General features: G+C 39.1%; 3 protein-coding genes across 3 annotated transcripts; all 3 read left to right on the forward strand.

Moving 5' to 3' along the window:
- The first annotated feature begins 29,903 nt into the window (after positions 1-29,903).
- On the forward strand, positions 29,904-31,787 carry LOC131671918 (uncharacterized). Its single transcript, XM_058948727.1, has one exon. It carries the CDS (start codon positions 29,904-29,906, stop codon positions 31,785-31,787), a length of 1,884 nt encoding a protein of 627 aa, XP_058804710.1.
- Positions 31,788-31,812: 25 nt separating this feature from the next.
- LOC131671927 (uncharacterized) lies at positions 31,813-32,709 on the forward strand. The gene has a single exon (XM_058948740.1). The coding sequence runs from the start codon at positions 31,813-31,815 to the stop codon at positions 32,707-32,709; it is 897 nt and encodes a 298-aa protein (XP_058804723.1).
- Positions 32,710-32,796: 87 nt separating this feature from the next.
- On the forward strand, positions 32,797-33,955 carry LOC131671935 (uncharacterized). The gene is made up of 2 exons (XM_058948752.1): positions 32,797-33,687; positions 33,749-33,955. The coding sequence occupies exons 1-2, from the start codon at positions 32,797-32,799 to the stop codon at positions 33,953-33,955; spliced, it is 1,098 nt and encodes a 365-aa protein (XP_058804735.1).
- The last annotated feature ends 38,134 nt before the right edge of the window (positions 33,956-72,089 follow it).

Here is a 72,089-nt window from a genome sequence, read left to right on the forward strand (position 1 = left end):
TAAGCGAGGATGAGAGCTTGCCTGTCGATAAGTACATAAATGCTTTGGATAAAGGTGACTCTAATTTTTTGAATTTGATTTATGGTGTGCATGTGCAGAAAAAAGTGGAACTTATGTGCTTGGTAACTCCACAGTGACTTTTAATGAGAATACCGTAAGCGTTGATGATTTCAAGTATCCGAAAACAAATGGTTTAATGGAGTTACTTGTGACAAAGCAGCCTGATAGATGTATAATAACGCAAGATGATCTTAATAGTTATCGAGAAATTTTGGAAAAGTCTAGCGTTCATAGACAAAGCATGAAACCAAATATGAGCATATAATAGTCACAAATTTAATAACATCATTGGTCCATTATTTAATAAGACTAAAAAACCTAAGATAGAAGAGAAGAAATTGAAAATTGGTACATCTTTACCTAGTTATAAGGTTACACGAAACAACAACAACAACAAGATTAATATAGATTATGTGTATTGGGATCATCCAAATGAGCTCATTGATCGTCTTTAATTACTTGAAGCTGAACAATCAGTAGGTAACAATAGTCATATCAACGAAATTCATACAATAATTCAGGAACTACGCGAGGGTGGATATATATATTGAGAGCATTACTACCATCCATTCATTATCAAAATGAGCGTTGACGTATTCGGATGTAAACTTAGACATCGAGCTAACGACCGTTGCGGTCCACCAAGTCTTGGATTCAAGCTCACGTCAGAAGGTCATTTCGATCTGCAAAATAAAAGATTAGAATGCTGCTCCATCACTAAATTCCAACGATGTCGTTAATTTACAAACTGTTCAACGTATCGTTCAGTCGCAAGTCAAAACTTTACAGACACCATGATAGCATACTTGAAGAGTAATCTCAGTAACTTAGTTGAAATAAATAAATCAGTGATAAAAATAGATACTTAAAATACAGAAGTAGACGTGTCGTCTGCCCATGGAGCATAAAAAAGCTTCATGAACTAGCCAGACATAATTATCCACGACGCAAGCATGATATTCGAGGAATAGACGAAACTTGGCAGGCCGATCTCGTCGATATGCAGGCTTATTCTAGAGAAAATCGCGGCTACGATTGGTTTCTTAGGATTTTTCAAAGCATGCGTGGACCGTGTCAGTGAAAAAGAAAACCGATAGTGATGTGGCAGCAGCACTGAAATCTGTTTTGGTGAAAGGTCGAGTACCAAATAATCTTCACACGGACAAAGGCAAAGAATTTTACAATGCAACTTTTGAAGCTCTCATGAAAAAATACAACATTAATCTCTACTCGACTTATAGTTCATGCAAAGCTTTAATATGTGAACGATTCAATCGTACGTTGAAAAATACTATGTGCATAAAATTTAGTGTACGCGGCAATCACAAATGGGTAGATATACTACCAAAGCTCACTGCTTCTTACAACAATCGTAAACACAGAACGATTGGTATGAAACCTATTCAGGTGACAACGGTGAATCAAACTCAAGTATTACGCAATTTTGATCAAGAATGTATAAGGAGGCCAAATTTCAAAGTTGGCGATAAAGTGAGAGTGAGTAATGCGAAGCAAATGTTTGAAAAAGGATATACACCGAATTGGTCTACGGAAATATTTACTATTATATATGTAGTTTCATCAAATCCAACTATTTATCACTTGAAAAATTATCAAGATCAGCCCATTCTTGGTGGTTTTTACAAGCAGGAACTACAAAAAACGAAACATCCCGATATATATCTGGTAGAAAAAATTATTAAAAGTCGTGATAATCGAGTGATTGTGAAATGGTTAGTATTTGATAATTCGCATAATAGTTGGATAGATAAAAGTGAACTGTAGAAAAAAAAAAGACAGTTAGTCTAAACTTATGTATTGTAACAGGCTACCGCTCAGCCGCAAATCCCGAGCAGTTGTAGTTATCAATACGGCCAAACGGTGCTCTGTTAGCTGTATGCTTCAAGCAGACTTACTCACCCCACTCCGGTGTACGCATGCGCCGTGTTCTCTCGGAGATCCAACTTGGGTGTGCGAACTCTCCGCCAGGGGCGCTGGTGCGCTAGCTTATCAGCGCTCCGTCGGCTACTGCGGACACCTTGGTTGACGAACAGCTCCTTCTATGCTTTTGCGATCCGTGTTGGATTACCGGCGCGTTCGAATCAAATGTAAACAATAACACCGACACCGGACAAAGGGGAGACGAAATAATAAGATCGTCTCTTATTAATATCTGACCACTTTATTGAACAAAACTAAACCGGTACAAGGGACGATTTGCCGAGAGTCTAAACGCACGCTATATCGACACAATAATTCGAAGGAGGAGAGAGAGAGTAGATTTCGCGGACGTCGCGGACTAGTCGCACGCACGCTACCTAAAACTCACCGCGCACGCTGCGCGGGATCGCACGCAAGCCGTTATACAAAGTGCAGGGCACTTACCGCTGAATCGATGAGGATACGGTGGCCAACCGTATCCGATTATACTGAAATAACGGACTGCCTCTGCAACTGCCCTTCGTTGATGTTATTGCGTTACGCCGTGGGTGCAACTGAGATTGTGTACGCTGCTGCCGACGCCGCACACGTTAAGCAGTGTGCGCACTCGTCACTCCACTCTCCAATTATCCCCTCAATCTCCGTGTCTATCACTCGTAAGGAAAAAACACGTTGTCGCTTCAAGCGTAAAGAGCTACGATGTCGCCGGACTAAAGGACGCAGTCATACTGGCTCGCTACCTCTCCCCTCCCGGTCATTGCCCCTAACGCGCCCTCTCTCTCTCTCTAACCTAAACCGATCACGGCTATAACGCTCGACAGTCTACGCGAGTCCTAACGATTTTCGGCAATCGTTGCAGTATGTAGATTTAAGGATAAATAAATAAACATTTGATGTAGAAATATGATTGAAGTATTTATTTATTAATTATAATAATGTATCTATGCGCTGCTAAATTCTATACAGTTTCCTCCTTGATAATTTATAAATAAATTAAGTTTATTGTCGTTGTCCATCAAATTGTCCATCAATTTTTGATTTTGAATAATTGCATTCGACAGCTTGGATGACAGAAACAGTTTAAATTCATCATTAATCTCAAGAATTATTTTGTCACCAAATCGTGTTACAACTGGCTTTAGTTTGGTGATCATATATTTGCATCTTTTCGTTAGTTCATTAATTTTTTTGGTGGGCTCAAATTCACCACGTGCAATAATATTTAGTTCAGTAAGATCCATCTGTAAAAGAATCAAATTAGTAATAACGACTCAACCGTTTGTCATCATGTGTACTGAGAGCGACCTTTGTCTGCCTCTCGCTGTATAACTCATGATGGCGAGATCTGATGATCTTCTGCCCTCGGCTTAAAATCGAATTCTCACGAAGACACTTGACATAGTCGTCAAATACGATCGTAGCTTTTAATACGGAACTCTTTACTCCTTTCGCCTTTTTTATTGGATTTCTATTCTGCGCTCTAACGCTATACATTTTACTCGTGACTGCGACAAACTCCAACATGATTTCACCGTTGTTCTCAACTTTCATCAATCCAACCACTTTCTTATTGGCTCTTGGAATATTGAACTGATTTTGTTCGTTAAAGCCTGAGATGTCGAATTCATGAATATCTCGACGCATGACGTCATATATGTTGGTATTAGTGATCTCATACATTATACTATCCGTGTCAGTGTATAACAATTTGCAATGCTCACTCACAGCACTGGCCATATACTCATAGTGGAAGCAATACACGAGAGTTTTCAACAAGTCAAAGACAGCAAGACCGATGTATATGGGTTTTTTCACTGTTATTTCCGTTTGCAAGAGTTGAATCGCCGCTAGCTCATCGTCAAAAATATCTCCACTATGGCCGAGCTATGAGAGCTTCAGCACCATATCACCCCTCCCACTTGCTCACCAATTTCACATCGATGCGTTTCTTTTCATTTTCCATTGTCTTCTCGTACACGGCATTGTTGGACAGTTTAAATAGCATTTTTTCAAACTCATTTTTCGCCTGTTTACGCATGTCGCTGTTCAAATCAATATATTTCTTCAACCATGCACTCTGATCAAATTCCAAAGCCCGATGGATTTTCTTGAGACGTAGACCATGCTTTATTACTTCTTTCAAGCTTTATAGTGGATCACGTAACGTTCTTTATCATCCAGAGTCGTCATGAGTTTTTTCTGTTCGGATTAAGGAGCAGACTAGTGCTCCGGACAGAATGGAAGATCTTTATGTGCGTCATGCATTTCCACCGGATACTCTAAGTTAACTTCGATTATGTAGCCAAAGGGTGAATCATCGGGAACATCGAAAGAAAAGTTTGCGTTAATGTCGCACCATTCAAAACCACCTTGTGGTAGGGGTGCAGTCATACTCCACCCGTAGAGATTATTTGTGTCGTAATATATAAGGTATCTGTCATCTTTTTATGAATTATAATCAGTCCCCATGTACGGATTGTTGGCGACGGCATACCTGTTGCAGCACTGGCTGACCCCCCCCCCCCCACGAATACCGCGTTCGATAAACATGAACATATCGATATCCATCAGAAGCTCCAATTTTACACCTGTATATTTTAATATAGCATCCCAACTTCATCCGGGTGTTGTATAATAGTGACCAAGATCCCAACGATACGTAATTCGACATTTGTTCCTAAAGTTTTCAATTATCTCAGCTAATAAGAGAACATCAGTCTTGAGATGTAGATCCGAATAGCTGTCGAGATCGGTGATATTGAACGTTCTCCAAACCTCTTCCGCGTGAGCGTACTCCTCGTCGCTGATATGCGAATCATAAAGACTGCTGTAAAAGTCTTGTTTTTGTGGAAGAGATATCTCCTCGAGTTACATTAATGATGATACATAGACATAGGGAAAATCACCTTTTCACTTTAATAAAGCGATCTGCTGCATGGTGTATCTATCTTCTTGTTGGAAGTGGCGCTCTAGAATATCATGTTTTTCCAAGTACGGTGACAGTTTGTCGAGAGACAAAGCCTTTAATCGGAATGAATCAATTTTAATTAATTATTAATCAATATTAATTAATAGTGATTGATAGTAAAAAAAACACATACGCACAATTAAAATAAAAAATGTTTTATTAAGAAAAATTTATACAAAATGAGCATGAATACGTCTCGTAATTACTTGACGACATTTCGAACAGTGATTGAGTTTTACTGCACATTCACCGCATGAAACAACATGCGCGCATGGTAAAAAGACTACACCAATTCTCGCATCCAAACATATTTTGCATACATTAATATCAAGCTGTTGTAAGATATTAGCTGTATCTTGTTCTGATTTTTTAATGACTTTTTCCATATCTTTATTATGTTTAGTAATAATCTTTTCGAAATTACATATAAGTTGTTGACAAACAGTTGCTATGCTAACTGATGCATTCGTCATGTTTTCTAATAAATTTAAATCATCAAACACATTCGTGATTTATCATTAATTATAATTCTAATATTAAAAAAAAATATATATTAATACTACGGGGAGGGGGGGATTGAACTCGCGCTCCTCATGTGTTCGCCCGACTACGCTATGCCGCTTGAACCGTAGCCATTCTTTCAGAGAGTACTAGTCACTATGCGCGTTTTGTATTCTTAATATCTATCATCTCTAATAAATATTTATATTCTGTAATATAATTAAATCTATAAAAAATTGGTAAAGATTGTTCCAAAAAATTTAATTTGTGGTTATATATACAGGGTGTCAATTAAGTCCCGGGACGCCTGAATATTTTCTGAAGTACTTCAGTTCTGAAAAAGGTCAAGGTCATTCCTACAGTAACTTTGAACAAGGAATCCAATGGTGACCTTGGATTTGACCTTGAACATCAATTTTGAGGTTATTTTGAGGTCAACCTCATTTTTTTAAATAGGAACCCCTATTTTTTATTGCGGAATCGGAAAGAGCGGGAAATTTTACGTCCGGATATGTATTGAGGTTTGAGGTTGACGTTGAGGTTTAACCCCTAGAGGTCAAATAGACGTCAAATAATGATATTTTAAGAATCTCGCGAGTCCAGAGGTAACAAAAAACAAACAAAGGTAATACCCTAGGTAAGTCTTGACGAGGAACCCAACGGTGACCTTGAATTTGATCTTGAACCTCATTTTCAAGGTCATCTGAAGGTCAACCTCATTTTTTCTAATGGAAACCCCTGTTTTTGATAGCGGATTCGAAAGAATCCCAAAGTTTTACGTATCAATGTGTCGAAGAAGGAATCCAATTGTGACCTTCAATTTGACCTTGGACTTGACCTTACAGGTTATTTGAAGGTTAACTTTTTTTTTTAATAGGAACCCTTATTTTTGACACCGAAAATCTATAGAGCGGGAAATTTTACGCTCAGGTATGTACTTAGGTCGCAGAAAAAGTTTGTCATTGGGGTTTACTCCAAGGTCATTTACCCACAACGGTTCAATCTCCACTTGACATTTAAGGTCATTTCAAGGTCAACTAGTTTTTTTGATTGGAAATCCTAGTTTTAGTACCAGGAATCGATAGAGGGGGAAATTTTTCATTCAGACAGCATTTTTTAAAATTATGACCTTACTATCGTCCTTATTCTTACTCTTTGCGTTACCCAGAAACAACGACGTGGACGCAGTAAGATCTGTTTCCTTTGGGGTGCTTGATTAGCGTGAGTCCCCTTGCCTCTCACGATGGGGTGGTTGATTAGCGTGAGTCCCCTTGCCTCTCACGATGGGGTGCTTTATTAACGTGAGTCCCCTTGCCTCTCACGATTGGGGTGCTTTATTAACGTGAGTCCCCTTGCCTCTCACGATTGGGGTGCTTGATTAGTGAGTCCCCTTGCCTCTTACTTAAAGGTTCAAAGTTTAATGGAGATGCTCAAACTGAAATCCTTCAACTTCTTGACAAAAAGCTAGACGATTGTAAAAATGAGTAACAGCATCGCGAATCATCGCTCTATCGATTCTTGCAGCCTCTTCCAGAATTCGATTACGCAGTTCCTCTATGTTGTTTGGTTTAGTGGCATAAACTTTATTCTTAAGGTAACCCCAGAGAAAGTAATCGAGTGGTGTCAGATCCGGAGATCTAGCCGGCCACTCGATTTCACCCCTTCTTCCAATCCATCTTCGAGGAAACTGAGCATCCAAATATGCTCGAACGTTTTGACCAAAATGAGCGGCTGCTCCATCCTGCTGAAACCAAGTTACATCGTAATCATCATCTGCTATCTCTCTAATTCGTTGTATTATTTGATCCCTAAGTAACTGTTCGTATGAAGCTGCAGTGAGATTACCGTCGATAAAGAAAGGGCCTACAAGAGTACCATTAGAGATACCAGCCTACACGTTCAACTTTTGTGGATATTGTGTGTGGTATTCCAACATCCATGCAGGATTTGAGTCAGACCAATATCTGCAATTGTGTCTATTAACCTCACCATTTAAAGTGAAAGTAGCCTCATCTGAAAAAACTATATTGTATAAAAAATTAGGCTCTGCATCTATTCTATTCATCATCGTTTCGCAAAACTCGAGCCGACGATCCGGATCATCTTCATTAAGCTCCTGTACCAAATGGATTTTATAAGGATGAAAATGAATGCTTTTCAGAATTTTTCGTACGCATTCATGAGAAACGTCATGCTCATGCCCAGCTCTACGTAAACTAAGATGCGGATTTTCAATAAATGCTTGAGCAATTTCAATCTGCTTCTCCTCAGTTGCAACAGATGTTGGGCGACCAGTTCTCTGAAGATCACTAATAGTCCCAAATTCTACGAAGCGCCGTACAGTCCTTTCGACTGTAGATTTTGAAATAGGTGTTTGTCCATCTTGATTACGGAAATTATTATTGAACAGTGTGCGCACTTCAAGGTAAGACCGAACTCGATCTTCCCAACCACGCATCATCAACAAACTTATCCGCTCTCGCTCCGAAAGTTTAGCATACGCCATTTTTTTTAATTAGATAAGAATAGTACACGAATTAAAACCAAAAGAAAAACTTATGAGCTGCAAAGAAAAACGAGTTGTTCAAAAAGAAATGTTTAGAACTCTAGAATGTTTTAAACTTTAGAATGTTTTTAACTCTGGAACTTATTATGTTCGTAAACTATCAGCCGGAAATACAATCCAGGAACAACAAAAAAGATCAAATAAATTCTATTTTTTTTTGTAAATGCTTAAATAGCAAGAGTCGTTAAATTCAGGAATCCCTAACTCATATACTGTAATGCAAACTTCTGGACATTAATCTTTGTCTTTACCCACTTACAAATTTGAAATAAGTTTGAAAACGGTTTAAACAAACGTTTATTTTATCAACAATCATGTTCTTTTATAAACATTCCTTTTAACTGACTATTCTGGCTTGAAATTTCTTACTCGGGGGTTTTGGGGGTCGCTGAGTTCGAATCTACTGCCAAAATTTAGATTTTTTTAAATCCAAGATGGCGAATTAAAGATGGCGGATGAAAATAGAAATCGCACATTTTTGGCTGGAAATCAGTACCCGGGGGTTTTGGGGTTCACTGAGTTCGAATCTACTGACAAAATTTAGATTTTCTCAAATCTAAAATGGCATTGCCATTAAACTTTCAACCTTTAAGTGAGAGGCAAGGAGACTCACGTTAATAAAGCACCCCAATCGTGAGAGGCAAGGGGACTCACGCTAATCAAGCACCCCAAAGGAAACAGATCTTACTACGTCCACGTCGTTGTTTCTGGGTAACGCAAAGAGTAAGAATAAGGACGATAGTAAGGTCATAATTTTAAAAAATGCTGTCTGAATGAAAAATTTCTCCCTCTATCGATTCCTGGTACTAAAACTGGGATTTCCAATCAAAAAAACTAGTTGACCTTGAAATGACCTTAAATGTCAAGTGGAGATTGAACCGTTGTGGGTAAATGACCTTGGAGTAAACCCCAATGTCAAACTTTTTCTGCGACCTAAGTACATACCTGAGCGTAAATTTTCCCGCTCTATAGATTTTCGGTGTCAAAAATAAGGGTTCCTATTAAAAAAAAAGTTAACCTTCAAATAACCTGTAAGGTCAAGTCCAAGGTCAAATTGAAGGTCACAATTGGATTCCTTCTTCGACACATCGATACGTAAAACTTTGGGCTCCTTTCGAATCCGCTATCAAAAACAGGGGTTTCCATTAGAAAAAATGAGGTTGACCTTCAAATGACCTTAAAAATGAGGTTCAAGGTCAAATTCGAAGTCACCGTTGAGTTCCTCGTTAAGACTTACCAATGGTATGACCTTTATTTGTTTTTTTACCTCTGAACTCGCGAAATTTTTAAGAATTCATTATTTGACCTCTATTTGACCTCTAGGAGTAACCTCAACCTCAAACCTCAATACATATCCGGACGTAAAATTTCCCGCTCTTTCCGATTCCGCAATAAAAAATAGGGGTTCCTATTTAAATAAATGAGGTTGACCTCAAAATAACCTCAAAATTGATGTTCAAGGTCAAATCCAAGGTCACCATCGGATTCCTTTTTTCAAAGTTACTGTAGGAATGACCTTGACCTTTTTCAGAACTGAAGTACTTCAGAAAATATTCAGGCGTCCCGGGACTTAATTGACACCCTGTATATGTAATTAGAATTTTTTATAAAAATAAGAGACGTTTAACAAAACGGTAATTAAAAAATACCTACCTTATACTTACTTATTGTCTTTACTATAACTGTATAGGAACAAGAAATAACGCATATAACTTTATTTAAAAAATACCTACCGTTTACTTACCTATTGACTCTGCTGCAAATTGGATTGGGAAAAAAGAAACAAACACTAGACAAAGTTTTTAATAATTTTTTTATTTAATTTAAAATAAATTTAATAAATTTTTTTGATTTAATTTTAAAAATAAATTTAATAAATATTTCACATATAGTTCGTTTATTTATTGAACAAATGTTTTTTCATACGTAATTTAGCACTGAAAAGTGCTGTTTTATATTTCAATTGAACGTTGGAATAGCTGTGCGATCGTCTTGAAAAATAGTCTTGAAAAAAAAAGAGCCGTTGAAGTCTTTGCAGCTATACCACCCATGACCTGTTCGTTGATTTTTACGACTGGTCTGCTGTATGTGAAAAACAGCTCAACTGACGTTTATGTCTTGCCTGCTGCGTAAAAAGCGCACGACTAAGAACGCATTAATGTACCCACGCACAAATCCCTTTAGACTTAGCTACTCCCACTACTAATTATATTCGACTTATGCACCCGACAAAATCAGTGCTCTTGCATAACCCCCACCCTCGACTAGTGGACCAATGATCGATGCACGCTCAAATTTGGTGAAAATGAATAAAATATCCCTCAGTTTGCTTCATTTCATCAGGGTACATTTTTTAAGAGTTTGAACGAAAAGTGTAAGTGTAGGAATATGTAGTGCGGTGATATATATGAGTTTTTTTCACCCGAACGTGACTAGTGGAGGGAAGTTCTCGACCGAGCTATTGAAGCTTTGGGAAAAGACTTCCCTATAAACGAAAATATTGATATCGTGGAGCGATAGATCATCGACGCGCTATGAACACCTATAAGAGGACCGAATGAAGAGCCGTCAATTCATTCGGCAAATACAATAATAATGCCCCTAATGCCGCCATAAACAATTAGGTTAGTTTATTCATTGATTTAATTATTACTTTTAATTATTATTCATTATTTTATTTGCGCACAATAGCGCAAAATAATTGCGCACAATCGTCAATTTGCCTTGTAAATTTCACATTAAAAATAGTGTAAGAGAAATAGTGAGAAATGAAAGAAAAAGAAAACGGTTGATGTCTGTAATAGAAAATAGTAACGGATATGCGCTGACAAAACAAAATTGAGGAATGTAGGGCCGGTCGAGATAAGACTGAGAAAAGAAATTAAACGGTTTTTTTTCGATTTACGAATGAAGAAAAAGGAATTAAAGATTTTCTTTTGAGAAAATATTATATAGAATTATATATAATTATTAATTATTTATTTTTTATTTACAGCCGTCCACGTTAACCACCACGTCTATCAACGGAATGTATAAAGCTTTCACCAGACGTGTAAGTGTGTGTGGGCGCGCGCGCGTGTGTGCGTGTGTATGTGCGTGTGTGTATAATACTTTATATTATACTTTTTCAGATCTGATTGCGAGATTGTGTGCGAGGTGCATCAATCAAAACCTAGGCGGATCGTGCATATCAACCTAGTGACTCCACCAATACCATACATCGACCTTGTCAGCCCAAGGTCAATTACCACGACGCAGAAGAAAGCTGTGCCGTGGATAGAATCACCTACATGTGCTGGTAGTCGAATGAAATACCGTATAAAGCGGGAAGAATTAAGCAAAGGTATTTATATAATAATTATTTTATTTTATTTATTAATTGAAATTAATTTCCATATTTTTTTCCAGCAGGTATAGTGAGGCGGCTGTTTGACGATGACGACGACGAAGACTCGTTATAAATATATAATTTATGTAATTTATTTGTTATCAATAAAATTTAATTTTATCAATTTTTTTTTATTAATAAAATAATTTTATTTAAGAAAAAACAATGTATATATTTGGTATTACCCCCCCCCCCCTCTACTCTACTATTTCATGAATTACTACTCCCCTTTTTGGTATAAAGAATGTTAGACCTTTATTGCTTTTACATTATTTCAATATAATTGATGGACTTGTTTCATGTTCATTGCACTGTGTTGATCGAGTCGTTGGTAATCAATTTATCAACTATTGGTTAACTTCATTAAATAAGCCTTATTCAATTCCTAAGAATGAAATCAACCTTCCCCGCTGCACGTGGTCGGCTTTTGATGGTGTGCTTTCATCTGATGCACTGGCAAGTAGGATTATTCGTGATTCGGCATCTAGATTAGAGAGTTGTACGAGCTCTCTTAAGTGCGCTCAGTTGATTCGTTCATCAAATTGCTCTGGAAACACGCTGGATCTGGCATTTTGTAGTATTCCGGCGTCTCTCTGCACGGCTTTGGATCCTCTGGTACCATCGGACAGACATCACGAACCTGTCATTATTAATTTGAACTGTGTTGCAGTGGCTTCACCGAGCTCTCTACCATTTGATACTTCTGCTTCCTTCAACTTTAAAAAGGCTAATTATAGCAGTATTAATGCTGCTCTGGCGTCGACAAATTAGAATGATCTCCTTGATGGTCATGAGTGGGACGTTGACATGGCGCTTGATTGTTTTTACCGGAAATTATTCGAAATTATTAGCTGCAACGTTCCACTTTCTGGCTCATTCACTACTAGATTCCCGAGTTGGATGTCAGTCGAATTGAGAGCTGCCATTTCTCAGAAGAAGATTGCCCACCGGATATTTAAGGCTTCAGGAGATGGTCAGGCATTGCATGACTTCAGGAACTTCCGGATAATTTGCAAGCGTCTGACGTTGCGCGACTACAGCCGATTTATTTGTGATGTTGAGGAGTCATTGGAGTCTGATCCTGGAGAATTCTGGAGGTTTGCTAACCCTAAGGATTGTTGCTCTGGCTATCCTGATAGTATGTATTATAATAGTATCGATGCCCATGATGGTCCGGATATTGTCAACTTGTTTGCGGAGCGATTTTCTTCGGTTTTTTCTTCAACTTCACTACTTAATGGTTTCGAGGGGCTAACGTTTGATTCTAATACGCTGTCGGACATTTCTCTTGATATTGAAGAGGTAACTTAGGGCCTTGCTGGCCTGAAACCGTCATTTGCGGCCGGACCCGATGGAATCCCGTCTACTTTTTTTGTAAATTGTACCAATTGTTTAGCTCAACCGATCATGTATATTATGAATTTATCTCTACGATCCGGTACCTTTCCTACTGCTTGGAAACAAGCTTTTATCATTCCGGTGTATAAGAGGCGTGGTGACAGGAGAAATGTTTGTAATTATCGTCCAATTGCCAAGCTTAATGTGCTTTCTAAACTATGTGATCATCTGGTGTCCATACGACTTTCTCGTTTCCTTCTTCGTGTCATTAATGTCTCCCAGCATGGTTTTGTTCCGCGCCGTTCAACGGTTACTAATCTTGCGGAGTTCATTGAATTTCTTACGGACGCATTCGATGATGATCGGCAGGTTGATACGATTTACACTGATCTTACCAGTGCGTTTGATTGTGTTAATCATCAACTTCTGGCTGCTAAGTTGTCGTTCTATGGTATTCATGGCCCTCTTCTATCCTGGTGCTCTTCATACCTATCACATAGAACCTACTCTGTTAAGCTCCTGAAATTCATCTCCTCATCTTATTTGGCTACCTCAGGGGTACCGCAGGGCTCACACCTTGGTCCACTATTTTTCATTATATTTGTGAATGATGCATTTTCTGTTATTCGTTCTTCCTTTATCTCTTTCTATGCTGACGACGCTAAAATTTTTAAAGTTATTACATCTAGGAATGATGCCGATGAGTTACAGCTGGATCTGCTGAGGTTTTCTGATTGGTGCTCAGTTAATGGGCTCTTGTTAAATACTGATAAATGTGCAGTCCTTTCATTTTCTCGATGTACAGCGTCGTATATATTCGACTATTTTTGTATGGATCTTGCGATTTGTAGGGTGACGGAGTTTAAAGATCTGGGTGTATTGTTTGATCGGAGTTTATCGTTCACCGCTCATATTAATCAGTCCTGCCGTACGGCATCCCGGTCACTTTTTCTACTGTTTAGGCAATGTCGTGCCTTTAAGCGACCGGCCTCCCTCATTGCTCTTTATAATGGTAACATTCGCTCTCGTCTCACGTATGCGTCAGTTATTTGGGCTCCACGTTTTGACCAGCAATCTAAGTTACTAGAGACTGTTCAGCATCGTTTTCTGCGTTTTTTAGCTAATAAATTCGGCCCACGTATGGATCCCTTCTCTCATGACTACTCTGCCATTGCAAACTCATTTCATATTTGTACTATCACATCCTTCATTAATTACCAGTCTGCATTTTTCATTTATAAATTATGTCATAATTTCATCGATTCGATTTCACTCTCTAACCGTATCCTCTACATTGTCCCAGCACGCACTCTTCGTGCCCGTAATCATACCTTTTTCATCCGTTCACGTAGGTGGAATCTTAACCATTTATCAATTATTGATCGATCATGCCTCATTATTAATAATTTGTCAACTCCGCTGGATGTTCACTCAGTGTTGCTTGGGCGCTTTTAAGCGGCTTGTTCGTGCGAATACTGCGGTGTTTCGCTAGTGTCTTATATCTTTGTCTTTTCTTCTGTCACGTGACACCTTTACTTATTTCTTCCCTTTTACCCACCTATCTTGGCTGCTTCTCCCTATCTACATGTTAAATTTTGTTATTATTATTTTTCTTTTTTATTATTCTTTTATTATTATTATTCTATTATTATTCTTCTATTATTTTTTTTATATTTCTTATTTTACTTCTTTTTGTTTATATTTTATATTTTATTATTATATTTATATGTATCTTGATATGGGTTTATGCCCGTTTAATAAATTAAAAAAAAAAAAAAAAAAAAAATAAAAGATATTGATAAATTACTGAAAAACATCAAAGTGCCTACACAATTAACGCGATTGTCACGCTCTTTATGTGATCGAGCGTATTGGAAAGCAATAGAGTGGTGTAATTGGATTCTATATTATAGCATACCAACATTAAAATATATATCTGAAGAAATTCCAGCGTTTGACGAGTATATGAATCACTGGTCATTGTTAGTAGAAGCCTATTATATACTATTGCAAACTAAAATAATTGTAATGAAATTACAAAAAGCAGATTTTCGTTTGAAAGACTTTGTTATATAGTACGGAAAAGCTATATACTGTAACGGCGGGTCGACATAAAAAGTGACCAGGAGAAAATAGGCCACACACTTAGCTCGTAAATTACGAGTAGGATTATAAATCGCGTACAGCTGAGAAAAGAAAAGAATAGAACACGGAACCAGCAGAGAATGACGCTTCAGCGCCGAAAACAGATTATCTATATCCATCTTTGCATCCTACAGAAAATGAAGCAACTGAGAGTAAGCAAAATAATCCTACTTCACCAATTCAATCCACGTCTCTCATGCCATCATTTGGGTTTCTTTCATGTTGAAGCCAAGAGATCTTTTTTTTATATATATCTTTAATTTCGTTCTCATCACGTCTATAACTCTGTATGATAAGATCCTTAGAACCATATCTTAAGTTTAGATTGCTTTTCTTCGTTTCACTCCTTAATCAACCGTATAAGTGTGAGGGTGTTACGGCGGTTCGACATAAAAAGAGACCAGGAAAAAACAAGCCTCACACTTAACTCATAAATTAGGATGATAAATTGCGTATAGCTGAGAAAAGAAAATTTTCTCCGTGAACGACAGCTTTCGTTTCGCGCATCTGGCAATTTTCGGATGTTTGGAAGTGTACCATAATAATCAGAGCCAGTTTACAACCGCGCCATCCAGAATAGCCAGATTGCGAACATCTCAGGAAAATGGAGAGCTGGATCGCACATTTGCATCCTATCCATAATGCCATTATTTTATTTTAATTCATTTATTTTCAATTTTATTAATTTCTTTTAAATTAAAGGAAGCACATTTGCTCGCAGATCTCTAAAAAATATGCGAGACTTATCTGTATCAAGTAGTATTCAAGTAATTAACAAGGACTATTTTGATAAATAGTTTTTGTTTCTTGCTCAAATAGCTTTAGTTTTATATATAAATATAAATATAGAAATATATAAGTATAGAAATAATTCATTATATATTTCCGTATTAATTAAGATTTTTACTGTGAATTTTGTGTATTGAATCGTTGAATACACTCAACATTGCGTTAGAAAATTCAAGTATGGCTTGAACGAAAGTTAATGCTTATATTCATTATAATTAACTCTGATTTCTCAGTATTTCTTATGGCTCTTTGGTAATTAATTAATAGTTGAAACTATTAAAATCTTGTTTGTTTTCAGATAAATATAATCCTTAACTTTTGTTTTATACTTTAGTTTTATTATAGATTAAATAATATTTTTGTATTAGTAAAATTAGAGTACTACACACGCAATTGTATTTAGATAAAATTAATTTAAATAATTAAAGATGAAAATAGGAGGAAGAGGGCCCAAAACACTTGAATGAGGCCACTCCCGCACACTCCACCTCCGACCAATTAGGGTTCGAATTTCGTTTACGTTTGAGCCCAAAATTTCCAACCAATTAAATCAGGAAAATTTGAGTTCTTCCAGCCCAAAAATGACAAGGAATTTAGAGTGGGAGTCTCTTGCGAAAAGCATAAAAGGAAGCTCTTGAAGAAAATTAGGCAGTTTTTTTCAGCTCGTTCAGTTTGTTCAGTTCAGTATTTTATAAAAAGGACCTCAGTGTGTGTGAGAAATAAGTACAAAAAGTAAGTAAACGAATTTAAATAAAAAAAACTAAAACTCTAATTTCTTTCATTTAATTTTTCTCTAATTTTCGGTTCATTTATTTCCTCGTTCTTTTCTTTCCTAGTTTCGCGTACGGTTTTTTTAATTTTAGAATTTCCCGCAATAGTGGCAACGCACGTCCCGGTTATTGTCCGAAAGGATAGACTAAAACGTGCGCCTGAGAAATGTCTAGTCAACCGACGTCACAATACTGTTGATGCGATTACGTACAACGTACATCAATAATTGCATTTATCACAGAGTGTTGCAGACTGGGGTCCCTCATACGCACATAGCGGATATGTGTTTGAATCAGGAAATGGAAGAATAAAAAAACCTATTTATGCAGCCAGCGGTGTCTTGAGCCAAGGGTGTTTATAATTAATTTTCGAAGGAAGTATCAGAAAATTACGAAAACACGTGGAAAAGGAAAAAACAAGGTCACCATGTTTAGAATATGTAAGATATTTAGATCATAATTTGACTCAGAATAGTGTTATTTCAACTTCCATTAGAGAATGTAAGATCTTATAAAAAATGGTACAGGACGGATGTCCATTTCAATCATCTGAAAAAGTGTTATACAGATCGGACAATTCCTTTGTAACTTTAAGAAGTGGGGATTACATAGAGATTAAACAAATTTCTTGTAGATGTGGCACATGGACAAAAGTATGTCACGTACAATAAGGTTGAAGTGATGAGTGATGATTATGTAATCAGTAACGAGTTACACTGCTTAAAACAAGTTATACAAATAAATCAAAACATTCAAATGACATATACGAAAAATATTGATAAAACTTGTGTATACTTGGAGATATGTATACTTGTGTATACTTGGATTAAAGTTGGTTTTATTCTGTTAGCGACCTCATAATCGCATTTACATTTCAATCTATATAATACTTAGTTTAGTTTACTCACTTTATATGGTCTGTCTCGCTCACTCTCGCTTAGTCTGTCTCGCTCGTTTTTGTCCAGTCTGACTCGGCGCTTTAAAATGGCCGTCCGCTCCCTCACTCGTGCACCTCGTGTCTCGGTACCGATCTTTGGAGCGCCTGCTGGAGCGGTCCCCTTCGGATGAGTGATACTCGTGTGCATTTGGGTGGTGTGTGTGTGTGTTTCCGGGTGTTAACAGTGATCGGCCGCAGTGGCAGTGTGTGTGGCGCTCAGGATGTCGCTGATGATGCACAGCAGCGTGAAACAGTTGATTGCAGGCTGCCACTTTATCGACGATTTTCTGTTCGCCCCAGGTGTGCCAGGATCTCCAGAGTGTTTGTGTCAGTGTTAGGAAGTGTAACGTGTCCGCAGGTTTCGCTCACATGCATTTTTGTTACATTTTTCATTCAGGTTTCCCGTGTGTTTTCCTCCAGACGACGCTCTCTTTTTCTCGTAGTGCGCTGAATTTTTCGCTCATCTGTCGGATAGCGTTTTCCAACTTGTTACATCATTTTCTCAGGTTTGGGTGAACGGATATGGAAAATAATTAGCGTTCGAATTAGGGCGCGCATAAGTTATAATTGTACGATTGGTTACGGGATCGCAAGGGACGGGGGTGGTCTTACTAAGGTGTTGCAAATAATGCAACACTCTCAGGCAAAGTCTTGCAATGTACCGCATTACACAACTAATGATTGTACCTCATCAGATGCAAAGTCTTAATGAAAATAAAAAATATATAAGCAGTCTTTTTATAGTTAGTAGTCTCATTCGCCGTTCGATCGGTGACAATAAAACAATATGGATTTCAAAGAACAGCCTCGTAAGCTTCAAGTTATAAAATTCGTTGGGGTTGTAGAGATGGAAAAACAAAATAAAAGGCATGGTGAACTATTGCCTAACAGTATACGTGCCGATTTCTGTGGAACTAGTAACTGCGAGAAAATAAATTGTTTATTAACATTAATCACTCATCCTAATGGTCTTAGATTTGAAAACATATATGTCTACGAAAAATCCCTTAATAAGCCCAAGTGTGAATTTTTGAAAGATTTATTAGAGAAGATTATATATTATTAATAGTATAGAATATCATGTTTTCAGCAAGCATGAGAAAATTGTTTCACTAGGTAAATACGACCAAATTCTATCATGATTTTTGACGATATAGCCACTGAAAAGCAAGATAATGTAAGATCATTCCTCTGTATGGAAAGACATAAAAAAGTAGATAGTCTCTATCTCTGTCAATTGAACGCTTGCATTCCTAAGCATCTCATTCAAGATAATGTAAATTTACTAGTTTGGTTTAGACAAGATGACATGAATATTAAACATATTTACAACGATCATGTTAACTCAGATATGACTTTTAGAAGTTTAAAGCAATTTGTTCAAAATGTTGGAGAGACGATTATCATGGATTTTTAGTTATTTGTAGAGATTATTTTTAGTTATTGATAGAGACAGACTAATAAATCACGGACGATGTAGAAAGGGATTTGCTTCTTTTGCTATAAATATAGCGGAGTGAATGGATGAAGATTATTTAACTTTAGAAATTATTAGCGTAAACATGGCTGACTTTGAAAGAGAAAAAAATATGCTCGAGCAATTATCCGAGGCTTGTGATGCTATAAGACGCAAGTATCAACTAATAAAACGCGGTAAAGCTGATTTAAAAAAGACATTGAATGAAACTTTTAAACCTATGGTTGATCTATTGAAGAAACTTGTGGAGATAGCTATTGATAAAACTAACGCTAATACTGAAAAGGAAACGAACAAGGAGAAGTAAATTACGTTCGATAAAGTTTTCAAGTCAAAAACAACAACTGACACTCCCAATAAATCTCGATATTTCAATAGTACTGTTAATGACTTAAATTCTACATTGCATCCGCTTGATTCTACTTTTGAATCCACTATGTCTATTGCTGATTATGATGGTGATGAAGACGAATTTAATAAGACTAGTGAATCATCACTCGATACAACTGTAAAAAATTTAGACAAAGTTAGTTCAAATGTAACTACAAAACAACAAAAACAGCTATTGGATGATTCGATTGTAGGAAGCTATATTCGACTATTGCATGAACCTTAACAGAAAAGTAATTTAGACAAGACATTTTGCGTTCGCTTGCACGAAAATACATATGTCATAGGCAATTCTGCAATTTCTTTCCAAAACGACAATGTGACTGTGAATGATAAAGCATTTAGCAAGACGCCTGTTTTAATCGAACATCTCTCTTGTAAAGAACCTAATTTTAAATTTACAGTTCATTGGATATTGACAATTATATAAAAATTCTTGAAATCACTAACGCTCATCGTAAGAGATACGAAACAAATAGAGAATATCGCAATAAGCATCTCAATAAATTTAAAAAGTATATTGGTCCAAATTTATCTTTGAATGGCTAAGAAGGGAAAATCGACTATTCATGGAAGAAGTCTTTTTCCTAACTATAAAATAGCAAGAAAAGGAACATTATTTGATTATATATGTTGGGATGATCCAAACGAGCTCGTTGATCTATTGAGATTGGTTATCGCCGAACAAACCGCTAGTAATTCTAGTCATGTTAATGAAATTCATTCAATCATTGAAGAATTACGTGAAGCTGGCTATATATTGTGACGGTAAACGTCTTATGAGCGCTAACGGCCCAACCATGCGGCTGCCTGCGAGGGCAACACCTACCGGTTGGGGAAAATGTGACGAGGGAATTCGGCACGCGATGTGACGGAACGCGCGCGTATGAAAATGAAGCAGTGCAGGACTAACTACCGATACGTCTAGCCGTAATTTCGAGGATTGGTATCCGATCGCAGAGGAGTGCAAGAGGTTATTGTTGTTCCCGAGCTGTCCTGAGTGTCAAGACGAGCTGACCTGAGCCCGCAGAAGCTGAGCTATCTCTCGTTGGGTATAAGTGTGTGCAAGTGTACTTGAGTGAGGGGTTTGGCCATCGAGGGCGAAACCGTGCTTGCGAGTTTTCGAACAGCAAACAAAAAAAAACTATAGACTTTGCCAGAACTCGATAGTGCGCTGCGTTCTCTGCTGCCGTACGACCGTTAATAAGGTAAGCTGGTCAGCTTAAATTCGCGATCGCGATAGAATTGCTAATAATTAATCTCTCGTATTCGATAAGAAATGCGCATGTAATAGCTCTGCGAACAATGAGCGGCAGCGATCCGACACCTCATGTTGTTGTCGTGCGCGCGTCTTGTAAACATAAGCACACGGGCCTAATAAATTGTATAATTTAGAGGAAATAAACAACCCCGTATGCGATTTTCACAGTACTTTTGACGTATTTATTTCACGTTAGTAGATAGTTGGTTGACTGAGACCCGTTCCCTCTTGCTCTCCAATTTTCGAATTTGAACGTGTAGATAATCCCGCGCGCTCTTCGATACGATCGCGCGCATAAATTAAATAAACGGATAGCTACCCCGTTACAATATATTAAGAGAATCCTAAATATTCCTCAGTAATAAAATGACTGTTGATGTATTTGGACGTAAATTGAATAAAAAGGAGGATAATCGAGAACCTTCTGGTGTAGGGTATAAAATCACTCAAGACGGACAATACGACGTGGACTACAAAAGAATTTGTAGTATAGCCGATCCTCAGGTAAGTAACGATGCTAATGTAACTACGCTTACTATTGCGATAAATAATCATAGAAAATCTTTAAATATAATGAGGTCGGAATTACAAGAGTATCGAAAAGCAATTAAACATTTACAAGAAAATAATAATAATAAGAACAAAGACTTAAAGAACATATCGTTTAACTTTATGCATCAATTTTTACAAATATTTTAAAAATGAAACATTAAAGAGTGGTGGATGAGTTACACAAACCAGCACGTCAAAACTATCCTCGTCGAAAAATCGATATACGAGGAATAGACGAGACATGGCAAGCTGATATTGTTGAGATGCAAGGCTATTCCAGAGAGAACAAAGGTTTTTGCTATCTATTAACTATTATAGATACGTTCTCTAAATATGCTTGGGGAGTTCCAGTAAAACAGAAAACTGCTACAGATGTTACTAATGTAATGAAATCTGTATTAAAAAAGGGCGCATTTCTAAAAATCTCCAAGTAGATTTAAAAAGAGTTCTACAATACAAATTTTCAAAGTCTAATGAAACAATATAAAATAAACCTACGAGAGTGGTCCGATAAGTACTTAGCCTACAAAAGAAAAACGAAAATTGTGGAAAAGTGTCTTTTTATTTTTCAACATAGTCTCTTTTTAGTTCGATACACTTGGCCCAGCGATGCTCCAACTTCTTTAACCCATCTGAAAAATACGTTTCCTCGAGGTCTGAAAAGTAGGCTTCCGTAGCAGCGATTACCTCCTCATTCGATTCAAATTTCTGTCCGGCGAGTGACTTTTTCAAGTTTGGAAACAAAAAGAAGTCGCACGGGGCTAAAGCTGGAGAATAAGGTGGATGGGGCAGCAGTTCGTAGCCTAATTCGACCAATTTGGCCATGGCGACGGCGGAGGTGTGAACCGGTGCGTTGTCATGGTGGAAGATCACTTTTTTCTTCGCCAAATCGGGCCGTTTTTTCTGCAATTCGACGTCAAATCAGCCCAATAATTCGGCATAGTACAGCTCTGTGACCGTTTTGCCCCTCTCCAGGTAGTCGATGTAGATCACACCTTGTGAATCCCAGAAAACGGTTGCCATCACCTATCCGGCCGATGGGGCAGCTTCGGCTTCTTCGGAGCACTTTCGCCGGGTAAAGTCCACTGTTTCGACAGTTCCTTGGTCTCTGGTGTATACCAGTGGATCCATGTTTCGTCGACTGTCACGAAACGACGCAGAAACTCCTTAGGATTGCGCTTAAACAGCGTCAGACATTGCTCTGAAGTTGTCTCACGGTTGCGCTTGTTGTCCGGAGTGAGCAAACGTGGCACCCATCGCGCCAACAGCTTTCTCATGTTCAAAATTTCATACAGGACATGACCCACGCGGTCTTTTGAGATGCCTACGATCTTAGCTATCTCGCGCACCTTCAATCGTCGATCTGCCAATACGAGATCGTGAGTTTTTGTTACGTTATCCTCCGTGGTAGCCGTTTTCGGAGCACCTGGATGTGGCTCTTCAAATATTGACGTGCGACCACGTTGAAACTCGTTAAACCAATTTTTGACGGTCGCCATCGAAGGAGAAGAGTCACCATACACAGCATCCAAGCGCTTTTTGATTTCGCTGCGCGATTTCCCTTCCAAAAACAAGAATCGAATCACCGACCGATACTGCTCTTTTTCCATTTTTCGAAAATCTACGGACACACTTGCTTTCACATGCTCTCAAAAATAAACTACAACTTCGATCTGGCTGAAATCTTGACAGTAACCATCGAGAAGGTTGTACTACGTGATAGAATATTTCTTTTGCGAGAGTGGCGCCATCGGGCGGTGAGGCTGAGTACTTATCGGACCACCCTCGTATATTCTACTTATAGCAATCTTAAAATATCAATTTGTGGACGTTTCAGTCAAACACTGAAAAATATTATTTGGAAAAAATTCAGTTTAACAGGAAATTGTAAGTAAATTGATTGTCTCCCCAGTTTAATAGAATCTTATAATAATCGAGAACATCGCATAGTAAATATGAAGCCTAAAGACGTGACAAAAGAAAATGCAATGCATTCTTGACACGATTCTCGTACGACCAACATCTTTTCAAAACACGGAAATTCCAGGTAGGAGATAAAGCGCGAGTGAGTAAGTCTAAACACGTTTTTGAAATAGGATATAAGCCTAATTGATCTACAGAAATTTCTACTATTCAAACCTGAGAATTAAACCTCTAACATATCACCTGCTAGATTACCAAGAAAATCCCATTGTTGATGGTTTTTACAACCAAGAAATACAGAAAACTATGTATCCTGATAGATTTTTTCTATAAGATAGATCTTATAGAAAAAATTCACAAAAGACGGAGTAACGAAGTAAAGTGGCTCGGTTTTGATAATATTCACAATTGGATAAATAAGGAGACTATAAATCAATAAATTACAAATATAAATTTATATGTATCTAGCTTTTATTGAAATAAAAAGTGTTGTTTTCATTTATATACATCACGAGGGAGGGTCAATAAGTCTTTACAAAATCCAAGAGATGGCGCTCGTCACGCTTAAATTATGATGTTTTTGGCAAGCAATACTACTAGTTAGATATTGTACAAAGTTTCAGCTCGATTCATTAAATCATTTTTTGTGAGCGTTGGTTGAACAAAAAGTTAATGGTTTATATGAAAAATGAAAAAAACAGAGTTTCGAGCGGTGATAAAACATTTTCATTTGAAAGGCCTTACACCAAAAGAAATCAAAGTTGAGTTTAACGCCGTTCATGGCAAGTTTTCTCCTGTGTTTAAGACGATTTATAACTGGGTAAATAAATTTAAACGCGGCCGTACAACAATAAAAGATGAAACTCGTTCAGGACGCCCCGTAGAAATGAGTAGTACGCCCGAAATGGTCAACAAAATCAACGAAATGGTTTGAGTGATAGAAGATTAAAATTGCGAGAATTAGTTGAGGCCACAGGGGTATAAAGTACAATCATTTCAATTTTGCATGAAAAATTAGGGATGAAAAAAATTTCAGCAAGATGGGTACCGTGATTGCTCACTGTTGAAAACAAACATTTCAATTTTGCATGAACAATTAGGGATGAAAAAAATTTCAGCAAGATGGGTGCCGCTTTTGCTCACTGTTGAAAACAAACAAACCGGCGCGGTCACCTCTGAGACTTTTTCGGCACGCATATGTCGTAATCCGGAAGACTTTTCGCGCCGACTCGTAACTGTAGACGAAACATGGGTACATCACTATACTCCTGAAACCTAAGAACAGTCCAAACAATGGATTACCGCAGGAGAACCAGCCCCAAAGAAGACAAAGACAGTAATGTCAGCTGGCAAGATTATGACCACGATTTTCTGGGATGCGTATGGAATTATCTACATCGACTACTTGGAAAAGAGCCAGACGATCACTGAACTATATGATGCGTTATTATTAGGTTAGCTGAAAGAAAAAATCAGAGAAAAACATCCTCACTTGAACAAAAAGAAATACCTCTTTCTTCAAGACAATGCTCGAGTTCACATGTGTGCAGTTACGATGGCGAAAATTAACGATTTAAAGTTCGAATTAATTGACCATCCACCATATTCACCTGATTTGGCTCCTATTGACTTTTTCTTATTTCTTAACCTCAAAAAATGGCTTGCTAGACAACGATTTACGTCGAATGAAGAAGTCTTTGCCGAAACAAATGCCTATTTTGAGTGTTTTCAGAAATCATATTTTTCTGATGGCTTAAAAAAACTGTAATGCCGTTTAATAAAATTTATCGACCTTCAAGGAGATTATGTTGAAAAATAAAAAATAATTACATACGCAAAACTTTTTTTTCCTTCTTTTTGTAAAGACTTCTTGACCCCCCTCGTACATTTTTTTATTTGACGAATAATAGCTCCAAACTTCTCTTTTACCTGTGAGGTACTTCCATTTTCTCTTCGTTACTAGTGAGAAAACCTGCTTTAATAGAAACATAATAACTCATTTGCCTCTCCAGAAAATAAATTTATATAATACAATCTTTGTTGACATATAAGAAGATTGAAATCGATCACATTCATAATACTGAATACATAATGCGTATTTTTGAACTCTGTCGGATAGATCAATAAAAAGATCATAATGATAAATTATTGCTCTTGAAATTTAGTCCAGTAGAACAATTTCGAACTCACAATCGAGTTCAAGAATAATTCGAGATTCATCTTGCCTCATGTATGTTATTAGGTAATTCTGATCTTTATGCAATTCATGATGACTCTTTTCAGAATGTACGTCAAAGAGCTTCATTCCAGTGTTATTCAACATTTCAAAATTGATCTTGCTGTAGGCAAAGAGATCTAGAATATTACGTCTTCTATTGCTACTACTACTACTACTGCTGTCACTGCTGCTGCTGCTATAACAGCTACTAGTCGATTTTTGAGACAGAATGAAGCTCTTCGAGACTCACAGCTCTTTTAAAACGTTTCTCCACTTCTTTGGTATTCGAGCCATTACAACCACTTTCCTCTACTTTGAATTAGATTTCCATTTTATTTAACATGTACCTATATAGTGTAATGATTTTTTAATATAGGACGAAGCATTCGATTCATCATCAGTATACTTTTCTTGAATAATACTCGTGATATAACTTTATTCAATTCAGCAATACGTCTTTGGAAGCGCACACGATCTCTTGCTACGTGCTCTCTAATACCTTTTCTAAAGTCTTTTTCTTCGTATGGAAGATGATGTATTCTAACTTTCTTTGCAAACCATACATGCTTAGCAGAGGAGCTAGATCTCTTGTTGTCTCTTATAACTGGCATGGCTAAGCTTCTACTACTTATTCTTACCGCTGCTTCGAACGGAATGGGCTTTCTATTAATATCTTATCGTTATTTGAAAATCTAATCCTACTACTACGCTTTTCGAACCACCGAAATCTCCCTCTTCTCTCTTTTTTATTTATTTATTTTTTTTTGTTAGGAAATAGTGAGAGCCTCAACCATCGTTCTCACCTGTGAGGTACCACTACTATTAACATTGCTTGTGAGACCTTTATACTAAGTCGAAACTTAGCGGAAAGGACGCATAAGTAATTACTTCTACTTCTCCAAAAAAGGATTTGAAAGTATAATTAAATTAGGATTAAAGACCTGATTAAAATTAAAAATATAAATTTATTACTTATTTACTATATACATTTATAAATTACACTAAGTTAATTTTTAATTTCAATATTCGAGCCTTCTTGATGATGTAGAAATAATTCCTTCCTCTCCGTGGTCTCATACAATTTCTGCAGCATCTCCTCATCTTGTTCTAACGCCAAGCTTACTCGCTTCGGTAGAAATACCTCAAATTCGTCATCTACTGTTACTTCTACACTAAATCCGTAGCGAGTGTTCAACCACCTTAATTTAGTTATCATATATATACAGTTTTTATCTAATTGTGACATAGTCTTTCTAGGTAAGAAAGCTGATTTTGCAATTTTATTGAATGACGACAAATCCATTCTACAATAAAAAAAAAAAGAAATCAATCTTTAATTGAATACATTCTGTTTGATACTCCTAGGATATAGTTAGAAAGCTATGTAAGAAATTTTCTTTTAATAGAAAATCTACTAATACTGGAAAAAGGAGAACTAGGAACAGATTGCTGCTGCTTCAAGCTGCTTCTGATTAACTATGAATGACTGAAGTGTATTCTCTGTTTTGTACCCAGCATCCCCTCTTTGAGAACTTGAGCCGCCGTCATTTCCCTCTGTTTTCACCTTAGCTCTACCAGAGTAATATCTCGTCTGATTCCATTTCCCTGCGCCTTTGGCTCCAGTCGCCATATCTACCGTTGTCCCCCATTCTATCACTATTCTATCCTAAGTCTTTTCCTAACTAATCCTTCTTCCTCCCCACTATTGCTGCTCTGTCCTGAGCGACTTCTATCGGAGGTTGGAGGAATCTTACAACTTTGTTGGTATTGGTTTCTATAGTGATCTCTACTACTTATTATAAAGGTATCTTGAGGATTTTCCCTTACGTCTATGATCTTCCTCGTTGTACCACACTGCTGATTTTAAGCTTTGTTGTTTCAATAGTTCCGTAATGATCCCATGGAAGTGTATCTGGATTTTTATCAAATATACAACGTTTATCATCATATGGAATTAGTGCTACTTTCTATGCTCTTTCCGTTCTTACTTGATGTAATACACTACGTATATTGCATTGCTCACGCATAATAATTTTTAATTCCAATAAACAGTTTCGATGATCTTCATGATCAATTGTTTTGTGACAGTATATGTATTCACGCCTTTTGCTTTCTTTATTGTTCCGTGGTCGTCGCGTTGCTTGGCGCCAGCTCGTGACTACCGCGCGAACTACTTCTGCGCTTGCGCGCTCTCGAATGGTGTGCGCATGAATGCGAGGTCGAGAGTCCGTTGGAAATAAGGTCCGGGGACTGACCACCATCTTGATTCACTGCCTCGGAGGGGACGATGAGGCAGTCTCTCCGAGCAGTTCGAAGCGTATAGACATAGCGTTCTAGCTTCTTCGCCAATCGAAACGTGATCATTCGACAAGCGATCTTTCCGAGATCACCTTCCTGTTTTTAAAACGGTTGACCGTCGAATTCTGTATGCAAGTGTGTTTCATTGAGAAGCTTCTCGCGTGTATATAATTGTGTGAAGGAGTGAAAACTTAGAAAAACAATTAGAGCGACCACCATTGTCTTAACAAATTGTAACGGCCACCGGCCTCTTGCGTTCCGCGAAAACGCCTCGGCGTGTCGAGTGCGCAACTTCTTTTTCGTCTCTTTATTGTAAGAGTGCGCGATTTCCTTTCTTTCCCTCTTTATTGTAATTTCATGTTCTCTTTCTTTGATTGTAAAATTTAATAATAATAAAAGGGTTTTTATGCCGGTATGGCTTTTCCCTCTATTTGAGAATTTTTTATTTAAAATACTTCAATCAATGCTATTAAAAAATTCAACTTTTTCCCTTTCTCTTTATAAACAACTACGTCTCATTTCATGGTGCCTCCTGTGAGGTTCGAAGTTCACATTTCTTTGTTGTCGCATTTCGACGTGCACGAACGTGATTCGAGCGGGAAAAGTGCGCGCGTTATTTTAGGTTGCAGAATTTAAGGCTAGGAACTCTAGTGAATAAAAGGCAACCATTCTCAAGCAGAACAGATAGCTGACATATCTAACGAGTGCAGTGGCAACCACACTTCGATTCAACACTACTTAAAGATAAGTTTCACTCTTTTCTTCACACTTTCGAGCGTTGAATATTGACATTCATTCATTTATAACCTAATTATAACCAATCTATCAAGTAATTACATAATCATTTATTAATTCGTTTAATCATTCATTACCATTATTGATTCATTATTATTGACTCACTTACAATTAATTTATTTTTATAAGAATACTAGTTTTATTTGTGTTCATTTCGTGAATTCTATTTTTAATTATAGTTTGATTTTGTGTTTCAAAACATATTCCCTTAGAAAACATTCACAATGGAGTTCTCCGAAGACCAAAAAAAGCGCGTTGATTTTATCATACAGAAAAGTAAAACTTTTGAAAGCCATATCAACACCCTCAAAAAATATTTGACAGAACAAAACCCTGACGTTATCAATGCCTCTTTACGTTTAAACAGTTTAACAACTCTTTATCAATCTTATGTTAAATATAACGACGAACTTATTTCTTTAAAACCTGACCACGAAAGACTTGACAAATTCTTAGAACTAGAAGCTCTTTATTTTGAAACTGCCGCTACTGTCACACGCCTCAACAAGACTAACGAAATGATTGCTAACTCCACACTCAACTCAAGTAACATTACTTTTTCTGAACGACCAAGACTACCTTCCATCACAATCCCAACTTATGATGGTAATGCTGACAAATGGCTTACTTTCAAAAACAAATTTATTGCTATGGTCCACTCTCGGGATGATCTGACCAACTATCACAAACACAACCTATTAAAAACTTCGTTGACAGGCAGGGCTCTAGAAAAAATCAATTCGTTTACTCCTAGTGACGAGGACTATGATCAGGCTTGGGCCACACTTTGTGCTGCCTACGATCATAAACGACTTATTGCTACTGAGCATCTTGACGCTTTACTCGATCTTCCTGTCGTCACTTCCTTAACCTATGACGGGTTGTCATCACTTATCGATCAAACCAAACAACATCTCTACATGTTAAAAAAGATCGGAGTTCAGGTTAATGACGATATAGTCATCAGGATTCTTGAGAGACGTATTCCAAAGGCTGTCTTGGACAGGTGGCAAGACAAGCTTGAACCTGATCGGCTCCCAACTCTCGATGAATTTTATACCTTTGCACAAACTACGTGCTTCAAGCTCAGGTCGATAGAAAAGGCATCATCAACTAATCCTAATTATCCGCGAAAAAGGGGAAGCGAGCAAGTCTCCAAGGTTCATCAGTCCAAAGTTTCCAGAAATAATGCTAGGAGTTTTGTCACCAATGCCCCTGCCCAGGCAGCAACTGTCTCCAACAAAGTCGCTTGTCAGAAATGCAATAGCGATCACCGTCTTTTCAAGTGCCCCGAGTTTGCGAAGCTTACCACTCAGCAGAGGTGGGATTTTGTCAGGACGCATAAGATCTGTTTCAATTGCCTGTCTAATCATCCTTTTCCATGCAAAAGTACAACATCTTGCAAAAAATGTAACCGCAAGCACCACACGTTGTTACATTCAGACAAGAAAAACGTAGACTCTAACAATCAGAACCAAGGTCAAGGTGATGCTACTCAAAGTACATCAACTACTCCAAAAACAACCCCATCCTGACTAACTAGTTTTTCATTCACTTCTACTGTTTATCCTTCCGATTCATACCTGATGACTACGGCCCTCATCAAACTTCGAGACAATCAGGGACAATTCATCAAAGCACGGGCTCTCCTCGATTCATGCTCCACTGTCAATTTGATAACCGATAAACTCGCAAATTCTTTAAGATTATCTAAATTTGAGTGTGTAGTTAACATTGGAGCAGTCGACAATATGAACACCATAGCCAATCATTTCATCAAGGCTAACTTGATTTCCAACTATACTTCTCCAACATATGAACTGAGCTTTCTTATTGTGCCTAGTATTGCGGATACGATTCCTTCTGATGTCTTTCCCCGGAAACTCTATAAAATTCCAAAAGGACTGAAGTTAGCGGATCCATCTTTCCATCTTCCAGCACCTATTGACGTTTTATTGGCTTCTGGTACCACGTTATCGGCTATGAATCCCGGCCAAATAAGGCTCCAGCACGATAATTCACATTTAATTTTCCAGAAGACGTCATTTGGCTGGGTCGCTGCTGGGGGATTTAATAGGCTGTCTTGCTCTTCACCAGCTTCTTGCAAAATAGTCAAACTAGATAGATTCTTAAAAAAATTTTGGATTATCGAGGATTTTGACCACGAACCTCTTCGTTCTCGCGACGAGGTCTTCTGTGAGGAGCATTACGCGACTCACACCACTCGTGACGCGTCAGGTCGTTACGTGGTGCGTCTCCCATTTCGAGATAGTAAGTTCAATCTCGGTTCATCAAAACAGCAAGCTCTCAGGCGTCTTCATTCGTTAGAAAATAAACTCGGAAAGGATCATCATCTCAAAGCAGAATATTACAAAGCGATGAACGAATACATCACCTTGGGACATATGACGCTTTGTGAGGAGGATCCTGGAGACTGGTACTACATTCCTCATCAGGCAGTAGTCAAAGAGTCTAGTGAAACGACTAAAGTGAGACCAGTATACGATGCTTCTTCCAAGACATCTACTGGAATTTCCCTTAATGATGTGCTCAGGGTTGGACCGACTATTCAAGACTCCATTTTCGAACAAGTGCTCCGCTTTCGTACAAACAAATTCGTTGTCACGGCTGATATTGAAAAAATGTATCGGCAGGTTCTGGTTCACCCAGAGAATAGGAAATACCAAAAGATTCTCTGGTATTACGAAGGAAAAATAAGAACTTTCATACTCAATACTGTCATTTTTGGCATGGCCTGTGCTCCAATTTTAGTTATCAGGACTCTTCACCAATTAGCTCGTGATGAAGCAGAGAATTTCCCAAACGCCAGCCAGATATTAATGCGTGACTTTTATGTTGATGATCTTGTTTCTGGCGCTGATTCTCTCGAAGCCATTTTAAGCATTCGTGACGAGATGATACAATTATTATCTCGTGGAGGTTTCGTTATCAGACAGTGGTCGTCCAATCACATTTCCGCTTTGGAAAATATCGATAGGGAAATTTTCAGCTTAGATTGCGGGGTGAAGGTGTCTCCTCTTCAGAAAACCTTGGGAATCCATTGGAATTCTAACATCGACAAATTCTGTTACACTGTCTCATCGATCGATTTAAACATTTTGTATACAAAACGCCACTTGCTCTCTGAGATTTCTAAGATCTATGACCCTCTAGGCCTTCTTGGTCCAGTGATTTTGTACGCTAAAGTTCTCATGCAAGATTGCTGGAAATCCCAAATCACTTGGGATGTAGCTTTACCGCAGGATATTTCCAGTAAATGGCGAGTGTTGGCTGAACAACTCCCTGCCCTTCGAGAATATCTAATTCCGCGATTTATACGGGCTGAAGGTGCCGTTAAAAGTGAGATTCATGGTTTCTGCGACGCCTGCGCTCATGGTTATGGTGCTTGTTTATATCTCAAATCTGTCGTTTTCCCATGGGGTAGCATCCATCCAACTCATCTGCAGTAAATCACGAGTAGCTCCGCTGAAGGGAATGAATATCCCCCGTCTAGAGCTTTGCGCCGCTAGTGTTCTCACGAAACTTTTTATCAAGGTTAGAAACGTCTTAGACTTCCCCATACATAAAGTTACCTTTTGGTCCGATTCAGTCATAGCCCTGTGTTGGCTTAAAAAGGCGCCTCATCTCCTGAGACCATTCGAGTCCAACCGAGTGGCCGAGATTCAAAAAATGGATGATCAAGTCAGTTGGTATCATGTTCCGTCTGGAGATAATCCTGCAGATTCACTGTCCAGAGGGCAACTTCCTGAGGAATTCATGAAAAACCCACTTTGGAACTCCGGTCCAAAGTGGTTGTTATTTTCAGATACTGAGTGGCCAAAACAACCTGAGCAGTTACTACCATCTGGATCTACCAGCGGAAAAGAGACTTGTTTACTCTCATCAACCTCTAATGATATTTCATTCATTTATTCCCGTTTTTCGTCCTTTAAGCACTTGATCAAAGTCGTAGCTTTCATGTTACGATGGAAGAATCTTAAATCATTGGATGAACGGCGAGGTGAATTGCGGCCTCTAGAAATCAGCGAATTAGAGACTGCCGAACGGAAAATTGTAGCCATGATTCAACGAGAACGCTTCCCTAAAGAGCTGAAACTTCTTGCGACGGCTGAGGAGAGTAAAGGGGACGATAATTCAGTTCCTTTCCGTAAGGCAACTAGTCTGGATGAGTTGAACCCTTTTCTTGATGAACATGACATGATTAGAGTAGGTGGTCGTCTTAAAAGGTCCGATCTAATTTATACTCAACGTCATCCAGTCTTGTTGCCTAGTCGACATCATGTTACCGATCTCATCATTAGGGATACTCATGACTCCAATTTGCATGCTGGGATCCAAGCTACATTATACATCATCCGTCAACGTTATTGAATTCTCAATGGAAAGGACCAGATTAGAAGAATCGTTCGACATTGTGTTGAGTGTATTCGACAACGACCTAAATGTATGAATGCACAGATGGCGGATCTTCATGGTAGCAGAGTAACTGAAGCACCCGCTTTTAGTAAGACCGGAGTGGATTTCTTTGGTCCTATTCTCATCAAAGAAAAGAAAGATAGAAATAGGAGCTTCATTAAGACGTACGGCTGCGTGTTCGTTTGTATGGCTTCTAAGGCTGTACACATCGAACTTGCGACTGATCTGTCAACCGAAGGTTTTCTTTCAGCCTTTCGCAGGTTCATCAGTCGACGTGGTATCCCAACAGATGTTTTCTCCGACAATGGAACCAATTTCCTTGGAGCTAATCGAGAGCTGACTGAGATTTACAAATTGCATGAAAAACCTGAGTTCATTAATTCAATTCAATCATTCGCTTTATCCAGACGAATTTCCTGGCATTTCAATCCTCCTTTATCACCGCACTTTGGTGGTCTTTGGGAAGCGGCGGTGAAAAGCTTCAAACACCATTTGAGACGTGTACTGAAGGATCACTTTCTGACTTATGAACAAATTAGTACCTTATTAACTGAGATCGAGGCGATCCTCAATTCGCGTCCTCTTTGCTCTTTGTCCGCCGATCCCAACGACCCCAGCGCAATCAGCCCAGCTCACCTTCTTATTGGCCGACCAATCAATTTCTTACCCTCAACTGATTTTGTTTCAGTGCCGACGAATCGCCTATCGACTATGAATTTTATCACAAAGACAAGACAGGATTTCTCGTCCAGGTGGCATAAGGAATACCTAAACGAACTCCAGACACGACAAAAATGGTTTTCCTCTAATACCAAGCTAGCTGTCGGTACTGTCGTCATCCTCATGGAAGATAACCTTGGAACCTCTCGCTGGCCTCTGGGAGTGGTGACCAAGGTCTTTCCCAGTAGTGATGGCATATCCAGAGTAGCATCAGTAAAAACATCAAAGGGAGTTTATACACGGAACATTACGCGTTTATGTGCTCTCCCCACAGATAACTCTTAAACATCAAACTGTTTGTAGGTGCAATCCCGTACCATCTCTTCACTGTAAATATGTTCAACTAGTCATAAGCTATGCAATCACGGAACAGCCGCTCCAACGGAAGGTGTTTCCTCTTAGTTCAAAAATTGTGATCAAGTTGTATGTTTGTTCTAGTCTACTTGAGTCACTAGCGTACTTTAATGTAAGCGTACTTTAACATAAGTCACTATGCTGTAAGAATCAATCAATGAATGGTCAAACCAAAGAAACCATTGTAAATTCATTGATCCTAATTCGTCAATTCATTGTATCAAACGCTGTTTATTATTTCTACTGCTAGTCATGTTATCCAAGCTAACATTCCTGCAGCCCTGACCGGGAGTATGTTCCGTGGTCGTCGCGTTGTTTGGCGCCAGCTCGTGACTACCGCGCGAACTACTTCTGCGCTTGCGCGCTCTCGAATGGTGTGCGCATGAATGCGAGGTCGAGAGTCCGTTGGAAATAAGGTCCGGGGACTGACCACCATCTTGATTCACTGCCTCGGAGGGGACGATGAGGCAGTCTCTCCGAGCAGTTCGAAGCGTATAGACATAGCGTTCTAGCTTCTTCGCCAATCGAAACGTGATCATTCGACAATCGATCTTTCCGAGATCACCTTCCTGTTTTTAAAACGGTTGACCGTCGAATTCTGTATGCAAGTGTGTTTCATTGAGAAGCTTCTCGCGTGTATATAATTGTGTGAAGGAGTGAAAACTTAGAAAAACAATTAGAGCGACCACCATTGTCTTAACAAATTGTAACGGCCACCGGCCTCTTGCGTTCCGCGAAAACGCCTCGGCGTGTCGAGTGCGCAACTTCTTTTTCGTCTCTTTATTGTAAGAGTGCGCGATTTCCTTTCTTTCCCTCTTTATTGTAATTTCATGTTCTCTTTCTTTGATTGTAAAATTTAATAATAATAAAAGGGTTTTTATGCCGGTATGGCTTTTCCCTCTATTTGAGAATTTTTTATTTAAAATACTTCAATCAATGCTATTAAAAAATTCAACTTTTTCCCTTTCTCTTTATAAACAACTACGTCTCATTTCATTTATTGTTTGATGGTTTTCTATTAGTATACTATACATTTTGCTTCGAAGGCCGATTAATTCTCTCATAATATTCCCATTGCATTCATATTTCATAACGCCGAGAACTTTTTTATTAACTAGCGGTATATTAAATTGATTATTTTCTGGGTAATCTGATGTATCAAATTTATTGATATCTTCTTTCATAATTTCATGCATATCAACATCTTGATATTCATACACTAGACTTTCTCTATTAGTATAGAGTAATTTTACTTTATGAGCTAGTCTTTCTTTTATGTACCCATAGTGGAAGTTATATACTACTGTTTTTAAGAGATCGAGCACACAAAGTCTAATATATATTGGTTTCTTAATTCTAATATACGTTCATGATAACTGTATTGCTATTAAATTTTAATCAAAGATGGAATTACTATGACAGTTAGGTTGAGCAATCCGTGTTTCTTATCCATATCTCCCACCCTATTCACTAATCAATTTGACGTTTTATCACTTCGTTTCATCCTCCATATTTTTTCCGTATATTGCATTAACCATAAGTCTATAGAATAACTTTTCAAACTCATTTTTTGATCGTTTTCTTTTTTCAGTATTCAAATCTACATAAGTTTTGAGCCATGGCTTTTGATTAAACTGTAGTGCTCTATGTATTTGTTTAAGTTTGAGTCCGTATTTGATAGTCTGCTTTAGCGCTCTATAGTGAATGATATACCGTTCTTTATCATACAGCGTTGTTAAAAGTTTTTTCTGAGTTGATCCGGAAGGTGTGCTATTTTTAGAACAAAGTTGAAGGTCCTAATGTTCGTTATGTAACGCTTTTGGATATTCTAGATCAACGTCTAAAATATATCTAACCTCATTAATATCAGAAACATCGAAAAAATTAGACTCATAAATTTTATAGACCCACTTAAAATTTTTATATGGTAATGATTGCGTCATCGCCCACCCATATAAATTGTTAACATCAAAATACATCAAAGTCTTGCTTGGTTATTTTCATTGTATTCTAGCTCAATATTTGTACACTCTAACATAACATTCCATGTTAATCCAGGAGTAGTATAATAGTATAGTGACGTCGGGGTCACTCTCAGGTACGCTTGGAGTAAGCGTAAACTCAGGGTTGCTCTGATTTGGCTATCGTGTAACACATAAGCCGGGAAGAGCAATATTGTTGCGTGGAGAAAACTATATGCTAGTGCGATATGTAATAACCAAATGTTATTACGAACACACCAGACTCACGCTTAATGAATTTCCAAAAAACGGATTGCTTAAAGAAAGAAAAGGATAGCCAGATATAAGGTTTTACTTACTTTTATTTTATTTAATTATTTATTAGTAAGACTGCGCTCTCTCTAAATCCGGCAAGTTTCCTTCGGGCTGACGATATTTCTTAAAATAGTTTTGGCTCCTTGAACTTGAATCTGAGTTTATTCATTTCCACTGAATTTCTTAAAATAATTTAACTTTATTAATTTTCACTAGACTTCTCTAATAACTTGAACTTAAACTTGCTCTAATAACCTTTAGGACTTGAACTACCTCTCTGGGTCTTGTGCAGCCTTTTTATATTAGGTGGGTGTTTGGGTGATGAGTCCCTCTCTCAGCCTCTCGGTTTTAGGAGGAGTGGAGTAGGCAATGATGTGTTAATTGGTCCGTTTGTTTCTTCTGATTTTCCTAGTTGGATTTTCGAGCCCTGATAGGAGCGGGGGCGTGGAGAAAATCAAGAGCGCGGACGCAAGGGACAGGCCTTAGCTTGTAAGATGGCTCTTCAAGTATCATTCGGAGCCAAGATTAATTAAAAATTTCGTAATTATTAATTAATTGAAGTTGGAACAACCATAATCGACCAATACATAACTTATACACTACTTATATTAACAATCAATATTATAATTAAATTCGCCGCAAAATACAGTTATCAATAATTATCTAATAATAAAATATTATAAAAATAGTACGATGCTTATTATCTCGCATGCCATGTTGTATAAATTCGTAGATTAATTTCTTATAATAAAAGTTCGCTAAATAATAGTGAATTCATTAACATTAACATATTTTTTTATTTTTTTCTATTTTCTGCTTAAACTAAGCCCCGGAGCGAAAACTCGATAAGGGGTTTCGAGAGGCCAAAATTAGTTTTGATATATTGTTGAAATCAAAATATTCAAGTTCAAAAAATATTATTTCATAATTTCTAATGACTAATTTAATTGGAAAGGGAAAAATTCATTGGTTATGATGTGAATAGGATGCAGACGCGATCCCATGGCCCTCTTCTCTCATCGGCATGATAACGCTTCACGATGTATACACGATGATCGTAGGCTCCTGTCAACACATGCGCGTGAGATAATGCAGGATAGAGCGTCGATTGTAAGGCCGAATAAGCAGGTTTGGGCCACTATCAAAGTTTATATAAACACTTTATTTCGAATGCGTCTTTATCGTGGAAAATCAGGAAGGTTCCCACTCGGTTCGTCATATTTAATATTTAAATTAATCTAAAAAAAACTAAGTTACGGCTGGCCGTCACACCCCCACACTTAAACTATTGCTAGAGGAGTGCAACGAGGAAGAGCAATCGAAATTTTTATTCTAATTATAAAGATCTTGTCGTATCATGCTGTATTCAAGGTTTTATCATTATATTTTATATTTTACTAATCTCGAAGGTCTTGCCCTAACATGGGAGAAACCCAAACGTTGGTTTAACTACTTGAGATTGTGATGCTCGAATCGAATTACTCTGGTTGTGTTGTGTTATTTCATTTTCTGTTGAATGTAGAGTCGGATATAACTCCTGTCCAGGAGCGGTGACAATATTTGCTGGTGATTCTACATTCCTTTTCGCTTCTGTGGGTTTTGGTGCTAAATGTATCAGAAAGGTAGTTAAACTATTCCATACGGCCCCAATCAGATGAAAAGACCATCCATAAATGCTATGTAGAGTTATTCCATTGATGAGGACTTCTATTAATTTTTTTGTAGTTTGGACAATTAGTATAATTGCAAGTATACCGACACTGAAAGTACCAAAGGTCATAAATTTCATCCACATTTTGTTCCAGGTATTGACTACTAACTGCTCCAATACATTCTCGTTCATTAACTTTCCAATTATTCCGTTACTGTCTTTTATAGTGTGTCCACGAATTTCTCGGGTTACAACATTTATTACTGCAGGTTGTTCCAAGGGGAACAGGATTCTGTTCATTAAATCTTGTAGATCCTTTTCTGTATGTATTCCGCTGGTGGCTAGTGAGGGAATATTCTGGTATTTCCAGGTTTATCCAGAAAAAGGCTTAAGAGTGGTGGGAGTTTTTGCTTCTACTGCTCTTGGTAAAAACTTATACTAGTCATCATTAAAATAAAAGAATGTGGGTAGAAGAGCATTACAATCAACTACTGTCCCATAAGCCTTCAAAATATGTGTTTTGGGAGATAAGAATTTGGTATGGTTGTTATGGATTACTTTTAGTTCAGCATAACATTCGTCTCCTTGCGATTCACATCAACGGGTATACACTTAACGATGTGCACTACCTCTCCTGCTGTTACACCCATATGTCCGGCTCCTTTCATGAGATTATAGGCAAACTGATCGGGAGATTGACTAGCAATTGCAAGTGCATTTTTCAAAATTTCTCTTTCTTGCTTACAGTGATGTACGACAACATCCTTGTACATACGACTTAATTCTACTTTTATGTGACGTTCTACATATACAAACTTAGAATTTACATACGCAAATATATTTAGGTTATTCATTGATATTTTCTTACTTAGAAAAAATGCATTATTTTCGACAACATTAACGAATAATTTTGGGTGTTCGGTAACTATAATTTCGGTTTAGATTTGGATATTAACGCAAAAGCAATGTCTTGTGTTACTAGCGAGTATAATGTTTGTTCTATTTCACCTTCAATTTGATTAGCTGCTCCTTCATACAATATTTGATACCGATTAAATTTGCATACATCTTTAGATATACTTTCCCAAAAAGTGTATCCTCCTTCAGAATCTATACAATGTTCACTATCTAAAATACATCTAACGCCACTACGTAATATTATTTGGTTATTATCTAAGTCTACACAAGCGGTATATTCTTGTAAAGTTACTTTTATTTTAGCTTGGACAACTACGGAACTCCAGCTTCCATAAGCATCGGAATAACTACCATAGGTACATTCTCCATTATGATCTACGCTTCCTGCAAGTATAGCGGGTCTAACTGTGGTTTGATTAACTTTAATATCTCGAAATACATGTGAATTGTCAAAGTAAAATGTACCGCTTTTGTGTAAATCATAACACGTTTGTTGGCTTACATCCATTAAATATTCTATTGCGCCATTCTCTATTATGGAATTATATGATTGCATTCCACAATAATAAACAGTTCGGTCTACTTGGACTTTACATTGAATCACTTGAGCAGTTTCATAGTTATTTAACTGTAATAATTGAATGTATTTTCTTGTTACGTTTATTTTTGTAGAAGGCATTTCACATTCTTCCACGTTTAATAAAGATATAGTGGTTGTATTAAGAGATCTTGCACCGCAGTCGTATCCTATGATGGCTGTAACTGGATTAGTTATTGTTAAGAATATCAGTGATAACAGAGAAGAATGCATCATGTTTTTGGTTCTGTAATCAGAAAATATTTCATTATATGTTTCTTTTATTCAATTATCTATTTTTTGTTTCATAATATATATATTTTATTTTATGATTTATCTCATATATTTTATATTATATTAGTTTTCCTCTCTCCCTTTTTTTTCTATTTTGGCTTATTTTCTTTGGTTGATTAGTTTATATGTGAAATTCGGAGTCTATTTGAATGAACTATTTTTGTGCCCTTTTTAGTCTCTATTTTTACATTATGTTTTGGAAGAATACCAACTATTTTATAAGGCCCTGAGTAATGATCCCCGAATTTCCCTGGTTTAGGTCCTGATTTTAAGAAATTGTAATCACTTAAAAGTAAAGTAACTTAAAGTAAACTTAAGTAACTTAACTTTAAAGTCTTTTGGATTTATATGTCTATCATAATATTTTTTTTATTTTTCTTTAGAGCTAACTAAATTTTTTTAAGCTAATTTTCGTATACTACATAAACGCGCAACTAAATCTATTATATATCCCTTATATGTAGGTAACGTATCGCTTTCACGAAGGGGATTATTTAAGGGCATTCGAGCTAAGCGGCCAAATACAACTTCATACAGCGTATGTTTGGTATTTTCTTGTACACAGGTATTGTAGTTTAGGATAGCTAGGTAGCCAATCATCCCAATCGTTGTCAAGATCGGTGTATTGCTTTCAGTACTTAATTAATACGTGATGAGATCTCTCAAGGGATCCGTTTGACTGAGGCATGAATGGTGTGGTTTTTAATTTATTTATTTAGAATCGCTTGGAAATACGCGTCATTAGTGAACTCAAAAAATTTCTGCCTTGATCAGTAAGCACAGCTTTCGGACATCCAAAAACACAAATGAATTTCTTAAGAAATGCGTCCGCTATTGTTGATGATAAGGTATCTGCTAATGGGACAGCTAGACAAAATTTACTTAATTGATCCTGTAAGGTTAAAATGTATTCATTTCATTTTATTGTTCTTTGTAGAGGGCCTACAATATCCATAGCAATTTTATCAAACACTGTAGCACATTGTAACGGTCCTATTTATGAGCTATTTATTAAATCACTGAATTACTGCAACTAGTCTAACGTATCTATCTGTTTATTCAAATCAATACATTAAGCGGCGCTACCTCACTGTTTACGCGATTGTATACAAATAAGAGTCGAATAAAAATAAACAGCGTGACGTCACAAAGTAATAGATATAGATATAATGATTTTGGATATTAAGAAAAATATGTTAATTAGAGATAATTTTAATATAACAAAGTATTGATTATATAGATTTTAGCATGTAGATTTATAATATAATAACAAAAATTACAGTCAATTATGAAATAATAATGAATATCAATATGCAAAGTTGATTTATTTATTACGTTAACATATGAAATATTAGAAAAATGTAAATAATTCATATGCAAAGTGAATAAGCTGTGACGGTAATCGTCAAGTTAGCGCTAATCATTTAACCTTATTGTTGTCCGTGAGGGCAGCACCTCCCAGGGGGGACAAAAACATGTAACGAAGGAATTCGGCACGCGAGCAGACGGAACGCGCGCGACAAGATTCGAACCAGTGAAGCATCAACCTTCGTTGTGTCCGCCCGTTTCGCTATCGTATCGCCGCTGATCCACGTGCCTTCGCTGACCGTACATCAGATCGACGAGAGGACCACAGCAGATACAGCCGTGATAACCGCCATCCAGGAGCCAGACGTCCGATCACCTGAGGCCAGGACGAGTGAACGAGTGTGTGTATGAGGTTTCGCCATCGAGGGCGAAACCATAACGTGCGCGCGTTCGCGACCGGCAACAAAAACAATACAATTAACTGTTCCGTGCTGCGCAACCCGTCATAGTGTTCTCCGGTCGCAGATAAGTAAGGTAAGCTGGCCAGCTTAATTACGCGTTCGGAATTACATGAATGAATAATAACTCGATGCTAACATTCGATGCGTGTATATAACGGCTCTAGCGACAAAGAGCAGCGAGCGTACCGGCAAAGCGTGTTGCCGATGAGCGAGCGTGTATGTAAACAAACGCGCGGGCCGACCTTTTGTGAGTTTTGAGGAAACAATAAAAGATCTGATTTAGCTTACTAACAAGCGTTTTCGTTAATTCTCTCATTTCTCATAGCTTCTACTCAATTCCGAATAGGTTATTAATGATTACAGGTTGACTGAGGCATACTTTCTCGTGCTCCCCGAATTCGTATTGAGCATTGATAGATACGCGTGTCCTTTCGAATATAATTACGCGATTTAACTAATTAAACGGTTATACCCCGTTACATGGCGCCCAACGTTAAAGAACCTACGGTGTTTTTGATAGTGCAAAACACCGGTTCTTAACAATAAACTCGCGCCCAGTCAACCAACGACTTAGGTGGCAGTCAAGTGTTGTTATGCACACTTGACACCGAAGGCCACAATAATAAACAAACACGTTAGCTAGCTTGCGAAGGCCCGCCGCGGCGAAAATTTGTAAACAAAACCTGTGAACGCGTGCGAGTGCAACCGAAAGATTCTAGTACGTAAACACCAGCGAATTTTGAAAGTTGCCGCAAATAATATTATACCCGTTGGCCCGGGGAAAAACTAACACCGGCAATTTTCAAACGGAATTATTTCAATTGAATAATTTTGTTCGACATTGTATTGTGTTAGCATATTTTTTTTAATATTATGTACTGCGGTTATTGGTGTTTACGTATAACGCTCGTAACAATATTTTAGATACTAACTCACACAGCCGTGCTAACAAACAGTTAGTACGCCTGATAGGTAGGATCATTATATTGCGTATTGACGAGCAAAGAATCTCTCGGCAACCAATCCAATAAGCGCCCTTGATCAAGCCCTGTGTTGGCAAATAAAATTTTTTTTATTTCTCAATTCGGCGCACCAATTATAAAATAACACTCGCACGCGCATAACATACTTGTAATTTTGCAAAAATCAACCGCAAGCAACCTAACAGAAAATAATGGACCGCACTCAGACCGAAGTAGAAAATTGGGTATGGACGCTCCAAGACGAGGAAATCGAAGAATACCTCGACCAGCTGGAGCTCAAGACAAGCGGGAGTAAGCTCTCGAGAGCTGCGCGACTGCACAACTGGCTACTCGGCGACTATTCCGCAGCGGATTTCGCGGAAGCCGACAACCAACACAGCAGTCCAGCCAAAAGAGCCGCCCTACGCTCGGAGCTGATAGTATCCATATGCCAGGAACACACAGCATCCGAGCAGGAGGGAGAACATCCGCTGGCCCAACTACTACAGAGTGCGGACGTAATATCACGAGTCCAGCAAACCGCAATAAACATCACGAATGCCCTGGACGGCGGAGAAAATATAAACAGTAATAAAGAAATTACTATCACGGCTGATGATGGCAGCCAATTCAGACTCCCGCCGGCATTCGCGGTAATGGTACAAGACCTCATTTTCCGGTCCAGGGAACATGAGAGAAAATGGGAGGTACAAGACGCAAAGAACTTAAATGCGTCTAACCTAACCCATATAGTAGAACAGATTGTCAGTACCAACATTAAGGCTCAGGAACAAATAGACAACCTGTCAACCAGAATTAAGGCTCTGGAAAAGACCGTACACAGAGATGCACGGCAAGACGAGTCGAACAGTTCCAACGAGGAGCCACGTCCGGAAAACACGCGTAGGAGCGTAGCATTTCAAGATACGTTCACATGCCATTACGACGCCAGGCTGCCCCAGAGCACTCCAGCCGGACCCGGACTGAGGCCCACGGGGGCCGCCGGTAGGACCCCCCGCCGGACGCCCCATTTCGGAGAGGGTGGACAGCATCAACTCGGTGGAGTTAATGCTGAAGTGGATAACCACCCGCCGAGCATGTGGTCATCCCAACAGACGACAAACCCGTGGTCGACTACAAGAGACGTCGGCCGCATCGTCAGGGGATGGAAGCTCAGATTCTCCGGAGAAGGCAATGCAAGCATTGATACCTTCTTATCAAGGCTGGACAGCTCGAGGAGCAGCGCGGGACTTACAGAGGACGAGATGCTCCTGGCAGTATCCGAGCTACTCGCCGGTCCCGCCCTCGTTTGGTACGAGGCCATGCGTAGTGAATGGTTCTCGTACGCGGATTTCGAGACGGACGCCAGAGCATGGTTTGGGACCAGCAGGCAACAACAGCAGCGTCTGACGAAAGAGGTCCAAGGCCGATACCAGGGCCCAGACGAACCCGCGAACGTCTACATCGCGAACATGATGGGCCTAATGAATCGGCTGAACCCCAAAATGTCACACGAGAACCAGCTGGACCTATTACACGACAATCTGCTCCCGGAAATCCAGAGTCAAATACGGAGATCAGAAGTGGACTCCGTACGAACCCTAAATGACCTAGCCACGACGGCCCAGAATAACTTACATCGGCGAAGGATGGAGCGGACGATACCGGACCCTCAGTCGACGTTGTATCCTGAGATGGCGTATCATCCCCGCACCGACGTGAGCAAGGGCCGTAAAGGAAAGGTTGCATCTATGTCCGGCGACAAACCGGAAGTCAGCGACAGATTGGACCGCATGGAGAAGGTACTCGAGAAGGTGACGCACCAGGTCGTCTATACACCGACGCCCTCGGGGGCGGCGCCTAATCCGAGTTTAGAAGCCGTCGATGGTGAGAAAAAGGTTCCTCCCATCGACGTACTTAACCAATTGCTGTCGTCCATCAAGGAAATGTCGGCGGAAATAAAGAATATTCGCGACGACAAAAACCTGGCTTCCGAAGATAGATCCAAGAGACCAGAGACCCCCCGCAAACGAGGGAGAGAATTCTCAGGGCCAATCAAATGTCACGAGTGTGGCCTACTGGGCTATTATAGGAAGTTCTGTCCCCAGTGCAACAAGGGAAACGAGCAAAGGAGTGGATAGGTGGGGTTGATCCCACTCCTCAATCCAGTAGCCCAAACCCCGTCAAAGAGATCTCGCAGCCTCCGCCAACACCGCCCACACTGTTAGCAGCGAGAGTGTTGGGCGATGAGAGCGGGAACTCCATTAGTGACGCCAAAGATAAGCGTGGCAGAAGAGTGCACATGGAGAATGAGGGCATCGACGTTAGTAAAGCCAGCAACCCTGGACCAACCGAGGCGGCGACGAAAGAATCGCACCCGCCCTCGAGGACACGGGTAAAGGCGCGCAAGTCGTCGAAAGGAAGCCCCAAGAAGACTCCGACCGTCCGAACCAAGGAAGCTTGGACGACGAGTGCCGTCGCTCGACCACGCGTCAGCACAGTGGTTAACGCTATCAGGAATAAAGAGCTAAGCTGTGGAGCCGTCGAAACTGTTTCCCGATATTCCCCGGAACAGGAGACGCGTTGGTGGTTACCGGTGAAGATAGGGGACTTCCAAATACGGGCCCTCTATGATCCGGGAGCTTCCACCACAGCCATGGGAAGTAACGCTCTACAAATAGCGTCTGTGCTGGGCGTCGGATTGAACACCACCCACGCGGATACAGCGGGACTACCAGACGGTCGTAAGGTAACGATCGTTGGTCACGCCCTGTTGCCATTCACCGTGGGAGGGTTAACAATGCCGACGAGAGTAGCCATCCTCCCTACTCTCGCCGAGGAATGTATTTTAGGAGTGAACTTCATCAGGTTGTTCCGAGCGGTACTTGATCCAGACGATAACACGTTGTTGTTCAAGGGATCGCAGGCCAAAATGGAGCTAGAAGTAGCTAGCTTGGAGGCTGGTCCGAGATTAGCCACAATCGGACTAGCCGAGGTTACGGCTACACAACAGACTATGCTACAGAAGACCATCGACGAGGCTCTGTCCCGAGCCCCGTTGGGCTTGGGATGTGCGGCAGGCATCGAGCACGAGATTCGGGTCGGTGATACGAAGCCGATTAAACAGCGTTACTACCCAGTATCGCACAAGGTCGAGCAGGAAATGCATAGACTGGTAAGGGAAATGTTAACCCAAGGGGTAATCGAACCAGCAGACAGTGGTTGGTCGAGCCCAGTGGTTATGATTCGCAAGAAAGACGGTTCATATAGATTTTGCATTGACTTCAGAAAGGTCAACAAAGTCACTGAGCCGAATGCGTATCCCTTGCCGTTTATGCAGGATATATTAAGGCGTTTGCGAAACGCGCGCTATATATCCACGCTCGACCTCAGTAGCGCGTATCACCAGATCCCGCTTAAGATGGAATCTCGGCCGATCACGGCCTTTACCGTACCCGGACTGGGACATTACCAGTTCGTACGAATGCCGTTCGGTCTCTCGTATGCCGGTGCCACCTTCCAGCGGTTGATCGATAGTGTGATCGGTCCCGAGTTGGGCGAATTCGCTTTCGCCTATTTGGACGATATCATAGTGGTATCGTCCAGTTTCGAGGATCACCTACGACATTTAAAAACCGTGTTGGATAGGGTGTGCAAAGCCGGCCTCTCGATCAACAGAGAGAAAAGCGTCTTCTGCAAGTCTGAAGCCAAATACCTCGGCCTGTTAATCAACCGCGAGGGGATTAACGCCAGACCCTGAAAAGGTGCGCTCTATCATGGAGTACCCACGACCAGGTAACGTGCGACAACTGCGCACCTTCCTGGGGGTTGCTTCATGGTACCGCAGATTCTTGACCGACTTCGCCACACATGCTCAACCGTTAACGAGGTTAACAGGAAAAAGGAGCGAATATGTGTGGGGAGAGGAACAGGAACAAGCCTTCGCCAAAATTAAGGCACTCATGATGTCCGCTCCATGTCTGGGATTGCCAGAACCAGATGGGCAATATGTGCTGGAGACAGACGCTAGCGCTACCGGAATCGGAGCCGTCCTGTTACAAAAGGCAGGAGACGGCGACCGAATCATAGAGTACGCTAGCAGAGTCCTTAATCCGGCTGAGCAAAACTACTCAGCAACGGAGCGCGAATGCTTGGCGGTCGTATGGGCCATCCAAAAGTTCCGCCCATACATTGAAGCGTACCCGTTCAGGGTGGTAACTGACCATAATAGCCTGAAATGGCTATACAACCTAAAGAATCCAATTGGACGTCTCGCCCGATGGGCCTTACAACTTCAAGGCCATACTTTCGAGATCGAATATCGAAAGGGGGCAGACAACGTATTGCCCGACGCCTTATCGCGCGCTTTCGAGCCCACGAGGGCAGAGGTTGGCGCAATAGACCAGCCGAAGCCAAGGGACAGCGCCTGGTACACGGATCAATTCCGACGCGTCGAGAGCCAACCCGAGCAATACCCAAATTGGAAGGTCGTTGGCCGGGTGATGTATCACCGGAAACCGAATCACGACCATCAAGGAGGAGACCGATATGCCGACGAATGGAAACTCGTCGTGCCCCAGGAAGAACGCAAGGTGGTGCTGTTTGAAAATCACGACCTAGAGACGGCAGGGCACTTGGGACGCGAGAAGACCTTCGCCCGCGTCGCCCAGTCCTATTACTGGCCGGGAATGTACGCAGATGTGAAAGGATACGTCCGAAAGTGCCAGGTCTGCCAACAATGCAAGGTCGAGCAACGACCGCCGCGCGGGCTCATGCAGGACCGAACATGGTCTATGCCTTGGCAAGTGGTCGCGGGCGACATCGCCGGACCCTTTCCAAAGAGCCCACGAGGGCACGAATACGTCCTGGTATTCATTGACGTATTCACGCGATGGGTCGAATGTATACCCATACGTAGTGCTAACGGCAAGACGATAGTGAAGGAACTTCGGGAACGAGTAATCCTGCGTTTCGGCACGCCAAAGATCTTCTTGTCCGACAACGGCACCGAGTTCCGCAATCAGTTGGTGGACAGGTACCTGAGAGACCAGGGGGTAAAACGGACCTTCACCCCAACCTATACCCCACAGGCTAACCCTACGGAAAGGGTTAACCGTACCCTGAAGACGATGATAACGTCGTATCTGCAGGGGAATCATAGGGAATGGGACCGAGCGCTACCCGAACTCATGTTCGCGTTGAATACGGCCGTCCATAGTTCCACCGGGGTCAGTCCGGCCATGCTAAATTATGGCAGGCAACCGGAAGCCCCGAATACGCTCCGGAAACGAATGGACGAGCTCGCCGCACAAGAGGAGAGTTTGCTCCGAATCGGACAATGGAACGAACACATGAAAAAGAGCCGTTCCACCATTCAACAAGCTCACGAGAGCGCCTCGGGTGAGTCCCTGAGGCAGGCTAAGTACTACAACGCCAAACACAGGGACCACAGGTTCAAAGAAGGTGATTGGGTGTGGAAAAAGAACCGCGTACTGTCCTGCGCGGCACAGGGCATTTCCGCGAAGTTAGCACCCAAGTTCATCGGCCCCTTTATCGTCACAAAGGTACTCGGCGCCAACTCATATCGCCTCGCCAACCAACAGGAAGAGGTCACAGAGCTAATACATGCTAAGGACCTCAAACCCTATTATGGACGAGACGACGACATACCGGCGAATGGGCCTCGAACGCGAGATGACGACGAGACCTCTACCACCGAGGGAGTCGAGGCGATGAGCGTCCCGCCTAACGCGAGCGATACATCGATACACGGAAACGGGAGCGCCAACACCTCAGATAATACACTCCGAAATGACGACGCGACAACTCCGAAATCACCTCGCCGTACTCGCCGTAATTGCCCCAGCCGAGTCCCACTAGATACCCCTCCTACTAACCCGACAAAGCGCCCACGAGGAAGACCTCGTAAGTCCGCGCGAACTACACACACCACACAACATCGACAAACAACTCGAGCCCCTCCTCCCATCATCGCGAAGAGGAAGAGGGGCAGACCACCGAAAGCGACAACCGTGGATGCATGATACACGGCGAACGAAGGACCTGGGAGACCGACGCTAAGGACCCCACCTTCGATTCCGGCGACGAAGGCCCTGGGCAGCCGAACAGGCGCCCACCTTCGATATTTAAAGTTGTTTGTAGGATACTAACTCGCCGGACATTTACAGGATGCAGATCACCCTCGATCAATTCGAGCAGGCGGCAGCCGCCCTCATCGGCCTGGACCTAGGTCCCGCCGTCGAGGGGGTGGTACATGCCGCGCTCCACCTACTCGCCCAGAAAAAGGAGGAAGAGGAGCGAGCACGGGTGCGAGCTTACGAGAGCTCGTCATCCGTGCTCATAGAAGAGCTCCTGGATGAGGAAAACCCCACGACGCCGGCAACGACACCCGGCATCACGCGCAGCGACGCCGCACCACCATCCGGACCACCAAAGGGGCCCATCCCTATGAGGGTTCCCACCGTATCGGTGGGCACCCAAACGGAAGAGGGCGCCCCCGACGCGAGCTGGTCCCCCAGGTTCCCGAGCCAGGCACCACCTTCTGGCAAAAGGACCTGGGAGGACATTGTTGAGGGCTTGAGGGAGGTCGAGCGAGGATGGACGACCCTCAACGCCCTCCAGCGGGCTGTGTACGCGGAATATGATGCGTACACAGCCGCGGGACACCACCCAGTAGATCTTGACCACTGGGAGAGAGTGGTGTCCCGCCGTCGCCAGTTCGCGTCGGCCCTAAGAGAGGTGCAACAACGCCTCCGCCAGGCCCACGAGGGCCCGGCGAGTGGCGACACCAACAGCCTCCCCCAGTCTCCGGCTGCCGGGATCAGAACAACGGCTCCGGAAACCAGGTCGGAGATGACGCCGCACCAGGGTTCACAAGAAGGCGGGGTAACCCTGGTGGTCAACGTGGACGGGAGCCAAAGCGGTCAGGCAACGGGGCCCATCCACATTAATGTGGTCCTGGGCTCCTCGGGTGCGGATTCCACGGTCGAAAGGCCATTGTGGTCCGCCCCGAACCGTAGGAACGGGTTGCCTCTGACCCCCCGTGAGCGAGGGCTCCCACGGGGCACCCTCTCCCGCGCTCAATGGGAGGGGTGCAACGTGTGCCACTACCCCGGGGTGACCCGTACGGACCGCTGCCCGCGCGTGCGGCAACACGCCGACCTGGTCCAGGAGAGACTGGGGTGGGAGGCACGCGGCAGACCTCCATTGGACGACCAGGGCCAGGAGATACAACCAAGGCCAGCTAGGTGATGATGTCCTGCCCCCGTGGGCAGGACCACCGATACATCGCCCTGTCGTCCAATAAAGATAGATTTGACATTACTCGAACTATGATCCTTTATTATCCTTCCCCACCTCCTCCTCGGAAAGTACGGCGCTAACGGGATCATCGTCAAGGACCCTATAGGTCCAGACTGGAAGGGGGCTGTGACGGTAATCGTCAAGTTAGCGCTAATCATTTAACCTTATTGTTGTCCGTGAGGGCAGCACCTCCCAGGGGGGACAAAAACATGTAACGAAGGAATTCGGCACGCGAGCAGACGGAACGCGCGCGACAAGATTCGAACCAGTGAAGCATCAACCTTCGTTGTGTCCGCCCGTTTCGCTATCGTATCGCCGCTGATCCACGTGCCTTCGCTGACCGTACATCAGATCGACGAGAGGACCACAGCAGATACAGCCGTGATAACCGCCATCCAGGAGCCAGACGTCCGATCACCTGAGGCCAGGACGAGTGAACGAGTGTGTGTATGAGGTTTCGCCATCGAGGGCGAAACCATAACGTGCGCGCGTTCGCGACCGGCAACAAAAACAATACAATTAACTGTTCCGTGCTGCGCAACCCGTCATAGTGTTCTCCGGTCGCAGATAAGTAAGGTAAGCTGGCCAGCTTAATTACGCGTTCGGAATTACATGAATGAATAATAACTCGATGCTAACATTCGATGCGTGTATATAACGGCTCTAGCGACAAAGAGCAGCGAGCGTACCGGCAAAGCGTGTTGCCGATGAGCGAGCGTGTATGTAAACAAACGCGCGGGCCGACCTTTTGTGAGTTTTGAGGAAACAATAAAAGATCTGATTTAGCTTACTAACAAGCGTTTTCGTTAATTCTCTCATTTCTCATAGCTTCTACTCAATTCCGAATAGGTTATTAATGATTACAGGTTGACTGAGGCATACTTTCTCGTGCTCCCCGAATTCGTATTGAGCATTGATAGATACGCGTGTCCTTTCGAATATAATTACGCGATTTAACTAATTAAACGGTTATACCCCGTTACAAAGCATAGAACATGAGTAAGAATTGGTTTCATTAATAACAGCTGAATAATAACTGTTATTAGTAAATAAACAACTAATAATTTATTTAAACAATAAGCTATATATAGAACGAAAATATTAAGTTTATACTTGATAATGATAACTTTATGATTTAGAAATCTTAGATAATTAATCTAATAATTGCATAATAAGATTAGAAAAACCGTTACAAATATGTAAAATTAGTCATAATTCAAATATTATTAATTAATTTAAATAATTAATTTTGGAGAATACTTCCAAAATTAATCAACTATAAAGTTATATGAAAATTTAATAATTTTCCATTGTAAATATTGTTATATCACGTTAATTAACTTTATTAGTTAATAACTTTTGACGACACTATTGGTGATTATTGTATATTGTATAAAATCAACAAATAACAAATTCTGTAAAGTTTACATGTGTTAAAAACTTAATATTAATGGTTATTTACTTGTAAACTAAGAAAACTCATTTCTCAAAATTCGCGAATGTCTCTCGAATTTTCGATGACATCTCTCCTGCAAAAATAAGCGGGAAAATCTGTGTATAAATAGGCCCACCTCTGCACAGGCTAGCATTCACTTCTAGCCTTGCAAGGTGAGCGCATGAGTCTGAATAAACTTGGATTATACCTAAGTTCTTTCTCTCATTGTGATTAACTGAGCAAGATTGTCCTTTCCTTATAATTTGAGCTCGACTTATAGAACATCTCGCGCTATAAGAAACTTGGGCCGAATTATATCCTATCAAAGAAAGACTTTAGCTCTGCTTATGGGACATTTCGCACCATAAGAAACTAGGGCATTGTCTGACTTTCCTCGAAATATTGTACTTATTTATGTATATTTGATTTACTTATTGATTACATTTGATTTATTTATCTATTTCATTGACAATTAGAGTAAAATCATTAGAAACAAATTCTTACTCATTAGCTTGATACGAGAGTTCGAATTATTTTATTTATAAGTGATACGAATATCACAACATGTATTATCATGGGTTGTTTGGTCTGTAAACGAGTTAATTTCTTCAATTGACATTCTAGACACTGTTGGATTCGCCATTGTATATCGTCCTTCAGATTTTCCCAATAATATTCTTGTCTGATCCGGTGAAAGGTTTTTGAAACGCCACGATGTCCTCCAATTGGAGATTTATGGAATACATAAAAGATTCTGTCGCGTTTTTCTAAGGGTACATACTCTAACTTATCCGTACAAATTATTAATTTTATTCCACTATTTCTAAAGACACTATCTAATAAATACTCTATTTCTGACCAACTTAAATTCTCTATATGTTTACTCTGAGCAATACAGACTTCAGTTTGATTCGTATTAATTAGAAAATCTCTTAATATTTTTAAAGTAATATGTATGTAACGGGGTAGATACCATTTAATTAATTTATTCGCGCGATCGTACTGAAGGGCGCGCGTAATTACCTACGTCAAACACGAAAATCGCAGAGCAGGAGAGAACGGGTGTCAGTCAACCAACTAGCTACTATTGAAATGAGTACGATGAGATTCTAATCGATATCACATGCGAGATCGTTTATTTCCTCTAAACTATACACTGTATTCGGCCCGCGTGTTTATGTTTACAAGACGCTCGCGCGACAATAACATGCGGATTCGGATCGCTCGCCGCTCTTTGTTCGCCGAGATAATACATGCACGATTTCTAGCGAGTTCGAAAGATTAGTTATTTAGAAATTCTGCCGCGATCGCGAAATTAAGCTGGCTAGCTTACCTTATTAACAGTTGGACGGCGACACGAGAGAATGTAGTTCACAATCGAGTTCTGGCAAAGTCTATTGCTTTTTTGTTTGCGACGAGAAAACTTGCGTTCACGATTTCGCCCTCGATGGCGAAACTCCTCACTCGCACACTCTTGCACGCACTCGTAGTCTTCAGTATCAGGTACGGCTCCTGCTGCCTTGGATCAGCTCGTCTCGGCACTTGGGAAAGCTCGGGAACTATCAACTATCCCACCTTGCACAGCTTAGCGACCGGGTGCTAATCTTCGACTCCTCTCAGGCGATATCGATAGCAGATCGTCGACTGCCTCATTTTCATACGCGCGCGTTCCATCCCGTCGCCTACCGAATTCCCTCGTCACACACACATTTTTCCCAACCGGTAGGTGCTGCCTTCGCGGGCAGCCGAATTGTTGGGCCGTTAGCGCTAATAAGACGTTTACCGTTACAGTATATAGTCCTTAATATGAGTTAACGATTCTGGGCGGTCTCTTCGTATGCAGAGTCTAAATTGATGATAGTTCTTCTTCTTTTCTTTTGAAACTTCACCCACTTGTAAGATTAGTTTAGTATTAATTTTCTTATTTTCTATCAATTTTCGAGCGCCTTCATCACAAGGTTGTCCATTGCTGCTTATAAAATAAGCAACATTGTCGTTGCGCATATGTATGGCTTCTTTAACCTTAACTATATTAGCGGTGTCGTTGTCGTTATTTACGGACTCATCCGAACTATTATTCATTGAGTCCTCTTCAAAAATTTGTGAGGTAGATTCTGATTGGGTTGCACAGGTATTTTGGGTAAAACTCGTGCTTCACCTTCAAGTTTACTGTCGTCTAGATCACTTTCTACGTAATTAGGTATCTCATTTCGAGTTCTTTCGGGGTAACGTTTTGAAACAACTTCGTCAGATTCAGGTATGGGAAACTTCTCTACAGGAGGTATTCTTGGGTGTGGAATAATAATATTATTATCATTATTAACAGGAATTTTCCGGGATCGTCCACGTGGACGTTTTATTGGTTTGATTTCTTCAATTTCCTTTTGAACTACCACAGGGTCAGATGACTGTTCCATTTGTTGTCTTTGCCTTCTAGTAACTACATTTATTTCAGGAATTTGATGAGTTTTGTCTGCTTCGGTGATTACTGATATGTAACTATCATTCTCTTGTGTTGGTATTTTCCGTCTTCTAAAAGAAATGTAAGTGTCTCCTATTTTTATTGTCTTTGTGTCAAAATTAATACTTGCTTTACTAAAAAAAAGGAAATCAGATCCTATTATGCCTTCGCAATTTACAGGAAAGTCATTTTGTACAATATGGAATTTCATTGGTATCTCAAATAATTTCAGTGTTATTGATCCTAAAGTTCTATGGGTTAAACCATTAATATCTATTAGGTCAATTTGATCGGTCTCATCACGAATTCCTAAAACATACTTTTCCTTTATTAGACTCTGTTCAGATAAACTATTAATCATATACTGTGTCCATCCGTATTTTCGATTATATATATTCAATAAAGGAGGTTCTTCGTCAACGAGTGGCGTATATATATATTATAAATTTTCCTATATTTTTGCATGTTACTCTCACTAACAGGTTTTACTGCGTTACTTTCGTTTATGCTATTGTTATTATAGTTTATCCTCGCACTGGTGTTGTATAAGAAATTTTTACTTATGATTCCCTGATATGGCATTTGACAATTTGCATCAACATAAAATACTATTTCATTTCCGGCTATTAATAACTTGACAAATCCACATTCTTGATAATCATCTTCAGCAAAAATATTCTGCATGGGTAAGATATTGAACATTTGGATAGGTATATCGACCGGTACACAGCAGGATTTAATGATATTGGTAGAGGAAGTAGAATCAATTAAGAATTGAAACTCTTCACCTGTCTGTTTGCTAATATAAGAGTAAACTAGATTTTTAATTTCTCTATAATTCTGACGTATATGTTTTACATTAACTGGTTCTATCGGATTTCGTGATAATGCATCGGCTGTCGCATTGGCTTTGCCTGGGCGATAAATTATCTCATAGTCATATTCAGAAATTTGAAAACGCTATTTCAAAACCCTGGTGTTGAGATCGGCTGACTTAAACCAAACTAAAGGTTGATGATCAGTAATAATGGTGATTTTCCTTCCGAAGACATATGATTTGAATGCTTTGATACTGTGAATAATTGCAAGCGCTTCTTTTTCGTAAACCTCGTAATTCAACTCTGGATCACGTAGTACTCGAGACATATATGCGATAGGTTGGTCCGATCCAATAGTGCCTTGTGAGAGTATTCCTGCTATTGCAATTCCAGAGGCATCAGTACGAATTATGTAATCTTTATCAAGGTTTAGGAATTGTAATAATGAAGCGCTACACAGCAACTCTTTAAGTTCACAAAATGAACTTTCGATTTTATCTGTCCATTCAAACACCGTATCTTTTTGCAAAAGCCTGGTCAAAGGTTTAACAATTTTTGCAAAATCTTTAATGAATCTACGATAATAACCACATAACCCTAAAAATTAACGTACAGCTTTAACCGACTTTGTTCTTGGGAATTCCTTAACTGCTTAAATTTTTTTTTTCGGATCTGGCTCTAGACGATTTTCACTTATTATATGACTTAAATAATTAACTCGTCGCATTAAAAATTTGCATTTTCCAATCTGCAATTTCAATCCTACCTTTCGTAATCTTTCAACCAACATTCGGAATTTGCGATCATGTTCTTCAAGTGTATTTGCGATTCTTTCGCTGGATGTCGAAGAGTAAAGACGTGTTTACAAACGCTCTGGGTAATCGGTATACATTTGTCTGTTCTCGTGTAAATAGAAGGGCTACGGCCCGAAATACGCGTTTTAAGCGAAGAATACATCAATATTACATAACAAGATGGCTTTTCTAAACAAAAGTCTATCACACTCCCAAGCAAAAAATAGTTTAATAAATAACCAAGTTGATAGTGAAAATGTAGTAACTAAACCACAAAGTTTTCCTAGTTATTCAGCTGTGACACGAAGTGATCAATTCCCAAAAAAAAAACAAGGCCTCATTTTGGAATGTGTAGATGGCTTAACACTGACTGATTATACGTGTGCTGTTGGTGATATAGTACAACCAAAAAATATAATTTACTCTTCCAGAATCTCTAACAATCGTGTTTGTATATACTTATCAAAGAAAGAACTTATAGATGATATTAGTATAGCAATGTATGTTCCAGCACACCTGCGGGGGGTCTGTAACCCTTTGACCCCACCGGGCTTAACCCTTTGGCCCCCATGGCTTAACCCTTTCATGTTAATAATAATTATTATTGTTAACAATTATTATTAACAATATTCGTGGGGGGTCCCTTGGTTTAACCCTTTGATTCCCTGGCCTCTATCCCTTCCATGTTAATTATTATTATTAATGTTAATAATTGTTTATAATTTTTGAGGAAGATTTCTAGGGCTCCTAGTCCCTAGGGCTCCTAGTCCCTAGGGACCCTATACCTAGTGCTTTCAGTCTAATTAAATTTTAATGTTTTTTTTTTTTTTTTTTAAGTTATAAATATATATTATTAACAATTTACTTGCTACATTGAGAATGAAACGAATATAGAAAATAGCGACGATTTTTTGAAAAAAATGAAAAGACAGACCGGAGAATCGAACCGGAGTCCTCTGGGTTGGCAAGCTAGCGTTCTACCACTAGAGCCAATGCCACATGTACCTTAGAGGATGCATATTGTGTATATTAGCTACACACGCATACATTTGGTATAGGGCCCGAGCGTGCGGAGGAGGAGGGGAGCGCATGCTGTCTATAGTTCTGGCCTGATGGGGATGCGCTACTATAGTAGTAGTAAACGTGCGCTCTCTCTCTTTCTCTCTCTCTCTCCTACGCTCTAGCTAAGCGTGGACCATGGTGCGCGGAGGGGAGCGTATGCTGTCTATAGTCAATACGTGCTCTCTCCACGAAGGGAACTGTTTTCGTGAGAATGCTAGAGACTACGAATGCAGTCGCTCGACTGACACCTCCTTGAGATGTTCCTCCTAAACATCTCTGCTAGGAGAAAACCTTCTTCCCATCCATTCACTCTTTCTTACAATCCTTATAATTATTTTACTATTTAAATAAGAACACATTTATTATTTATTTAATATTTATTATTTTTAATTATACATTGAATAGAGTACACTTTGTCTATAATCTTTATGTTCAGTGTCTGACATAGCCATTTTTAAATATTCAGTTGAATTTTTATATGAATTATAGTCATCTGTAAATCTTTCGACTGTGTCGATCCCTTTTGATTTTACTTGTTTTTGTCTTTCCATCATCCAATCGTGTATCTTTTGTGTATTTACTGCAGCACATACTATATTCTCGCGATTTTGACTATGATATATGCATGATGGTTTAAATTTAAGACTTAAATATTCCAATCGCGGACATCTCATTTCAGTTTCGATATCTAAAATATTTCTGTAATTAAAAAAAAAAAAAAACTAATTAAATTCGAATTTAGAATTTTGTACTATTGTATATTATTTGAACCTACTTTTCAGGAATAATTTTTTTGAGCCATTGCTTCTTTTGTAATCCTTTCACATAAATATTTCTACAATTATGTAAATGACTGCGTATAGTACAATTTAAAAAATTATATGGTAAAATACCATTTCTCCATAATAAACCTATAAAATTGATTATATTAAATATTTCAAATAAAATCAATGTTAATTAACGATAATAAAAATAAATACCATGATGATGTAATTCCAACTACTTATTAACACTTTGATATTCAATAGACAGTTTGAGCCAATGATATGGAGGTTTAAAAAGTAGTACTGTAGGTGAAGTATTAGAACATACTGGTAAATAGGCAAACTCCTTACAAATAAAAGTATTATTAAGACTCTGAAAGCCTATATCTAAAATATAGTCCATCTTAGAGTATAAATCCCATTATTCTCTATGATATGTGAGCTGAATCGTATCTCAAAGCAATAATGACTATATTTTTATTCTGAAGATCTATATATAAACCCTTTAATACTAAATTAATAAGTTAGATGGTGCTACAGTCGGTTCACCCCCACTCTTTCGTTTGAGCTAACCCTTCCATATACTATCTACAGCGCTCACACTTTGTAGGCAGCGCCCTCAGTTTGCTGGCAGCGCCCTCAGTTTGCTGACAGCGCCCTCACTTAACCTTTAAAAGCAGCTTTGGCCTAGCAAAAGAGCGCAGTCTCTCGAGACAGCCTGCGAGCTAAGCTTGCCTTACCTTACGCCATTTGCAAGTAGTTCCTCAGTAGTTAGTTGAATCCTTATTGATTTGTTAAACAAATCAATATTCATTACCAACTGAGAAAAAGTTCATTTTAGAGCTGTTCACTACCTTTTCCATCCTTTCATCATAATAATCCTTTATACAACTATAGACAAGTGACTGTACAAGACAATAAAACTAGATAACTAACAACATTACTTCTATCGCCTATTTTGAAGAAACAATTAAAAATTTATGGAAAGCTTATAACCATGAAAACTGATGTACTTTTACTAGCTGATATTTTTGAGAATTTTCGATCAACCTGTAAGAATGCATATGATCTCGTCCTACTCATTATTACACTACCCCTGGATTAACATGGGACGCGATGTTAAAATATACAAATATGAAGCTTGAACTATTAACAGATATAGATATGGTTTTATTCATTCAAAAAGGTATTCGTGGAGGTATTAGTCATTGCTGCAATAGATTTTCAAAAGCAAACAATAAATATATGGGTGAAGAATTCAATAAGGATGAGCCAAACAAATTTTTAATGTATTATGACGTAAACAACCTTTATGGTTGGGCTATGACTCAATCACTACCATTTGAGGGCTTCAAATGGGTTTCAAATGTGGATATGTCAATATCTCTGATGATAGCGACGTAGGCTATATATTAGAAGTAGTTCTAGAGTATCCACAAGAGCTGCATGATGAACATAAAGACCTACCTCTTTGTCCTGAACATACTAAACCACCCGGATCAAAACAGAAAAAACTTTTGACAACGCTTTATGATAAAGAACGATACGTTATTCATTATAGAGCGTTAAAACAAGCTCTCAAATATGGACTAAAACTCAAAAAGATATATAGAGCGCTAGAATTCAAACAAAAACAATGGCTGAAACCATATGTTGATTTAAATACTGAAAAAAGAAAGCAAGCTAAAAATGAGTTTGAAAAATTATTTTACAAGCTTATGATTAATGCAGTATATGGAAAAACAATGGAAGACGAAAGAAAACGAAAATTTTAGTCAAACTGATCAATCAATGGGGTGGTAGATATGGCGCTGAAGCTCGAATTGCCCAACCAAATTTCCATAATAGTTCCATCTTTCATGAAAATTTAGCTGCTATTCAATTATCGTGGACAACTATCAGTATTAAAAAACCTATATACATCGGTCTATGTGTATTAGATCTTTCAAAAACATTAGTCTATGACTTTCATTATGGTTACATGAAGCAACGAATTGGTGAAAAATGTAAATTACTTTGTACTGATACTGACAGCCTCATTTATGAAATTCAAGATGTCGATATGTATGAGATCATGAAAGTAGACATTGATAAATTTGACACATCGGACTATCCTGCTGATAATCAATTTGGAATGCCTCTAGCTAACAAAAAAGTTCTTGGTGTTATGAAGGATGAGTGCAATGCTGCTATTATGAGGGAGTACATTGGGTTACGAAGTAAACTATACAGTATTGAAATAATAAATAAGGATCCCTTGAAAAAGGCAAAAGGAGTGAAAAAACATACAGTAAAAAATACAATAACTCACTCAGATTATCGAAGGTGTTTAAACGAAATGGAAATTATTAAACGTACTCAATGTAATATTCGATCTAAATTACATCAAGTATTAACAGAGAGAGAGAAAAAGACAGCACTAACCCCTCATGGTGATAAACGATGTATTTTTGATAATAATCCGGACACACTTCCATGGGGGCATTATAAAACTCTCGAAATTGCTGAAATGAAAGAAAGAGTTGAACAGCTACGAAGAAAGAGGTATAGCGAAGAAGACGAAGTGATAGAACAAAATAGTAATATGAAAAGATTCAGATTTGAAGAAAATAATTCTAGAGGGCAGCACTAACGAAAGAATTCTACTCCTTCGACAGTTACTAGATGGAGCTGATGATTAGTTATGGAGAGGGAAAAACAATGGATATCTGAGTCTATAGAGTGGGAGAATGGTTTTAGATGAAGAATCATGAGAGAGGGGAGACTGAAAGATAGGGAAGCGGCGACGGCGGCTTGAGCTTTAAGAGTGGGGATGCTACTTATAAAACTAAGAGCTCACTCTTGTTCGAAATAGTTGCTCAGCTCTCACTCAAGCAACAGTCTTACCTCTAATACGTCTTCCACTAACTATTGAAACAAGTAAGATATTTAAATAATTTTAGTTTATTAATACCTTAGTAATAAATAAATAAATAATTAGTTTTGGCTGTGCTGGAGTTTTATTGCGTTGGTGCACATCATATCTGTCTGGGCGCGTGTACTGCGTGCAAATGGATGGGGTATGCTCTTCCCCATATCTCGCTTCATCAGGTGTGATTCAGGGCTCTCATTTGGGTCCACTGTTCTTCATTCTGTTTATGAATGATTGTTTTGCTTCGATAAGGAACTCGACCATACTTTTTTACGCCGATGATGCGAAGATTTTTAGGAATACCTCGGAGGCGATTGGCTATCGTGCACTGCAAGATGATATAGATTCGTTCCATTCGTGGTGTGTGAACAATGGCATGAGCATAAATGCCTCCAAATGTGCGGTCATGTCCTATGGGTGCACTAAGCAACTGACACGATACGACTACTCGATCTGTGGTGTGGCTTTGGAGCGTGTCTCGGTAGTTAAGGATCTTGGTGTGACATTTGATGAGAGGCTGACATTCAGTTGCCACGTAAGTTGCATCTGCTTGTCTGCATCTAGGGCACTGTCATCCGTCCTCAGGGGCACGCGTGACTTTCGTAACTCGAACACACTCGTTGTCTTCTATAATGCTCACGTGCATTCCATTCTGACATATGCGGCAATTGTATGGGCGCCGCAACAGCGGTATAATAGAGCTAAGCTTGAGTCTGTCCAACATAGATTTATCCGTTTCCTCTCAAATCGTTTTGGCGCAGGGATGCACCCCCTGTCACATGACTACTCTGCTGCGGCTAGGACGTTTAGTATTGGCTCAATATCATCAGTTATTGAATATCAAACTGCATTATTCCTTTATAAGATCTGCCATGGCTTGGTAGGCGTGGATTATCTCTTGGGCAGGATCAGATATGTTGAGCGTTCGAGAGAATTGCGTGAGCGTCATGTGACCTTCACTGTCTGCATGAGGAGAGGCGGTTTGGGACACATTTCGGTGATTGATCGGGCTTGCAGGATTGTAAACGATCTTCAAAATCCACCAGCTATAATGTCCTGCTCCGTGAGACAATTTAAAAATGCGATTAAACTCCTGCGTTATTGTTAGCTATTTTTAATTATTTAATTCATTTATTAATTATAGTTCTTAGGTGTATAAGTTTTGTTGTTGGTTGCGATATTAGTATTAGTATATTTTGCCATTTAAATTAGTTCTTCTCTTTAGTATTATTATTCTGTTTTTTTTCCAATTTTTGTGTCACGATTGATAGATTAGATTAAGTTTTGTATTTTCTATATTTAGTTATTGTTTTTTTTAGTATGTTATAATATATACGTTTGTTTTTATATTTTTTTTGTAATCTTATTTTTAATTTGTAATGTGTTGAAAGGGAGTTATTCTCCTGTAAAAATAAATAAAAAAAAAAAAAAAAAAAAATTCTTTGATTTTTTATTTTACAGAATGGATTTCTCAGCAATAAATAAAATTTTCAAGACGACTTTCCTTCCTCGGAAGGCGATGTCCTAACTAACATCGAACACATTATATCAAGTTACTAAAGTTAGATCATTAACAACGAAATATGGATTTAGAGTTGTTATTACAATTGACGACGAATTTGATGTGTTCCTGCCTAAAAGGGTTAACATAGTACTCGAAAAAGATGAAGAAATGTTGAACAACCTACATCAGACTAGTGAGAAGGATGAGTTATTTATTTACCATATTGTTGGTTCAAACTTTGAATTTAAACATAATTGTATTTTCAACGAATAGTAATTAAATGTATTATAATACTAATGTAAATAGCTACACTATGAACAATAAAAAAAAATATATCTAATTAAATAGTCTTTTTTCCTTTATTTAACTATCCTTATATTTCCTTTTGTGGAGAGGTAAAAAAAAAAGTTCTTAATGTAGCCCTTTCCATTGAATTTTATCTCAATGTAAAGGTGACTCATGAGCGTTGATTCGAAAGGAAGTACCTCACAGGTGAGAGCGAAGGTTGGGGCTCTCACTATTCCTATAATTAACCTTAAGTTCCGATAGAGGGCAGTCATTTGAGTTCTAATACATTTATAAGAAGAATGCATAGTTTGCTTTACCATCATTCAGTGAGAAGAAATAGCTATAGCAAGACTATCATCTTGTGGTTCATTATGGCGCCTATTAGAAGAAACAAGAAGAGCATTCGCGCTTGGAAGTATGTATGGTTCTCAGATAATATTCAAATTCATCATCTTCCTATTGAAGACAAAGACTCGAGAAAAGGAGTGTGGGAGCAGCTTGCACGAGATCGAGAACGCTTCCAACGTCGTATTATGCAACTAAGTAGTATAATATCGCGAGCACTATTTAAAAAACGTATAATAATGATGAATCATATTCTTGAACCTATACTAAAAAATCATTGTATAGTATATACACTTAATAAACTAAAAATCTAAGTGGAGGTGGAAGAAGCAGCAAGTGGAGGTGGAAGAAGTAGCAAGTGGAGGGAGGCGGCCGTGCCGGCTGGAAAAATTGTAGGTGGGGTAAAGGTCTTAAAAGAGAGAGAAGAGCTCGGAAAACATCATTCTGTTAGAAGAGTCATTACCAGTCGTATCCACTTCCTTCTCCACTATTCTCAAGTCTTCGATAGCAAGATGGCCTTCGAAATGTTAAATAAAATAGCTATGAAGCTTTTTGATCCACTACCGGAGAAAAATCATTATGAACTTGAAGAAAATCATTGTTATTTAGTAACAAACTTTAAGGAAGAAGATAACAATCGAATCATTCTCGAGCTCGATTGTGAATTCCAACTTATTTTACCAGATCGAATTTCAAGAGCCATCATGAAACATTATGATCTTTATATATTACTTTCAGATCATGTACAAAAATATTGTTTACAGATTGAATATCTTAGCGCTCGTAGATTTCAATTTATTATTTAATGTAACAACAATGTATCTTTATTTCAATAAAGTATGTACAATAAATTTATTATAAAATATATTGTGGAGAGGTAAATGAGTCACAGGTGTTTCTACTAAAGCAAGTTTCGACTTGTTCTAATGGACTCACAAGTGATGATGCTCAAAGGAAGTACTTCACAGGTGAGAGCGAAGGTTGGGGCTCTTACCATTAAAATAAAACAAAAATTATTTATTATTATTGTGATATTTATTTGAATAAAATTTACTTTACATAAACGTCTTTATTCTTTCATACGTATACTATAAAGTCTTATCTATCCATGAATTGTGCGAATTGTCGAATCCCAACCATTTAACGTATACTTGATTACCACATTTCCTTAAAACTTTTTCAATGAGATATACATCAGGATACATAGTTTTCTGTAGTTCTTGCTCGTAAAAACCTCCAACAATTGGATTGCCTTTATAATCTCTTAAATGATAAGTGATAGGCTTTGTCTTCACAACTCGTTGAATAGTAAAAATCTCAGTAGACCAGTTAGGAGTGTATCCTTTTTCGAAAACGTGTTTAGACTTGCTCACACGTACTTTATCGCCTACTTGAAATATAGGGCTCTTAACGAAAAGACGTCGGTCGTAAGAGAATCGTCTCAACACCTGCATTTCATTCTCTTTAGTTACGTCTTTTGTCTTCATTTCTATCGTACGATGTTTTCGATTATTGTAAGATTTCAATAAATCAGCTAGAATGTTGATCCATTTGTAATTTCCTTGAAGACTGAATTTTTTCCACATGACATCTTGTAGCGTGCGATTGAAACGTTCACAAATAGTTGCCTTAAGATTGCTATAGGTTGAATATAGATTTATTTTATACTTTGTCATTAGTCTTTGAAAATTTGAATTGTAGAATTCTTTGCCATAATCCATATGTAGATTTCTAGGAGTGCGTCCTTTTTTTAATATAGACTTCATTGCATAAGCAACATCTACACCAGTTTTTTGTTTCACAGGAACTGCCCAAGCGTACTTTGAAAATATATCAATGACAGTTAATAGATATCGAAAGCCTTTGTTCTCTCTCGAGTAGCCTTGCATCTCTACAAGATCAGCTTGCCATGTCTCATCTATTCCGCGTACATCAACTTTTCTACAGGGATAGTTTCGACGTGCTGGTTTATGTAACTCATCCACCACTCTTTGATGTTTCATTTTAAACTATTTTTAAAGTTGTTTTTAAAATGTCAAACGGTCCAATAGTTTTTTCTTTCTCTTTATGATTACTAATATTATCTTTTTCTAACTGAGCAATAACTACTCGATGCTTTACTAATTCTAATCTTATTGTATCCAATGATTTTGAGCGATCATTTATCATATTCGTAAGCGCAGTAACGTTAGCTTCACTAGTTTTTCGCAACGTTCGTAAGTTTACAGCATCGTTACTCTCCTGAGGATCGGCTATATAACAAATTCTTTTGTCATTCGCGTCGTATTGTCCGTCTTCAGTGATATTATACCCTATACCAGGAGGACCTCTATTATCCTCCTTTTTTTTATTCAATATACGTCCAAACACATCAACACTCATTTTATTACTGAGTAATATTTAGGATTCTCTTAATATATATAGCCAGCTTCACGTAATTCTTCAATAATTGAATGAATTTCATTAACATGACTAGAATTACCGGCGGTTTGTTCGGCAATAAACAATCTCAATCGATCAACGAGCTCGTTTGGATCATTCCAATATACGTAATCAAATAACGTTCCTTTTCTAGCTATTTTATAGTTAGGAAAAAGACCTCTTCCATCAATAGTCGATTTTCGCTTCTTCTATAAGCAGACTCCAGCAAGAGCGTAACGTCCGCACTCGGTGGACGCTGCTATTTTCCAACCCGCCATACGGTCTTCTAGAGCTGACCCTGCTTCCTTGAATTGATTTAAATTTTTGAAGGTTTTTGTCTCTAAGATATTGTATATCCTCTTTTCTATTTAACGTGTTTTTATGTAATCCAATGTGTACCATTTCGGATATTCTTCGTTTCGTATAATTCTTTTCATCCCATCCAATATCTTTGCTTTTTTCCAGTCAAATTCGTGTGAGACGTTCTTCTATATGTATCTACTACTGTATCTGAATTGTGTTCGTTTAATCTTATTCTTAAGGAACGTTGTAACATGGTACTTTCACCGACTAAATGATTACCGTGCTTGGCGGGATATTAATAAATAAATAATTATCGTTAAGACCTTATGGTTGTATATGTAGTTATCTACCAACACGTTTTCAGTCTCACTTAGAAATTCAATTATGTGATACATAACACGTTTCAACGAATTAGCCATTGGAATAATTATTTTTCTTTTGGTTGGACGCCAGGCACTACTAATTATTAATTATTGATAATTAATACCTTGGGGAGTACCACCCTGTATCATTATTAATCCGACAAATAGTCGACTAGATTTATATCTAAACTTATGAGCCGTTAAAAGTCGAATCGTAGCAATGTATTAAACTAAGAGAAATGCGAATTATTAGTCGCAATCTGATGAGTGAATGTATTTGTTTACCCGCAAGATTTCTCCGCGGCTTAGCTCAATCGAGGCTTGGTGGTAGCTTACCTTGATAGCAAGTAGTCGGATCAAAATCGGCTGTATGTTTACTAATTCCGATGGTTCTCTATCGAAGTTGGAGCGAAACCCAAAGTCGGATGGATAGAGGACAAGGCAGAAGGTTTAGAACGCATGACATAATTAGATTTGAAATTAATTGAGCAGATTTATTAAACAAAGAAGTTGTGTAAATGTAAAGAGTAAAGAATGTACAACGAAAATAGTGTTATCTGTAAATGTTTGTCTGAGTGTGTAGGCTCTCAGCTTAAAACTACTAATAACAGAATAAATGAGATTTCGCAGTATAATAGTAGACACGGCGAGTTTTCGAACGCGGATGCGCTATTACGTACTCTTCCTTGCACTAGGTACTAAACTAGTAATTTCGCTAATATGCGGTACATTTATACGAACGGTGATGAGTGATGGAATGAAATTTGCAAAAGTCTGGACAACAATAACACGTGCGGTACTCACTCTAATTTTATATAAATCTGGTACAATTGCTCAAAATAATCCCTTATTGCCAGTAATACATGTTCCATTAAGTAACGTGACTATTAGTCCAAAATTTTGGCACGGTGAGCACGAGCAAACTATGGTGCACATGCACTTGGACTTTGAGAAAGTCACGGGGAAAAGATCTGCAAAATGATTCAAAGAAACAGAACTATACGTCTGTACTTGACTAAAGCCGTCGGCAAACTCCGGCTAATTCTTCCCTTTCCACTTTCTCCTAGTCATGAATATTCATAGCCGCAATACAATTTGATTTCAATTATTTTCGCTCATAACGTTATCTCTCTCTATTGCATCGATCAAGATATTATTCTGTCTCTATATATTAGACAAGCCGAGTGTGATACGCCGTCCTTCTCTATCTATTAAGCTATCTCGTTCTTTTCGCATAGGCTTAGACATAAGTGGGCGTGGCTAGCGTAGAATTTGAATATGCATATCAAACAGCATTTAAATTGAGACGAATATTAAAATGATTGTTATTAAATAATAGCGTGAGGTTAATTTGTATCTCTCGGTATATAAATTCAAGATAAATATGAGACGATCTTTACATCTTTTTATTATCGAAATTTTCGAGTATTATTGCGCATATTAACTAAATTATGAAAGTTATCGCTGCTGTCCATAGGCAAAATTATAAAATATTTTCTGTGTGTCGGCAACATAAAGAAAATATCCAATACGCTTACGCAAAATTAAAATAATTATTTAATGCATGGTCTGTATATTTTCGGACGTAGATCTTGGAGTTCTATATCGTGTACGTCCAGCATTTGATGACTCCTTATTTTTCTTGCATCATGTAGGCGTAAATAAGTTGGTTTTTCTTTCTTTAGCAGCATTGTTTATTTTCCTGTGTTTGACTCCATATATTAACTTTTTGGAGTAGTCGTTGGAAGAATAGCAGGTATTAATAATTAGTAAATTTGTAACGCTGGTGCTCGTCGTGTAACAGCATATGAAAAAAATAAAATAAATAGTTGTTAGTTGTAAATTATTTTACAATTCGCTGCGCTAGTGCAATTCGGAGTACGGAGAGCTGTTGTTGGCTTTTTGGACCATTCTACAGTTATTTAAAAGGTTCTTAATTGAACGACCAGTTACACTCCCCCCCGCCAAGCCGAGGCTTAAGGTGCGAGCAACCGCAAGACTCGTCAACCAGACAGTAAGAAGAAAATTACGGCACCTCCGCAGACCGCATTGCACCATACATCAAGGAGTAAAAAAAATAAAACAAAATAAATGAAAAAATGTAGTAACAAAAAAATGCTTGTGAATAGTATGAGCGAATGAAGAGCACTATGGTAAACCCGGTATTACGATAAATCAGAGCGTTTTAATACCGATTTGGAAGTAGGTATAAGCACAGGGTATGTAACAAAATAGAGGATAACTATGGTAGGTAGGCACTTTATTCACTAAAATATGAAAATAAAGAATAAGGTTTAAAGTGCAACGACTAAAAATACGCTTTTGGTATGTGGCCCGGCGTCACTCATCTGCTAGGGTGCAGGGATCTTGGGGGGCCGCCGCCACCACGAGTAGCTATGTAGTCCCGGCTGCAATCCGGGCAGGTTTGGAGAGTGAAATTAAATCTGCCGCAGCGGCGGCAGAAACTGATGCGGGGATTGGGGCAGTCGTGGTACTGATGGAACGAGTCCCAACATTTCCAGCAGGCACGTGCTGGGGGTTTGCGTCCCGAGAAATGGCCCCTGGATTGTAGGGCTCTTGCCGCTGGCTCGGGAGATGGCGGTTGTGGCGCTGCTGGTGGTGGTGAGTGCGGCTGGAGCACCCACCTATCCCCCACCAGGTTATATACCACTTTGTGGTTCGATGATGAAGGTGGATGAGTCATTGGGGCCGCGGGGATTGGTGGCGACTGCGGCGCTGGTTGCCGTGATGGTACTGGTTGTGTGGACGGAACCGGTGTCGTTACTCGGGGGCTCCATCTATGGCATATTGTATCGTTTAAGGTCGTTAACGTTTACTTTAACGTGTTTTCTACCCGAGGCATCTGTGACAACGTATACGGTTTGTGACATTTTATGTATCCACCAATCTGCGTCGAACTTAGGTGCTAATTTTGCGTTAATATTATTTATCGCCGAAGATGGTATGCGCTGTTTGCGCCAAACGCGATAACCTAATTTGTACGAGATCTGTCGCCGTGATTTTAGCTTGTCGTTCTGAGGCAATGTCTAAATTACGTGCGACAGAGTCGTGTAGGTTATTTAATTTGTTTAGACGCAATATCCAATTTTGGATAGGGTTAGGCACCGTAGTTGCTTCAGGGTTGCATATTATGGAATTGTCCGGCAGGCGAAGATCACGACCAAAATTTAGTAGGGCGGGTGAGACGCGGGTCGAACTATGTACGGCTGTGTTGAGTGCTAGACGAAATTGGGGTAGAAAACGGTCCCAGTCTTTTTGAGTGTCCTCAATGATAGCCGTTATCATAGTTTTTACTCCTCTATTACGCTTTACCAAATTGGCTTGGGGATGGTAGATCGGGTTAGTTGTATGCTTTATGCCATATTTAGTAAGTAAGTTAGACAAGTCTTTATTAATGTATTCTTTCCCGTTATCTGTGTGTAAAACCTGAGGGGTACCAAAACGGCATATGATGTTATCTTCTAAAGCTTTAGTAATAGTTTGGGAATTGGCTTTACATGCGGGTATCAGTTCGACCTATTGGAGTTGATTTTACGGAAATCGATGCAAAAACGCCATTTGTTGTTGGGCTTACGTACCATTACTACGGGATTTGACCAAGGACTGGATGATTTGACTACATAACCTTTATCGATAAGCTCGTCGAGCTGTTCGTTCATGCACTCCTCAACTGGTTTAGAGACTATGTGATGATGTTGTTTAATGGGTCTTTAATGGGTCTTCATCTGAAACCATATTCAAGTGGAAAAGGTTTAAAAAAAAAAGCTCGAAATAACTTTACCTAATCGAGCACTGACAGGCTATGATATAAGAAAATATGCTAAAATACTAAAAATTGCAAATTTTCGAGGTGTTTTCATGTGTAATGCTCTGCCAGCTGATGGACCACGATATAAAGAGGCAGCTATTGTAAATTTAGATGATAAACGTGGACCAGGTACTCATTGGATGGCATACAAAAAGAAAGGTGATGAGGTTATGTATTTTGATAGTTTTGGTAATCTACAACCACCTATAGATCTATTGCTTTATCTCAAAGTTAATAGAATCATGTATAATTATATTAGATATCAAGATTTTAATACATATAATTGCGGCCGTCTTTGTCTCAAATTTCTTTTAAACAAACTATAGAAAAGACGACTAGTATATAAAATACTCATTCAAAGAATGACTATCATTCGACATGCATTTGTCATGGAGAATACACTGACATTGAGTCTCTCAGGAACATCATCCGTACTCGAAACATATTATTTTCCACCGATCGAATTGATACCAAACAAAAAATACGTTCTTGGTCTAGTTGAGCTATTAACATTTAATTCAATACCAAACATTGACGTTGGTTATAATAAGTTTTACATTGAAGGTCAAGAAGCTATCACTTTACCAACTGGTAGCTACGAAATAGAAGATATTGAAAACTTTCTCCAAAAAGCATTAGCATCTAAAGGTATATCGTTTAGCCTGAAACCAAATAATAATACTTTACGTAGTGTCATTCAGTGCAGTCAAAAAATACATTTTGAACCAGAAGATTCTATTGGAACAATTTTAGGCTTCACTAGACGTACGCTCGTTGAAAACAAAACACATAGTTCTGACTTACCCGTCACTATTCTCAAAGTCAACGCTTTACGTGTAGAGTGTAATATTACTACAGGCTCTTACATAAACGATCGCAAAGTACATACTATACATGAATTTTTCCCTGCAGTCCCACCTGGATATAAGATTATAGAAGTTCCCTCTCAAGTCATTTACCTTCTAGTCGCTGTGAGGAGCATTGATCATTTTCAAATTCGTATAGTTGATCAAGACGGAAACCTAGTTAACTTTCGAGGAGAAGTCATCACAGTGCGAGTACAATAAAGACCATATCTTAGTAATGGGTATCATTTACAATATAAAGTCCGGTCGAGGCTATATTAAGAGACAAAAATGTCAATCAACAATCAGTCAACAGCGAGCTATCAGACCGCTCACACCTCAGAACTGTCAATTCCTGAAAAGATTGAGACTGAAAGTCGTCGAAAATCGTGGAAGAAAATATTGTGCATATTAGTGTGCTGTATAAAACAACAACAACAATATGGAGGGAATTCTAGACATTCATTCAGGTGTCGCTTTCGATGAGTCTATAGCTCATTATGAAGTTCATACGCATCAGCCTTATTCATTATCATATTTCAATAATAGTGATGAAATCCATATAGCAATTCAACATCAAGATTTATCACTGCTTCCATCACGCAGTATGATTCATATTTGTGGTCGGTTGACCAAGCCGGACGGTACTACGCCAGTGGAGAACACTTTATTAGTCAACAACGCCCTCTGTCATTTGTTCGAGGAAATACGATATGAAATAAATGCTATTGAAATTGATAAAGTGAAAAATGTAGGCTTAACGAGCCTCATGAAAAATTGGCTTTCACTCAATCCATGTCAAAACTCTATCGCTGAAAATGCCGGATGGAATGGTGATAACAATGAAGTTTTAATATGTAACGCTCAAGGTTTTTTTGATGTGACTATCCCTCTTAGTATGTTACTGGGCTTTGCTGAAGATTATCGGAAAATTGTAGTCAATGTCAAGTATGAACTTATTCTCACAAGATCAAAAGATGATTTGAATGCTATTTTAAGTATTCCAGTAAGGAATCCTGATGCTTCAGAAAAATCAAAAATTACTTTAACTAAGGTTGAATGGTTGATGCCATATGTGATGGTCGCAGACAAAGAAAAAATCAAATTACTCAATTAGATTGGATGAGATCGTGCAATTACTATGAGTTATCGTACTTGGGAAATGTATGAGTATCCAAAATTACCTCGTACATCAAAGCATGTTTGGAGTGTTAAGACTTCCAATCAATTGGAAAAGCCTCGCTTTGTTATTTTAGCTTTTCAAACTAAACGTAAAAGTTCAGCAAGTGTTAATTCTAGTAATTTTGATCATTGTAATATTAGTAATGTGAAGCTATTCCTCAATTCACAATGCTATCCGTCTGGAAATCTCAATTTAAATATCAATCAAAATCAGTTTGCTGTTCTCTACGATATGTATACTAATTTTCAAAACGCTTACTATGGTAAAGAAAACGAGGCGTTACTCAATAAAAAGGATTTCATTAATAAAGTGCCGTTAATAGTTATAGACTGCTGCAAACAAAATGAAACATTAAAAAGCGCTCCAGTCGATGTTCGCCTAGAATTTGAAACTCGGACCGTTTTTCCTGAAGATACTGCAGCCTACTGCTTAATATTACATCGTATTGTACAATATAATACAATTAGTGGTGATGTTAAAAAATTAGTTTAAAATTAACAAGACATTCTATGATCAATGTACACAATGCTTTTCAATAAAAAATAAAATTATATATATATTGTAACAGGCCGCCGTTTAGCCTATAATATCTCTTGAACGTACCTATATAATGACTAAACGACGCCTAGTTATCTATGTGCTCGAAGCACATCAACCTACCTTGTCTTGGAGTGCGCCTGCACAGAGTCTCTTCGCTACTCCGAGTTGGGTTCCCCCAACTCGCCGCTTGGCGGAGCTGTCGCCCTTGCTTAGTAGCGCTCGCGCGGCCGCTGCTGGAAACTATGTTGACGATTCCTGTCTACCGGTATCCGCGTGATCTGTGCTACGCTACCGGCTTATTTGAATCGAAAACAAATAGACGCGACCTCCGGACAAAGGAAAGACAAAATAACGATGACTTGATTTAATGATAACGATTGACCGATTTATTCAATTAAACCAAATACATGGGGGATTTGCCGAGAGTCTTGCGCACGCTAGCGCGAATGACAATACACGCTGTAGGAGAGAGAGAGAAAAAACCGCGATCGCCGCGAACTAACCGCTCGCACGCAACAATTAATTTCTTCGCGCACGCTGTGCGGGATCGCACGCTATCAACAATAATGGGAAGGTGCACCTACCGCGAGATAGTTGAGGATATGGTGGCCAACCGTATCCGATCA

This window comes from Phymastichus coffea, unplaced genomic scaffold, assembly GCF_024137745.1.
Source record: "Phymastichus coffea isolate CEN01 unplaced genomic scaffold, Cenicafe_Pcof_1.1 PCOF00010, whole genome shotgun sequence".
Classification (NCBI taxonomy): domain Eukaryota; kingdom Metazoa; phylum Arthropoda; class Insecta; order Hymenoptera; family Eulophidae; genus Phymastichus; species Phymastichus coffea.

What these genes read in the sequence shown, in the direction of transcription:
- LOC131671918 (XM_058948727.1), top strand. Translation starts at nt 29,904, where the DNA reads ATGACTACGGCCCTCATCAAACTTCGAGACAATCAGGGACAATTCATC.
- LOC131671927 (XM_058948740.1), top strand. Translation starts at nt 31,813, where the DNA reads ATGAATATCCCCCGTCTAGAGCTTTGCGCCGCTAGTGTTCTCACGAAA.
- LOC131671935 (XM_058948752.1), top strand. Translation starts at nt 32,797, where the DNA reads ATGGCGGATCTTCATGGTAGCAGAGTAACTGAAGCACCCGCTTTTAGT. An exon ending in GCATATCCAGAGTAGCATCA is followed by an intron (nt 33,688 to 33,748) that starts GTAAAAACATCA and finishes CTCTCCCCACAG; the next exon opens with ATAACTCTTAAACATCAAAC.